This window comes from Alosa alosa, chromosome 3, assembly GCF_017589495.1.
Source record: "Alosa alosa isolate M-15738 ecotype Scorff River chromosome 3, AALO_Geno_1.1, whole genome shotgun sequence".
NCBI lineage: Eukaryota > Metazoa > Chordata > Actinopteri > Clupeiformes > Clupeidae > Alosa > Alosa alosa.
Genome location: NC_063191.1, coordinates 19,028,123 through 19,100,211, shown reverse-complemented (window position 1 = coordinate 19,100,211; position 72,089 = coordinate 19,028,123). Strand labels below are relative to the sequence as shown.

The 72,089-nt window shown below is 39.7% G+C and overlaps 3 protein-coding genes across 6 annotated transcripts; 1 reads left to right on the top strand and 2 right to left on the bottom strand.

The window, feature by feature from the left end:
- Positions 1–38,381: 38,381 nt before the first annotated feature.
- Positions 38,382–42,192, bottom strand: c3h3orf38 (chromosome 3 C3orf38 homolog). Its single transcript, XM_048239115.1, has 3 exons — positions 41,968–42,192; positions 41,638–41,813; positions 38,382–39,468 (listed from the first exon to the last, which is right to left on the bottom strand). Exons 1-3 carry the CDS (start codon positions 42,092–42,094, stop codon positions 38,896–38,898), a joined length of 876 nt encoding a protein of 291 aa, XP_048095072.1. The 5' UTR covers positions 42,095–42,192; the 3' UTR covers positions 38,382–38,895.
- zgc:152951 (uncharacterized protein LOC569013 homolog) lies at positions 41,695–50,465 on the top strand. Of its 4 annotated transcripts, XM_048239111.1 has the most exons (12): positions 41,698–41,783; positions 42,533–42,671; positions 42,992–43,256; positions 43,351–43,462; positions 45,716–45,868; positions 46,124–46,294; positions 46,819–46,892; positions 47,118–47,315; positions 47,468–47,605; positions 47,843–47,932; positions 48,109–48,252; positions 48,472–50,465. In XM_048239111.1, exons 3-12 carry the CDS (start codon positions 43,017–43,019, stop codon positions 48,598–48,600), a joined length of 1,449 nt encoding a protein of 482 aa, XP_048095068.1. In that variant the 5' UTR covers positions 41,698–41,783; positions 42,533–42,671; positions 42,992–43,016; the 3' UTR covers positions 48,601–50,465. The 4 variants fall into 4 exon arrangements, with proteins under 4 accessions (XP_048095069.1, XP_048095068.1, XP_048095070.1 ...); XM_048239112.1 differs by lacking the exon at positions 42,533–42,671 and having other exon boundaries at positions 41,695–41,783; XM_048239113.1 differs by lacking the exons at positions 41,698–41,783; positions 46,124–46,294 and having other exon boundaries at positions 42,356–42,671.
- Positions 50,466–51,056: 591 nt separating this feature from the next.
- htr1fa (5-hydroxytryptamine (serotonin) receptor 1Fa) lies at positions 51,057–52,349 on the bottom strand. Its single transcript, XM_048238449.1, has one exon. The coding sequence runs from the start codon at positions 52,347–52,349 to the stop codon at positions 51,201–51,203; it is 1,149 nt and encodes a 382-aa protein (XP_048094406.1). The 3' UTR covers positions 51,057–51,200.
- Positions 52,350–72,089: the final 19,740 nt, after the last annotated feature.

Genomic DNA, 72,089 nt, shown 5'->3' with positions numbered 1-72,089 from the left:
TGAAGGCTATACTCTTCTGTCACAAACTGGTTTTAGTAAAGCATGGTTCAGTGGAATACCTGTTCCATTTGGTCTCGCATGCAAAGCAGATTCCTTCAAATGTCAGTTATGTTGGTTTAAAGGATGTGTCGCCCAAAACACACCCATGACTGATTAAGAAACATGAGACCAACCCTTTTGCACCCAGCATTTGATCACAAAATCACGCCATAAAATTAGTGATTGTGGACTGGCAACGTCTTTAATGTCTATAAACCTTGCACCTCTGACCATCTGTCTCTGATCGCCAAAATAGGGCAACTAAAGTCACTTTACAACATGGTATTGTCCAACTTTTGTAAATAATTTATAAATAACAATTTATGAAAAGCCTCTGTGAAGGATTTGTAAATACTGTATATTATATCTAATTTGAAATATTGGATAAAAAAGCACTGCCATTTGAGTCCATCTAGATCTTGTTTCTTATCTACTGGTATCTCATTTTGGTACAGAAATAGTTGCTGAATCCAACAACAGAAATGTGTGTTATAATGAAAGCCAGGTAATTTTTACAAAGCTAGTATTTTCAGTTTCAGAAGTGGTAGTGAGTAGTACGGAGCCCCTAAGGGGACATGAGCAAAAAAAAATCTAAAGTTTAGTTTCATGTGCTCACGTGAAACTTTAATGTGCGCACATGAAAGTTTTATGTGCTCATGTGAAAGTTTCATGTGCGCACATGAAAGTTTCATGTGTAAAGGTTTTGCATGCGCACACGAAACTTTCATGTGCTCACGTGAAACTTTCTAAAAAGTTTTTAGATTTTTTTTTGCTCATGTCCCCTTAGGGGCTCCGTAGAATAGAGACTTTTTGAAAAAAAAAAAAAAACTTATTTTTGCAATGAGTATCTTTACAAACCCCACTCTCAGTCGTGCTTAAAAATACCACCCCACCCACTATCATATTCCATTTCCCAGCTGGTAGAAGTCAGTGGATCAAGTCCACATAAATACAATTGTGAATTTAAAGAATCTGAGTATTGCTTACCTGCTTACTATTGACCTTGGGGATCAATAAAGTATCTATCTATCTATCTAAAGACCAATAGCATAGTCTGGGGAAACCCAGACAAACCTGGTAGCAAATTTGAATTTGCTCTGCAGGTCCATCTGGAGACCCTGCTATTGAAGCCGATTTCTGAAACATCTTAAACTCAGGAACCAATTCTAACTGCTTAAAGGTGCTCTAAGCGATGCTGGGTAACGTCACTTCTGTTGACTTTCAAACAAAACAGAGAGCTAGCTTGCTACTTCCTCCCCCTCCCTTCCGTGCTGCTCCCGTGCAATTAAAACTCTCCTAAACACGCATCTCGTCTGTGATTTGCTGGAACAGTTTGTTATGTTTTTATGGGCTATGTTTGCCCAGGTTGTTTTTGTTGCCGTTTTTGGAGCCTGGACTGTCCACAGAGATTGTGTTTTTTTACAGTGTATTCAGGACACAGACAGCTAGCGGTTGGTTAATGTTTGCAGTAAGTGACATAAAATGTTTTAGCCTAAAAAACGTGTGGCACCTTTAAGGGGCAGGCTTTATATGATGACAGATAGAGTACAGTTGGAGTAGTTAGGTCTATCTCTATGCCTAGCTGAGCTTGAGTAGTAACTGGCACTGAGAGAGGCTCATCAATCCTGGGTAAGTAATTGCTTTGAAAAAAGAGCCAGGAAACAACACTACCCTCTAAAGGCATCTATTCATCACAGAGTTAACATCCTGGTTTAGGAAAATCCCGCCACAGGAAAATGGCACATTCTATCCCATAGCATACAGGCAATGACATCACTGTGGTTTGGTGGCTGGACTGTAAACGAATACTGCGAAAAGAGGTCATATTGAAATGAAGCAGTGAACAGAAAGATTTAGTGAGGCAAGGACAGTTAATAATCCTTGATTAAAAAGTGTTGAGTGAATCCAGAAATACAGTATTTCCCATACTGAGTTTACATTCATCTTCATTCAGGACACATGTGCAGACATGATCAAGTGGCAAGTCTTTAGCCAGAAACTCTTTTTGTTTAACACAGTTGTAGCCATATCTTTCAGAAGCACAAAAAACAACTGTGGGTTTATGTATGGAGTGTGTGTGTGTGTTGGTAGACACTTGGTGGTGAGTTTCTGGTGGTGCTTTGAGGTTGCTGACCTGGGATCCCCATCTCCCTATCCAGAGAAGAGTCCTGGGAGCCACCTTCATAACATATTTGTCTATATTGTAATCTTTTAGCGCCTTCTAGCACATATATATATATAAAAAACAAGTGATTTTAGTGATTAGTAAGTATGGACAAGTAAAGTGAAAGAAAACTGAGAACGTTTCTATTCACTCCAATAAATGTGTAACCTTTATTCATTAATACAATTATTAAGTACTTAATACCTTATTCTGTGGGATATGGATTTATAACACTTAAAGGGATATTCCACGATTTGGGGAAATACACTAATTTTCCACCTCCCCTTGAGTTAAACAATTGAGTTTTACCTTTCCCTAGTTCATCCAGCCGTTCTCTGAGTCTGACAGTAACACTTTTAGCTCCAGCTCATTGAATCAGATTAGACCATTAGCTTATAGCAGAGATGCTAACGGTCTAATCTGATTCAATGAGCTGGAGCTAAAAGTGTTACTGTCAGACTCAGAGAACGGCTGGATTAACTGGGGAAAGGTAAAACCCAATTGTTTAACTCGAGGGGAGGTGGAAATGGTGGAATATCCCTTTAAGGACTTCCACACTAGGCATCACAATGAAACTAAACTCCTGCATTATAAGCAGTATGGCATCCACCCATCTATTTTACAAGCATTTCTTACAACCGGACATTTTCAACAATGATCAGTTACAAATACCCTTTCAATTTCCTGCTAGCCCTCGTGAAGACAACTAAAAATAATCAATCAAAGTGTTTGTAGGTCATACTAGGTAATGTAGAGAATAATGTAGCCCAACTGAACAAACATTCACTGTTTATCCAGTGTGGCGAGGATTGGAGGTGATGAGGCATGGTCCATCCTGCTCTATAATTGAGGAAATTAAACTGCATTTGGAGAGCTGGTATGCAGTGGCAGAGCACACATGGGTCTGGGTCACTTAGGTTGAAATTAGGTGTTTATTGTTAACAGGGCAGTTTGACATTTTCAGTGTGAATAAGATAAAAGGTGAGATTGACTGAGCTATTGTGGTGATAATAAATTATATCTGAATTGGACCACAGAGAGATCAGAGGAGGTACGTATGTGTAATGAGTTGTCCCTCCAAAATAAAATGGGTATAGTGTGAATGCTTACATAATCATTTATTTATGTCCCATAACATCCCAAATAGATATGTGCATGGTGCATAATTACAAAAAAATAATCTCAACTATCCATAATACTATTACTACAACTACAACTACTTGGTTAGCACACAAACCTTCTCAATTGAGATTTCGTTTCAGAAGTGCAGCAATCTTGTAAACAAAGGTTTTAAATGCAGTTGTTTACTCAATTCCAAAGAAATACATGTCCATGCCAGATTACCAATTGTATTTGCGTACCCAGTTTTTAGGGAAATTGGAAATGGGTTTCAATGGCCTCTTGGTGAGACGGACCTGCAGAGCAAATCCCAAATTTAGGTATTCCCAAGGTATTCCCGGGGCTAAGAACTACTATTATTAGAATAATAATAATTATTATTATTATAATGATAATAATAATAATAATAATAAACACTCTCAAATTGACAATAGTGCCTTAAAGGATGCAAAGAGAAAATAACAAACCCATTGTGGTCTTATTCATTCAACTAAAGCAAAATGTGACGTAAATAAGCTTTGTTAGTATGTAACAGACCCTTAGGATGCTTATAATAGCTGTGATAGAAGAGCGCTGTAGTCCCAAGCTGACATGGAGGAGAGTCTTTGGTGAAAGACTAAAGCTACTGTACATGTAAATGATATGCGAGGTGAGGGGGATTAATAATGGCCTCAATTCATCTCTCTCTCTGTTTCTCTTTTTTGCCGGCAGCATTGCCTACTGGAGCTAATTGGAACAAAACACTCCTTTGTATCTCTATCCAAGGTAATTGAAAGGAATGCACTTACTGAGGCACTGCCTGCAGTAAAGATACCCCTGCCGATGACAGCCTGAACATCCTGCTGAGACACATTAGCAAGGTCTTGCCCACTGAATTTGATTAAAGAGACAGTCTTCCCTGTCATTATCAGTGCAATAGCGTGAAACCTCTCATAATGTTGCTCTAGTGTCACAACCACAATTTTCACAACCTATTCCAGTCTTACAATTAGCCTATTCTGTCTTGGGGTTATACCTGTGGAAATAGCATTATTTGGCTCATACCGTAAAGGTTGAGTTTCCTGATTTTCTTTCTAGAGTTTTTCTGCATAGGCCATGTTGTTAAATGAGAATAAAGCTAATGACAATTGAGGCTCTGATGTTGACATCACACCTTTATTATGACCGCCGCTAGCGAAGCGGTCATATAATGATTGTCAAAGTTTTTTTTCTCTTTTTTTTCCGTCATCTACTTCCTGAATTTTTGGTCAACGATACCCGGGACACCGAAACACCGGTGCACATGAAATTTGGTGGGTATGTAGCCCCAGAAAAATTTTGCTTTGTCCCCGGGGGCCACTCCTGTGCTGGGCCCCCCGAATCGCAAAAAAAGCAGTTTTTCCTAAATAACTACCTGAACCGTGGCACTGAGGATGAAGAATCTTTTATGGTATGTTGGTCTCAAGGGCCCACATCAACCTGGCCCATAATCACTCATTTGTGATTTGCACCCCCCTCCGGTAAAAAATGAAAATGCAATATCATTCTGTTTTAATCGCCCCTATCTTCAGTTAAGATGTTCAGAACTGCACCAAATTTTATGTGTATGATTGACCTGGCATTCTCTGGGGGTATCCATGGGGTCATCCATGGGGGGGTCTAAAAAAATGTAGGTTATGTGTACATGTAGTGACTGTACACTCATTGGCCTGTAGATGGCGGTGCACACATATACACGTGCACACACACACACAGGTACGCACATACTGGTATTAGAACGGCCGATACATAATTACAAATTCAGTAGGATTAAAGCCAAATATTCATCATCATCATCATGGCTGCATTTCCAGTATTGGCGGTAAGTAGTCGTTTGTCCACTAGATAGCGCATTGTTGCAGTGAGACGTAATTTTGTTGGAAGTTAAAAGTGGGTTGGAAAAACAATGGACGCTTCCTACAAGGAATGTAGTTTACCGCAGAGAACGTCTAATAAGGATAGGACGATGTTCACATGAAATGTAATTCCCATTTCTTCTTGAAGCCGAAATAAATCTGAGAATGTTTATCGGACATGCTTGGTTTTTATTGCAGGTACGTTAATCTTATAATATCAATAAGGACCTAGGTACAATAATGTTCCCGTTAGCATTGGTTGAGTGATGGAGGCCAATTTGATTGCATTTGTAGAAAACTATAAAATACCCAAGCAAATTGGTTATACCGAAGCAAAAAAAATTGATAGCAGCACTGTAATTGTATCTTTAGTGGGACTGTCTCTTTTGCAATAAGAACAAATAAACGTGTTCACTACGTGTATGATAAAAATCCTTCTGTGCAATGGAAGATTTACCAACGTTACACCAAAGATCCTTGATTACTAGCTTGAGTATAAACTATCCACTTTAACTAATGTCAGTAATTTAACCCTCTCTGGTTACCTTAGCAGGCTAGCTAGTCTGATACAGGTTATTTTTTTGCACTAAAAAAAATTACACTTTAGGCTTGAAAATGATCCCTTTACACTTACAGATTATGACAAAATTTTCCAAAAAAACCTCAACAAATCCAGAAAGACATAATGACCAATTTATTGGTAAAACACAAGTCTCCATTGACGCTGAAATTGCCGAACGTTTATGCCTCCGCCCGCTTTAAACCTCTCTGGTTACACCGGTCTGATACAGTTTTGCCTATACATGCGTGAGACTGAGACGCCTGTTTATTTGTTTGAAGTGCGTGCAGGGTGTGAGAGGGGAATCGATGTGCTTTGATTCCAGCTTGGTAGTTGTAGTCTGTGAGATTAAAAAGCATGTGTGTGTGAAGTATCCAAACAATGACACCTTCATTTCACTATGGCTGCTTTAGCAACACACCTTAAGCTCCTGTGTAGTGGGTCCCATTTAGAAGTGGCTACTTCATTCGCGCTTTTCTTGACTCATGGAGCTGCGTGAATTTTATTACAACTTTTCGCACGATATGGCAGTTTAAGTCCGCTTGATACTGTAAGGCGTAAGCCATTGGTTTCCAAAGGAGATTTTATTTGTGTCGCCAGCATAGCCTATTGACAATTTATGTTGTAAGGCCTACCTTATAGGCCTACCTTGTAGCTTAGGGAAGCTAACAGCTTTCTATTAGGATCTAGTTTGTTAGTTACAGTTTTGTCATAACTCCCTGATGCATTTTTGCATTTAGAATAGCCAGAGCGTGGATCTCAATCAGAAAATTAAACAATATCGGGCGCCTATGCTAGGCTGGGTGAACCCAGCTATTTATTTTTTGATTTCTTAAAAGATTGAGCTTGTTCTGGTGAAAGCCAGACAAGCCATGGACCTCAGTTACACAATGCAAGGGAACATGAATCAGCCTATATTTGCACGAACAACAACGGACAACAGCTCTTCAACTTTGGCCCGTTAAAATGTGTATGAACAGTCTAGCGACGCATTTCATCAAGGCCCATTTGGACATGTCAGTTATTTGCACCACTGGTTAGATGTAAAACAGCATTTCGTTTCAGACTACTGTTACTTAATTTGTGCATTGACAATAAAGTATCACATGAACTAAAGATGGTTAAAATCTTATGCAGAAGAAGAAACATTCACAAAAAATCCATCTATCCAAAATTGACCTTTGTTTTTGATAGCTGTTGAAAACGACATGGAACTGACAGAGATGTTTTTGTTTATAAATAAATAAATAAATAAATAAATAAATAAAAATATAACATTATGCTGATACCTTTTGCTTTTTGCCAAATACAATGTAGCCTACAGGTGTAAGTGACCTTTCATCAATCCAGTTGCAATGAATGAACTGTGATGAACTGCCCTACTTGTGACTGTTTAGAGATTTTAAAGGTTTTATAACAATGCTACAACTTCTTTGGCTATTCTACAATCTATTCACCTTTTCAGCGCCAGTAGGCTACTTTCTGTGCAGCCGCACACACACACACACAGGCATGCCAAACAAGCATACACAAAAGTTTCAAGAGTGGGGGATGGAGTAAAACATGGAGACAAATTGATTAGTGTGATTTATTTTCGCGGAAAGGATGTTCAGGACTGAGCGGCGGTCATATTTTGTACCGCTATGCAGTACATCTAGTTTAAAGTTGGTTTTAAAAATGCAAGTTTAGATACACTAAAACAATGAAAAAATAACAGGTCTACAATTAGTGCATACATGGCATTTATTTTTCTTTTTTTCCTATTAATGACAAAAGTATGTGTGTGTGTGCGCTGCCCACTCAAGTGTGTGAAAATATTCAAGATCTTTTAGTCTAAATTTGTGTCCAAGGGTGTGGGGTGGAAGAAGAATGTTACAAATCCTGACTTCAGCCTACTAACTAATTTTTCATTCATGCTGTCTGTAAGACTAACATGTCATTGCACATGCCACATCTGAGAGCTGTCATGACAATCATAATAATTATAACATGACACTATTATTGATATGATTTGTTTTATTATTTGTTAATTTTTGTTTGTTGTCTGTCTTGTATGTCTACCGCTAGGTGTCTCGGGTAGCCTACTGGCGATTACGCCGCTCCGTCCGGCATCTCTTGACTTGTGTGTCATTTGTTATTTTGTAAATTTGTTTGTTTATGTCTTTGTGTCGTAGGAACGCTGGCGACTAAGCTGCTCCGTCCGGCATCTTTTGTCTCATGTGTAAATGTCTTGTGTGTGTTAATTATTATTTTTATGTTTTTACTGTGTTTACTCTGTTAAGCGACCTTGGGTGCTTTGAAAGGCACTATGTGACAAATAAAATGTATTATTATTATTATTATTATCACTGAAGCCCATACAGGTAGATGTCACCTTGTCCGCTAAGTTCTATGAGGTGGAATACGTCAACGCAACCACCACATTGGTAGGGGGTAGCCTACACTTACCAGCAAATTAATAGACTGTCTGTCAGGATCCTGCCAGGACTGATTAACTTTGTGCCACCCGTGGGGTATACTACGAATCTCGATTAGTGGGTTAGCGAGGTATGTTGCGCTCAAAGCCAGGGTATGCTGTGACACTAAAGTGGATCTGTTTTAGCGTCGCTATATCACCATGGTATCTTATGCTCACACCTAAACCTGGTCGGGAGGAGGTTATGTGCCCAGTTATAGCTCCAATCGTGTAATCTACCGCCCACTGACCAATCAATTGTCTTGAAAAACGAAGTTATCTCACGTGTAGGATTCTCTCATATATCTTACAGGTAGAGCTCTGCCTCTACAAATATTTAGGCGGTCTTGTGCGTCTCCGCGTTTCACAATTGGCCAACGTCATCCCAACACCGTGAACATGCACAGATCTGAGCTGAAAGCCTAGTTTGACAAATATATCACATAACTGCTATTGTAGTATCACTTAACGTATACCCCTGATACGTTTGTGAAGCCTCAATATGTCTACATAGCCTAGATATGTCTAACATGCTTCGTAGTATACCCCACATTTGCCAGCCACTAGTCCGGCCCACAGGAGGGGTTCTGTCTTCGCTGCAGGGCCTCACACAACCCCACCAATCCACCAATTTGTTAAAAGGTACCCAGTCAGTTTACCTGCTTTGACCTGTTTACCTGAGTTATCTACTGCAATGTCACATGTTACTGGTGTGCTGTGGCAATGCCAGAGATGATTACAAGTTGGTGTGCTGATTTTGAAACCCTTTTGTAAGGTAAATTGCCACATATTGTAACTTTAACTTGTAGTCTTGGGATCACACATCCCAACCCACTACTCTCCCACACAGCGACGTTAAGAATGTGTTAAGATGTTGAGTTCAAAATATTTTGTGTGTATGGAAGATCTCTATAGACTGTGTTCCAAAAACACAATGATAAATATACCTTTGAACTTACAAAATCATGAACTATGCTTAAACTCTGTAGCTTTTTTTTTTTCAGAATTACATTGTTAATTGCACTTTCAATTGCTTTATTTTAATTAAACTACATAATCCGATTACAAGTGCAAATTGGATTTATTTTGAATCTCACTCTACTGCTATGCCATTAGTGAAGTGATGAGATGTTATAGCAAATTAGGTCTCCCGCACCATTCATGCAATGGTGAAGATAAAGTGACGATGCAAGAATTCTTGATGAGAGAAAGTCCTGAAAGGGAAGTAAATTACACGAAAATATGCTTTATCTTAGTAAATTCAGCCCAGTTGTGACTAAATGCATAATCATGTTCCAAGTGTCAGTAAACCTTGTTTAAGCCAAGATACAGCTGTATTTATTATGAACATAGTTTTACTGTAAATGCATCATATCATTAGAGGCTTATACGTACGTAACTTCACATTTACTGAAACTAATTTATAGCATGTTTGAAATAGTGACTGGTTTTCAAAACATTCTTATTGACCTATATATTGCAGGTCTTGAAAATTGTTTTGATGATCTTTGATTGAACACCGCATTAAAAAACAATATGGTGTTGTTTGGTGATGTTATAATGACAGCTCTAAAAAAATAAAGTGACATGATGCAATTCATTAATCAGCTCTGTCACATGTTAGGGACCAATGATTTTGCTTTGCTTTGCTAGAAATTAGTAACAAATGTTCTAATGTATTTATATGATTAATTCTCTAGCAACTTAATCACTAAATCAGTCAAATGAAACATTGGAATGTTCCTCTCTTTGACCATGATGCAAATTTAGTTTCAGCTTGAGATTTTTTTGAAGTAAAATTGTTTTTGAAGTTCCCACTTATTATAATCTTATTATCAATATTTATTATTGGGGGGGCAGCCGTGGCCTACTGGTTAGCGCTTCGGACTTGTAACTGGAGGGTTGCCGGTACGAACCCCGACCAGTAGGCACCAGTCGTGGCCTACTGGTTAGCACTTCGGACTTGTGAGGGTTCGAACCCTGACCCATTCAGATAGCAACTAATTAGCTTTCCTGGTATCAAATGACAAATGGTAGGCTATCAGTAGGCCTATAACACAACATAAATTGTGCTGGCGACCCAAATAAAATTCCCAGACTTTGGGAAACACTGCTGTAAGCCACGTGTTTTCAACCAGTGGTCCGCGGCCATCAGTATTTTTCCCACGAACAATAACGGACGTAGCTCTCAACTTGGCCCGTTAAAATGTGAACAGTCTAGTGACGCATTTCAGGCCATTTTGGACATGTCAGTTAGCCTGGCGGGCCATCCTATATCATTGAAATGTATAGTCTGGAATCGAACCATTTACCTCGCTTAATCCAAGGGGCGGGCAGAGAATTGTCTTTCAAACTGCCTAGGCATGCAATAGGCCAGCGCTACGACCATATCCGTATCCGGACGGCAAAACGGCAAATACATCCTTCTTCGAAAGGAATTACTTAAGTGCACTGTGTTGCTCAACTTTCAAAGAAAAGCAAAGAAAAGTCCAACTCCTCCAAAGTTGACGCCAACGCCGATTCAAACAACCGCTCTTCGTTAGCCATAGCCACCTTCCTTGTTGTTCACCGTCACAGGACTCGTTATCCTGTTAAGCCCGCCTTAAGACTCTCTAACAAAATAGAGCGCTGTGATTGGATGAAGTCCACGGCGTCAGCCAATAGAAATCCCTATGGTTTGATACTAGACGTACAGGCTGAGCAAATTAATTTGCCGCCACTAGGGTGCGTCTAGATTTCTAGGCTACATGTCAGTTATTTGTACCACTGGTTAGATGTAAAATTGCATTTCGTTTTAGACTATTGGTATTTAATTTGTGCATTGACAATAAAGTTGAATATCATATGAGATGACTAAAATCGTGCATATGTAGAAGAAGAAACATTCACAAAAATTCATGGCATGACCTCTCTTCTTGATAGCTGTTGAAAACTGCATGAAAAATGACAGGGATTGTTTTGTTTGTTAATAAATATAAATAAATAAATACATGTAAAACTGATACCTTCTGCTTTCCCCGAATACAATGTAGCCTACAGGCAGGAATTTCACGGCGGCCACGTCATTGCCTTTTGCGTTGGCCGTGAGGCCCCCTTGAAAATTAGAGGTTTACAGGCCACGGTGGCCTTGGTGTAACCTGACCCTAGCCAGATGAATTTCGCTCCGCCTAGCTCCACTCATCCATCTGGAACCGATCCATTGAAGTGTTGCTTCAGAAGGCTGGGCCTAATCAAAAAATGCTTGCATATGATTGAATAAGCCATTTGTCCGTCATCTATTGACGTGCTACTTCAACCACTCACATCGAAGCCAACCCGTGACGCTAATAACAGTCTCACAGTTGCTTCTAAGCTATGTCACATCTATGAAACTCCCGCCCCGGGGTCCTGATTGGCTGAACCATAAAGTCGGTTGCAGAAATCACTCTCAATAGAGCTGCACAGTCCCACCCACAGCCGATGCCGGATGTAAAAAATCAATGCAATTTCTCCATTGACAATTGCGGTATAAGCCATAAAAACTTAACTGCACGTGGTAGACTTAAAACCAGCTACGGCTGTACTAAGCGATTGTATATGCTCCTATAGACACCAAGAGTTCATGGGGCACTAACCTTGTTTTGAGATAAATGCCTTTTATTTGCGATCTCTTGGATAAGTACTTCATTACCCACAATCCTGAACAATCCCACAATCCCACAGTGATGCCTCTGATTGGTGGAAAGGCCGTTATGGTCATAGTTTGAAACTTTCTCAGCGAAAAATATTGACAAAGATGGCAAAAATCGTAATGTGATTAAAAACTTTCTTGATGAATATTGGTACTTGTATCAACAAGGATTGGGGTTTATACAACACACGAACTTAGTCAGGGCCAATACTCTATCAAATAGACCACTGTAAATGTTAGTTTAAACACTCAAACTTTTCAGGTAGCCGACAGGCTAACCTTTAGCATTTCCGACATTGTATGTCATTACATAATGCAGCTAACATTAGCCTACATGCTGCAACACAGGTTTGAAATATATTATGTTTTAGTGAGTGTCCAAAGGGTGAAAGCCACTTTAAACTGGGTCACATTATTGACTGTTGTGTGTCCGAGAGTCAGTTTGTGGGTTTTGTAAGGGCCAGCATGAGGGACAAGACCTACAAAGTTGTGATGAGTTAAGCAGGGAGGTTGGTAACGTTAATGCTGCTAGCAGTGCTAGTTAACATTAGCTAGGCTACTGTAGCCTTCATACTGTATCATTCATATCAATCATTAACCTAGGAATACTTTGTGCATTTAATGAACATTTTGTGTAATAATTCACGGCAAATTAATAAACTGAATATGGTGGTCCAAGAGCAGACCATGCACCAGTCCATGCATCAGCCCGACTGAGCAGTGATGACAGCATAGGATGAGTCAGGTAACGTTATGAAGCACTGCCACGTTAACCGCTTTCACACACACATGATATAAAATACACGATGATAAATATAAAATTCAATATCAAAACACTATTATTTACACGATTACTCCTGAAATAACTGCTATTAACTGCACATTCACTATATAAAAATCACGTTGGAGGAAAGGGTTCGCGTGCGGTCGCCGGTTGGAAATGACAAAATAAATCGCGCAGATTTTGCCTATATTATTCAGTGAGGCGCGGTGGTTTATGGGATAGTTCCTTCGCTCGGAAATGAAAATATGTACACAGTCTTGTACCTTTGACTTTTTTTGGATTTTCTCTTCGTTTTTTCACTCGAAATGATATGTTGTATGCTTATGAGTTATGCCATAGCTGGTTAGCCTAAGACATGCTGTAAAACTCTTTAGATTTAGATTTTTCCAAACGTCAATGGGACAAATGAATGGGAATCTTACGGAACGAAATTCATCTGGCTAGGGTCAGGTTAGCCTTGGTGCCCCCTTCTTTCAATATTCTGCTTTGCGTCCTACTAATAGCGATTTTTATTTAGCCTGTGGCCTGTCAAAATTATCTTAGCATTCACAGCGCAAATTAATTTAGTCTTTTATGCAGTGGAGAAAGTGACAGCGCAAGAAAGAAAGTGCGTCCAAATTCACCCATTCATCTCAGTTGAACTACTCGCGAAGTAGCCTATTCATCACACAGACATCAACCACATGAAAGAGCTTTTTCTCAGCTTTTAAACGATGTTACCCGATAATTGCTGAGTTGGACGGTTCGCGAGAAAAGTAAATAATATAATTCAATTTAATCATACATTCTACTAAAGGTTTTGCGTCCCATGATCTCCCAACCCATTCATCTCAGTGGAATACTTCACGAACCCTTTATTTAACACACGACAAACCATATATCAGAATAAACAGCAGACCTTACCGAACACAAAGTTGTAAAGCAGTCCCCTGTACAGTTAGCCGTTCCAGAGTAATCCAGGTTTGAATTTGCAGTAAATTTCGACATGCATGGATGTCTCCAAATTTGGGCTTTAAGTTTTACAATGTGTTTAAATTGTTCCACATGATTTCATAACGGGCCAAATACAAAATAAATGTTACTAATATCGCCTAGACAGGGCTGCCAACTTTTCAAAAAACCTTGGAGTGAAATTTGGTGGGGCCAACCAAAATTTTGCTGCGGAAATTTTTATTTGGCTCGTTCAGCATTATACCATACAGTAAAAAAAAAGTACATTGGTTCTCAGGTGTAGGGACCAGGGTCCCAGAGTTAAATTAACATTGGTATCAAAGGGATCTAGCCTAATGCTAGGACCATGGGCGATGGAGGCATTCTGAAAGTGGGTGGGACATTTCAGTGGGGGGTATGGGGGTCCTCCCCCAGAAATTTTTTTTGGACTAGATGCAATTTCCTGAATTCTGGTACATTTTACCAGGTTATTTAGATACTTCTATATAACAAAATAAAGCCAGCCTACTAAAATTAATAAAAAGTAAATCATGCATAATTTAAAAATAACTCAATATATAGGCTACTTGGCTATTAATAAGGTTTCCATTACAGCACCGCGGACGTTCAATGAACGCATGAAAGCCGGATAAAGTCAATTAAATATCAAACTAAAGTGAAAATGTCATGCTTTTGAAGGCCTACCATTGTGCAGTCTAGCTGTGGTTAGTGACGTGATGCTGTTAATGGGGAGTTTTACATAAACCTATAGGTTATTATTTATTTGGCGCACAAACAGCACTGGTATTTCTCATGACGGCAATAGTGGGGGTCCAAACTAACTATTTTAAAAAGTGGGTGGGTGTTTTGTAAGAATTTAAGAAATGTTTGTATATTTTAACTTTTAAATGCATCAATCTGGTGCACTTTTTAAAAATAAATTCAGAGGTCAGACTTGCTTATTTTTATGGAAATATTTGTGCTGTAGCCTAAGCTATTTTGCACTTCAGAATTATAACCATGCATACACAGGTGGAATAGATATGGTGATATTGCAATAAGTTCACAACCACAAAAACATATGGTCCATTTCACAGTTCAGAAATGTTCAGCACTCCATGAAATCATGCAGAAGTGGTCACCTGTGTTTTTCAGCTAGTTCATTTAAGATAATATATTGGTCATTGTAATGGCCATAGCCTACAGGCTATTCCTTTTTTCAGGATGTACCCATATCTGCATGATGTGAATGTTTGCATATGGCTTATGTCAGGCTTTATATCAATATTTGTGTCTCCTTATTTGATTTTCTTTATATTTTGCATTAATGTCACTAGAAAGCATGGCAATATAAATATATTCATTTATCTGTGTAAGTGGGATTGGCTGGAACCTGACAATATAAGAACCATGATAGTGGGATAATCTACTGAGCAATTTACAAAAATATCTGACAAAATAGTTTACATGAGAATACATTATAATTTCGCCCCAATGAGGCTTAGCAATTCAAAACAGAGGCATGCTTTTATATCCACATGTTTATTGTGATATCATGTTGTATAGGTTTAGTTTAGTTGAACCTCATCAAATATGATTAGCCAGGATAATTTGACCTACCATGTTGACACTTCAGCGTGAAAAATGAACCTCAAAGCATTTGACCTACCTGAAGCCGGGGAAAAAATGCGGGCCTGGGATGGCTTTTGAAGTAGCATCGCAAATGAGAGAAAATTTAGAAAATTCCACAGACAGGGGGTGCTCTTGAACCCTCTCACCGTCTCTGAAAGCATAACCGTGGCTCAACAGGTAGATCTATAGGCTAAACTCATTTTTCAGGCATCTGACCGACCGGGTTGACACTTCAGCGTGAGAAATCGTGGGTGTGGCGTGTGAGTGTGTGAAACTAATCAAATGTGTGAGAGTTGACAGCTATGCCTAGATATAGATCAGAGGACAGCTGACTGAGTTTGTGAAAGTAGCCTTAGCCTAATGATTACAAAATGCTAAGCATGCATCTAGGCTATTTGAGTTTCTTAAAGTTGAGCTGTGGTTAAATTGTTCAATACATGATTTTATAACAGGCCAAATATAAAATAAATGTTATATATAGCCTAAATATCTGTAAATATTAGATGATCAGATGATTTACAGTTCTATGTAATATGTCATGTTTCATGTTTTTGTAATGTTTCATACAGTGATGAAGGTCTACTGCAGTGAATAGGCTAAATAAAACTTTGATCATTTTTATAGCCTACTACTGTATAGTTAACTTTGGCCTTGGTGCCCTGACATGTGGCCTATGCCCCCCACCAAATATGCCCAACTGAAGGCCAAGTGGCCTTGCCCCCAGAATGGTGAAATTCCAAGCCTGCCTACAGGTGTACCTTTCATCAGTCCAGTTGCAATGGATGAACTGTGATGAACTGCCCTACTTGTGATTGTTTAGAGATTTTAAAGGTTTTATAACAATGTTTCAATTTTTTTTGGCTAGTGCTACAAATCTATTCACCTTTGCAGCGCCAGCAGGCTACTTGCTGTGCGGCCCGCACACACACAGGATTGCCAAACAAATATACACAAAAGTTTCAAGAGTAGGGGAGGAGTAGAAGATGGATACAAATTGATTAGTGTGATTATGTTCGCGGAACGGATGTACAGGACTAAGCGCCGGTCATATTTTGTACCGCTATGCGGTACATCTAGTTATTATTAAATGTATTATTATTATTATTATTATTATTATTATTATTAACACCTCATTATTCCCTGACATAGGCTACACACACCAAGTATAGCAAGTATAGTCACAAGTTAGCATGCTAGTTTGATACTGCATTGGTTTTCATTGTCTTCATTTCTGAAAAAAATAGAGCCCAGATTGAAATTTTGTGTTGCCTATGAATTAGTTTCATAAATTATTGAGTTGTATTTGTGCATTGTCTCCTACATACAACACATTTACCAAAAATTGACATTAGCATTGAAAGAAATTGCTAATTTACTGACGTTACCTTAATATATTCAGAAAATCTTCCTATCCTTATGTTCAGATAGTAACTGCAGTATAACCATTTCCAAGTCCAAATCTTTCCTTTTCTGACCCTTTTTTTCTCGTGTGTAGTGTATGAAGTACAGTAGCCTACTACATTTATTGGATTTTTATAAAGTGGTTATGCATCAATTGATTTGATTAATCATCACTTTTAAGTATGAATGTTCCTGTACACTTAAGATTGTTCTTGTTCTAAATCCTGCATTCTTTTTCTTTCTTTTCTTTCATCCAGCTGTCCCCAGGTTCACCTTTCAGTTTGTTATTTTCCTCTCCATGCTCGTCGCTGCATTTAATCCAGCTGACTGTCAGATTTAAATGCTCTTTTCAATGCAAGGCTTTCAGCAATGCCAGACAGAGTGGGAACTGAGAGATAAAGAGGCACACTGAAAAAACAGTGAGTGTGCTCTATGGATTACACAACACTGTATCTCCAACCCACTTTAATTAACATGCTGGTTTATCAGGGTGATCACAAGTTCAATGCACTAAAGCTTCAAGCCAATAAACAGGACAGGCCAGTTGGGTGTGAATGTTGAGTAGTGCGGAGTAGAAGCTTGTGAAAGGGCATTGAAGTTTAATTGCCTATCTGATCTTTATCAATCACTCTCCATCCATTTCCTTGTAATTACTCATAACTGAAGGCCACATGGCAGAGATTGTCTGGTAGACTCAAATACTTTAGTGAAAGCAGCTTGTTATTACTACATTTAAATGTGATTTTACTCTCCCTGCATTGCCTTCATCTTACAAGTTTCCTGCTGAAGAAACGTGGTCTTTGATATGGTGCTTACATCTGTGTGCATACTATTTTGTCAATATCTCCTGTACTACTTAAGTTGATCATTTCAAAATGAAAACACGAATAACTCAGTTGTGGAATTCAGAGGATTCAATTAAAAAGCCAACATTGTAGAAACACTTATAAGTTAGGAGAACTAAAAGCTATGTATTTGGACCACAGATTTGGTTTATACAACCTCTGTCTGACTAAATCATCAAGAGAGCCCGCACCAGGGGGAAGAAGTGGTATTGATTATCCAGTGAAAAATACTGGCATGTTAAATCTGGTGGGAAGGCAGGTCGGAGGTTTTTTTTTCCTCAACCAATTCCAAGGCCATCCTGCAATTCAATTCCTCAGTGGTTCCACAGCTGCCAAAATGTTAAACATCATGCCAAGTCAACTATGTGAGGAATTCCGACCTTGAGAAATAACTTTAGAATATCTGAATGAATTCAGGTAAAAATGATGATATCTGAATGAATCCACAGGAAACATGGTTCAAAGAAAACTGTCTCATGCTCTATCATTAATGAATGTGTTAGACTACTATGAAGATCTAGATAGTCTTTGTGACAGATACTAACCATTTACTTGTTTCTCCACAGTCAAAAAGGATTATCTTGTGTCTGTCAGCGAAGGAACATGCCAACTTTTTGGGAAACTTGTTTACTTGCTGTCTACCTCAGAGTTGAATAAGAGGATACACACCCTTCTTTTCTCTGCACATGCATTAACCCCGTCTGACACCTATCTTAGTTTAGCATAATTTACCGGAAGTGGGTTACACCAGTTAGCCTATAGCTGGCCTATAGCTAAAAGAGAACTATAGGCTGGTGTAACTCATTTTCAACATATCAAGCAGTAATTCAAGAGCATGGCGTGGAGCTATCTGATTTTTTAAATGTGATCTGATTGGGGAAAAATAAGGAAGAGATGCCTAAAGAGTTAATATTCATGCAAACATATAACATGCGAAGTCTTTGTCTGTTTACTGTAAACCACTTTGGTATATGATTCAGAAGTGCTGTTTATGTTTTATCTTTAAAATCATCTCTTCCATATCTTGAGAAACTAAACATGGAAACAATCACTGTAGAGCATAATTATGAGGAAAGCTCAATGAGATTATCAACCATTATACCATGCTCTAGGTTGAAAAGGGTGTCGTTTAAAAAGTGATATACACCTATAAAATTATTATGACGTTGCGACAACGCCTGAGTTAGTCCGCTCAGCTGTGACTTATCAACATTCCACAGCGTTGCGATAAACAGCTGATAACATTAACGATTTTAGCTCTAAAACTCATTTAGTATTAATAATTGATTTCATATTTATTTATTTCGTAAGTGACCATGGTATAAACGGGATAATGCCCTTCGATGCGTCCATTATCAGAAATAAATGGACTTTTTTTGTTTAAAAATTATATTTTGCATGAAAAAAATGTCAAATTTCAAACAAATAAGCAGACTTATTATACTAATATTCTGCTATGTGTCAGTAACAACCCACCAATGGAGTCCTTAATGATTCTTTTATGTCATGATTTCTTTCGTCCGCTTCGCGTCGGATGGTTCACGCCTCCGCATCGTCTATTTCTGATAATGGACACCACGTCAGGCATTATCCCCTAGCACTTGTACCTTAGGCTACCTTACTTTTACTCAGGACTGAAATAATAATCTTACTGTTACTGAATATTTTTTCACCACCAAAGCACCAAACTTATGAGCAATGATGTCATTGCTTTAACCAGATATGTTTTTTTTTTTTCCTTCCACTCATCAGTATCACAGTTGAAGTTGTCTAAAGTAACTAGAAGGATTATACCACTTCAAAGCAGCTGTGAATCATAAGCCATTTCGGAGCAAAATCCTCTTTTGTATAAATGGATAGCCTGCACAACCAAACAGAAGAGCTGAGGCAACTCCAAGCTGTCAGCTGTAGAGGGGAAAGGCACGCTGAAAAGCCATGCCTGCACACTGTGGTGCAGGCCAGAGTGATGGAACAGTGGCGGATGGCCTGTGCTGGACCAACATGTCTCCCCCACATGAGTAAATCACAGCGAAGCCAGACTGCAGGGTGTGATGGATAGGTGAATCATGCCCAAGGAGCAGAGGAATTCTCATCTGTCACAAAGTAGGGCTGGCTGAGTGTGACTTTATAGCACACAGGTCAAATTCTAGAGTGATGGACTGGATGCCTCCACAATAGTTAGACAGATTTATGCGGTTGCTATTGAATTTATAAATATTCAAGATGTGTTGATTGTTTAGAGAATTCTTAAAGCCACTAAGTGTGTAACTAACTGTGAACCTGGCTCAGAGCGAGCTCTCATTGTTAGTTATTATTTCTGCACTAAAGATTTGCCCACTTTTACCTCTAAAACATCTTGCCCTATAAAATTTTATGAACTAAGGAGTTTGAAAAGTTCCAGGAGGGAGGAATGTGCAGTGAATATTTTCTTGTTAGGAGATAAAATATTTACATGGTGGGACAGCTTCTTCGAGGAACTAGTCATGGCCTGCGTTCTCCTCTTCTCTGGCCTGGGGAGAAGAGGAATTATCCTAAAATATATTCTACCATTCCAAAATCTGATCCTCAATATAATTATTTCAAATCTAAATTTGTGTAAAATAGCAAGTACATTCTTTAAAATATTTCATTAGTGAATAAAAGCATTTTTTGCATATCTAAATATACATACTTTCTGCAAAAATGCAGATATTGAATGAGGGGATTCCAAATTTGTCCAGACATTTTTGACAGAATTTACCCTATAAAAGCTGTAGAAGCTAAACTTAAAAACAAGCACTGTTAATTGTTAAAATACTCTAGGCCTATGAATAATCTCTAGAAGTAATACCAATGAAGCTGTTTCACAGTACTGCATTGCTATGTTTACCAGTTTTTAGATCTAGATCGCTCATAAAACACTGTCAAATGCAGATCTGATTTTTCATCTGAAATGAGTAAATAATTGGAAGAAATCATGACATAAAACAATCATTAAGGACTCCATTAGTGGGCTGTTACTGACACGTACAGTAGCAGAATATTAGTATAAGAAGTCTGCTTCTATTTGTTTGAAATTTGACATTTTTTCCATGCAAAATATAATTTTCAGCTAAACAAAAAAAAGTACTGAAGAATGAAAAATATATCAAGCTGCCTATGTTTCTTTGGCAAATAAAATGGCTGTTTCAACATTAGCCAAGCTATGCATTTCTTGGAGCCGACGGGTGAGCACAAGCCCAGTAGCCAAACAGACGGGGAGTAATCTGGTGCCTCCTCTTCCTCAGCTCCTCTGCTCCTCCACCCCTCCTTCTCCTCTCTCCTCTCTCCCTCTGGCACTACCCACTGAGACGGCCATTGGCAAATGCTCAATAAAGGCCACAGGAGGGGAAACTGTCCATTCCCTGATGCCACATTTTTCTGACCAGCCGAGACGGCTGAAATAGCAAGCAGGCCTGCTCTCCTATGAAACGAGGGAGCTGTCAGTCACTATATCCAGGGTTTCTTTTTGTCACCTAGTCTGATGAATTAGATGGATCATTAGAGAAGTGCCATCTCATTGCTGAATTTGACATCGAAGTGTGGATAGCCAATTAAGGGAGCAGAACTTTTATCCAAACAAAATGCATTTTCTTTTTGGATGGCTAACTTACTCACTTTTGGTATATTTAGGGTAAAATAAAGAAGGGAGTAATTGTAACGTGTCACATTTAGACACAAGTCAGACACAAGTCTTTGTAAATGTATGTAACATCTATCATCAGTTTGCATGTCAGTGTATTGACAAGGGAGGAAAGATGTGTCTTGATCTAAAGTAGCACATTTTTGTTTAAGGAATATATGTTGTTAGGTCAAGTAAATATTTGTTTGTTTACACAAATTTGCAGTGCTATCACATTTTCCCATTGTAAATGTCCTTGTGTATCCTTACGTAGAGTAAATGTTGTACCCTCATAATTTCCTATGTATTTGGCAATGTGCTTAGGATAAACCTATCTTAATTTGCACAATTTTAAAATATCATATCTGTAAATAAAATGGTTTTGTTTGAGAAGATAGGCACACATTGTCTCAGAGGCCATTCAAGCTGTGTCTCCATAGAGGCCACCAAAGAGCAAGTGCTACATCAGTGGATTGATCAGGTTTGACTGCTAGGGTCAAGGGTCGATCTGGAGGTTGTGCCAGTTCGTTCTTGTTGTGCAATAAAAACAGCATGACCCCAGAATGGCCTGGACTAATCCTCAAACAACAGTGTCTGTCTCCTTAGCTCTGCAGTTTAGAATTTATCAGAAAGATAACTTTACTGGAACATACAACTTATTGACATCTTATTATTTCAAATGTCAAAATTGCAATTTTTTTGACAGATAGCTGCAGGCACATAAATAAATATCTGGTAAATGGAAGTACACACAAATTAAAAGTGACTAGACAAACTAAACACTACTGTTTCTACGCTTCTCATTGCTTATGTGTTTTTAATGATTCTGCACACCAAATAAATATCACATTGAGCACATCAAGTCTAACTACATAATTTGATTAAAATTGACTGAATTATTGTCACTGTCTACCTTTACATCTAATGTACAATGTACCTTGAGAAGGGTGTTATGGATCACTGTGTGAAATCAAATTACACTGTGTCTGTGAAATACTATCAAAAGAGATTGATTGAGCTATGCATGCTGAACTTATTTTGACCCTGTGCTATATGGAAGTGCTACTCATTATTCTTAAGGGGGATATATAAATCCAATGGTCTATTACAGTTGTCTTTTGATAAGTCTGATTAGTATATATTTCTATACTTTATAATGATTTTCATATACTGACAGTAAAAAAAACTCTCACTACATGGCACACACTACAAACTCATTTGTAATTTCAATCTACCCTATACCTTTTAGATTAATAGTGCCTAGAAAGGTTTCATTGAATGCATATTGAAAGGTTTCATTGATGCTTTTTGACAAAGAGGTGTCTAATTCTAGCCTTCAGTGCTTAGAGGGTCCAAACTATCATTGGGCCTTTGTTCTCCTAATGAGGTTCTACTTGTTTGACCCTTCCCTATGTCACAGATGTAAAATCCTCATTATAGACAGCCATTATAACAATACTACTGGCCAGCCATTATAACAACTCTATTGGTTCAGACCAGGCAATGAGGTCACAAGCCCTCTGATCGACCCAATCAGATTGCTTTTGCCCCCCAGTAGATCTGGGCTGGCAACCCCCCTCAGGTTCACCAGTTTGACTCTCAAACCTCTCAGCACCTTTGCCTGGGTCCCAGGGGTGTCATGACAGGCTTCTCTTTTTCAGGGGGTATTTGACACTTATAGCTTTCAAGTAGTGCATGTGTCCTGGTATCAGGCACCAGCTCCCTATTTATACTGTGGCACTGAATAGGAGAATTACTGCCATTAGGCGCTGCTGGACTCCTATCTAGCCAAGTGGACGGAAGGCAGAGAGAAATTCATCTTTGAGTCACAATCACCGTTGATACGGAAGACGGTGAGGCATGGCAGATGAGAAACTAAAATAAGCCAGGTGCAAGGTTTGACCTTTGAGTTGGGACAGCGCTGAAAAAGCAGAACATTTCAAAGTAATCATCAGAGCATTACAAAGAGCATGGGATTACACATGACCTCCTCAGTTCACTCATATCTCATTTCTGACAAAAGTACATATACAGCATAGTCGACAATGGTTGCAGACTTTTTTACATCTGATTTCAAACCTGCCAAGAATTTATGGTCATTGACCAACAGAATGGCAATGTGTATTCCATGACCACAAATCATCTTTGCAAAACTCAACCAAAAGTATTTATGAAAAACATTGATTGCCATTTCTTTTCCCTTGAAATAGTTCATCTAGCTTTGCACATCTGATTTGCAAAATCACCTTAAGTAATGATGTCTCTCTGAACAATCCTTCATGTCACTCATGTCAGCTGTGGCTGTCATTAATAATCAGTTAATTCCTGACAGCTCAAAATGGTAGCTGTTTTAACTTAGCAAATGCATTTCTGTAATTTTGTACAATAACTGGGTATTTCTATACCTGTGTGTGTGTGTGTGTGTGTGTGTGTGTGTGTGTGTGTGTGTGTGTGTGTGTGTGTGTGTGTGTGTGTGTGTGTGTGTGTGTGCAGACAGAATCTTATAATGAGGCCATATGGTCGGTCTGTTGGAGAGTGCTGTGGCAGAGCGTGTGGAGAGTGTCCAGACGTGAGGTGAATTTTCATGTGGGGCCTGCAGGCTTACCACCCTGGCCAATTTGTTGTTCTGCCACTTTAAGTCTGTTTCTTGTTTTGTTTCCATGCTCCAATGAAATGAAATCATGTGAAACAGTACTCTAAATATCATTCCAACACCCAAAATAGGAAATATGTCAGAGGGTAGACAGGGTGTGTTTGGGAGGAAAACAGTGGCTTGACCTAAATTCATATACAGTGAGGGAATTTAAATGACAGCACATAAAGCCAAGACTCTGGCTCAGACATCTTTAAAAGAACAATGGTAAGGAGTTTTACAGGAGTTTTAAAGGTATGTTCCAAACAACAAGAAAAAACCATTTTGAATATTATTAGCTATTTCCACGCATGGTGTGTTTAGATATTTCATATTTTAAATTGGATCTATGGTCAGGTCATGTCAAACTCCCCCCAAAAACTACTTTGGAATACATACATTACAAACTTCCCCTTTTTTACAGTACAAAGTTCCCCCTTTGTACTGTAAAAAAAAGGAAATGCAGGATCAGGTGTAATAAATGTAAAAACCTGTAGACATGCATTCCTATATTTCATTAAATAATATGGCAATTATTCCAAAGAAAAGTAAAGTGTACATAAACAGGTACACCCTCTAGCATGTGTTTTTTTTAAATGTAGTCTTAAAATATTTTATAACAAACACGTGGACTGATAGTGTGTTGAATTTTAAAACATGTAGAATGAGAATATGACAATATATTTCTCATTAGTGCATAACATAAATTTAGTGCATCACATTTCTGAAAGTTCAGTGGCTGTTTAGGAATATCCACATTAGACATCTTGGGGTATCACTCCCTGTTTTAAATATTAGCCTATATAGACTTCAAATTGATCCAGTCAAACATCAGCCACACAGCACGCTTTGACTTTCATAATGAAAACAATAATAGATTTAACAGTCTCCCATGGTTTCCTTGCCAAAATAACCAAAACACATCAAAACATGAAGTTTACATTGACTGCCCGGATGATAGAGCTTGGTAGCTGTTTTTTTCATTAAGTATTGTGTTCCTGAAACACAGAATCAATGATGTCCTTATCTCGGGAAAATAAAGTTCATACATAAATAAATTGAGATCTAAATGTGGGTCTAAAATATAAGTAATTTGATGGCATCTAGGGCTTCCGGTATGGAATATGGATTTAATATGCCTAATGCATTCATTTTGTAATTATGATTTGCTAGGTTTGGGAGCTGTAATACATTTCAAATATTATTCTTTTCTTTTTAAAGAAACACATCGGAAGATTTTTGAGAATTGTAAAATCCTTGTCAGTCATTTAGCTTTTATTTTGTCTGAAAGTATCACTGTGCATTAGTCCACTAGTGCTTGAATATTACTATCATTGTACTACTAATATTGTATCATATTGTCATATCGAACGACTTGGCCTGAAACAACAGGAAAGAACAAAATGCATCTCTGTTTTATATGTGTAAGTCTGTGTGTGTATGAGACAGAGCGAGAGAGAGAGAGAGAGAGAGAGAGGAGAGAGAGAAGAGTGTGTCCGCCCGGGCACAAGGGTTTTTAGCCCCCCTGGCAGAGTGTGAGCTGATGGCGGCTGAACGGGGCAGTGAGGCAGGGCAGCAGACGCCTCTCCAGCGTTCCCGTATGTGGGATGGCAGTACCTTGCGTGATCAGAACAAAGCAAGAGAGCATGACAGAAAATCCCTCAATACCCAGTCTTTAAAAATGCAGAAGCCCGACGCACGCAGCAGCAAGTTAGGTGTATAAATTATGGACCAAAAAAGAGAGTCTGCACTCAAATGGTAGGAGACACCACCCACAAGAGGCAGCTAACTTTACTGCACGAGAGTGTAGTGCGAATCTGAATAGTTATAACTCTAATTGCAAGCACCAACCATCTAACTAATTACAAAGCACCAACTCAATGATTTTACCCAAGGATTTTGGATTCAATATAAGAAAGAAGAGTAATGTTATATATATATAACATATATATATTCATCATTATTCAGCACATCAGAATAACGAGGCTTTACGTTAAAGAAAGCCTTTCCTCTTTCAACACAAACCTCATTGTAGTAGTATCTCTTCAAAGGTCTTTTTTTTTGCAGTATCTTCCTGGATCCCTCCTTGATCTGTGCAGTTATGCATAGCTAACACGGCCTTGCTAGTTATGGCTACGCATGATGGCTAACAGAGAAAGAAGGAGAGAGATGAACTCTGAGCCTGGTAGATCAGCAAGGAACAATCAAGCCTATTAGTTTGTTTGTACGGCTATGTAACAGTAGGAATGATTGGTTATAAAACACAGTGCACTATTGTGTCTAAACAGCATGCTGAAAAACCTCTCAAACATACAGCTATAATCATGCCAGAAACGGATAATGTGTAGGCTACATAATTCGAAGCAGGTGTTGCAATAGTTTAACTGCTTTAGATGTTCCTCTACTTTTCCTATAGGTCCCACCCCCACCCCACTGTTTGTAGGTGCAAGTTGCAAAATATTTGTTGATATGAAAGGTACTGAATTATGCATAGATTATTTAATAATGCAGGAAAGTTGAGGGGTTTTGGACTCAAAAGCACACAGTTCAAAAACCATGTGCTTGGACTTCTAACAAGCTTTGCCTCTGTCCCTATGCCTAAAGAATTTTCTTTTCCATCGAGTAAAAAGAAAAAAGGCTTCAGAAGACTCCAATAAATGTTCACGCTCATGAAAGGGATCCATTATAATTGATATACATATTGTTTGAGTGTTTTGACAGATGCATTTATTTCCTTAAAAGGAAACACCAAGGGGCAACACGAAAAGATGCTTAGCCATAATCAGCATTCCATTCATTGCCCAAGAATGTGTGGTAAAACATTAAATCCAGTATATAAGAGAGACGGAAAATATCCTTATTAAGACCAACATCCTGCTCCTGAGGTGCCAGCAGTACCATAGCAAATCAGCTTGGATTGTGTCATGAAGGAAAAGCTGTGAAAACGCTCCTTAAAGCTCAGTTAGTGATATAACGCAGCCTCAAGAGTTTATCTGTTTAGGTGACTCATGTTCTCCTAAAGCAGTAGTAGGTGGATCTGGCACCCAGTTCAAAGAGAGAGGCTTTAATGCTATGAGACTCAGTTGAGGACCATAAATCACTGTGCTGGAATGATTAAAAAAAGAAATCACATTTGTCACGGAGGATAGCAGAGGGTCAAACAAAGTGCCATGAACTACATTCTTCAAAAACTGGAGTTAGCATGCAACTTAGTGTATTAGCATTTTAAAAAGACCATACTTGCTCCTCCTGAAATCTTACTAAACCGAAAAGCCCATTCGGGTTTACAGCAAATGTTCAGGTTGGTTTTCGAAACCTTGAGTATTGACCTTATTTTTCCGTTTAAAGTTCCTTGCGAATATTTTATCTTACAACACAAAAGATTACTTTGGGCTATTCTGATTTGAATGTACATATATAACGCAGCAAAATTGTACATAGAATACAAACTATATAGGCTAGAGACACTGAATCACACCAGTTTTTGGTATCATAGTACTATTAATTATTAAAATTCATGAATCAGTGTTTATCAAGTTTAGCAAATGCTTTTGCTCTTTTAACAGATAGAAAAAGTGACAAACACAGCTGTAAGGATGACAATGGAAAATCAGCTGTCATTTTGCTGCGTGTGATAGAGAACAGATGTACATGTTCAGAATAAAGAGGGTAAGGTGTTGTGTAATATGCCCAGGCAACACTCTATATAAATATAACATCCCCACCACTTGGTCTCAGACATGCCTCCTCCCTGGAGATCGATCATAGATTTACCAGTGGTGCACATACCACACAAGATGGTATCCTAACATCAGCATGAAATCTTTCCTTATGGGGCTGAAGAATCCAAACAAAACATGGGCATATTTCCAGATCCCTGACAATTATGTACTGTTAACCAATTTGTTGCAAATATGTTTTCTCATTTTCACAGAGAGATAAACAGAAATTGAAACTGTGATGAGATTTGTTATTAATAACACTGTCTAGTTATTTTTGTTACGCTGCCTCTTATTTCAGCTTTGCCATGAAGAAGGAAAAGAAATCTCACCCCTGTCTTCACCAGGTCAACTTAAAATAATGTTTGAAAGTGTAACTCAAGCAGTGTGTTTTTGCACATTGCATGTCCTGGTTTCAGTGCGGAAGGTCTTGTGGCTCCCTCTTTAGACGATGTAGTTACAAGGCAGAGTGGTGCAGCCGACAGCCGCTGCAGATAAAGGTCAGGTAACCTTGCAGCACATGTCTCTGCATCCCTGTCCCTGCAGAGGAGCTCAGCTCTGTGACGAGGAGAACAGAAGCACAGGCACAAAGGGGTTAAGGCTGTCTGGCTCCCACCCTTTACCCCAGCCTCTGACGCACACACACACACAAACGCACACACACACATGCACGCACGCACGCACGCACGCACACACACACACACACACACACACACACACACACACCAGGAGAGAGTCTGGCGGCGGGAGCTTCCATTTCCTCCAGCTAAGTGGGGGAGTAGACATGGGGGGTGGGAGTGGGTAGGCATGCAGCGTCGCCAAGCATGGCTAATCTGAAAGGACAGTTCCTGCTTATTATAGAACCATTGCGGATAATAAAATCTGAATCAAACTGCCAGCTGAAAGCCACCAGAGAGTTTCCTCCTGTTTAATTTTTAAAGTTATGGAAGCACTTGACACTGGGGTGGATCAAATATCACTAGTTTGCGTGCAAATACTTACTTAGTGAGCCAGTGGACCTAAATCTGTTGAAAAATCTGCAGGTGTGCCGAGGCTCAACAACTAATTATGACGTTCCATTTCCCCTCTCCAACTGTCACAATTGGCCTTAAGTGGTCACGGATGATTTCTTTTGATTAGTTTTCACAGGAGTGAGTGTTATGACAAATTTATGTTTTGGCTGCAGGAAACTGGTACCGATCACGAAACCACCACAACATCAAAACAGACGGGAGTGCGTCTGAAGGCCTGGCAGACTGCTGGGATCCCTGAGCTAAGTGCATGGTGTCCTGAGAGCCTGATGGAAAGGCAGGAAGAGAGACAACGGCAGGAAAGGAGGAAACGGGTGTCTCCCCCCCCCCCACACACACACACACACACACACACACACACATACACTCTCCAACAATCATACAACAGTACGTTCCCTCCACCACTCAGCATGTAAGGCCTCAAGTAGCATCACTTTGGATAAAGATACGTTTTAGCTGCACCCCCACCCCCACCTCTCAGCTGTCTATGCATGCTCCCCTCTCATTCTCCAACACTTGCTCAGTCTTGAGGTAAGCACGTCAGTACACTCAGCAATGATTTGACAGCAAAGAGTCAGGGACTGATCCAGACCTTGACACCATATGCAATGTTTTGAATATATCTTGCATGATGTGTATGAAGTGTTAGAAGTGTCATTTCATAAGCATATATAAACTCATGAAAATGCCATGTAGTGTCATAGAATACTTGCACTTGCAATTAAGAATGGCAGAAACTAAAAACTGAGAATATATCTGTAAACTCAGACAGCACATGGCCTGAGTGCAGTGGATTTGGGACACACAAGTAATAGAGGAAATCAGGTTCCATGAGTTTGCAGCCCGGGCTGCAGCGGGAGCCTACTCCTCCATGTGATTCCACACAGTGGCAGTGCTGATGAGGGCCTCTCTCACATGCTCAATTATTTCAAACGTACATGCTAATGAGCTTTAGCTTGCATCCTTGTCACCTCTCCAAACATCTAGGATCACCCCCAGAACAGAACGCATTCTAGGTCTGTAATTTCATGAGGATTGAAAAAGCTTGATTGCTCAGCTTGACAGCTTAATTAATGACTTGACATGCATGAGTGGCAGAGAGGTTTGGCTGGAAATGCCTTCATTTTTTTTCTCAGAGTGGAAAGAGAGAGAGAGAAATACCTGTTAATTACAATAATATGGGATTTTGGTGTGCTCCATAAATCATCCCTCAGGTGACAAAGACAATAGCAGATGATGTGGCTGCAAGGCTTGATGGGTAAATGATCACAGAAGAACAATCTCCTCATCACAAGAGCACAGGCAACTGACAGATAATTACACTGTCACCAAAAACATTTTTAGATCATTTCAAGTAAGCATACACTTAAGAGGCAGAACAGCAGTAGACAAAAGTCTTTATGTTGATGAAGCAAAGATTTGTCTAGAGTTCCATTTCAAGCTGTCTTCATTGTAATGCTTAACATGCAAACTGTTGCAAACTGTTACAACTTAACAACGTATTTCACTTGGCTTTACTACAATAACTATGACAGTTGTGAAAAACACAAATACTCTGCAATTATAGGGGGAGTCCAGTAACAAAAAGAAAAAAGGGTATTGGATACCTTTAGATTATGGAAAAGTCTGGGAAGGTCTTTTCATCAAGTCAATTCATGAATCTCTGCAAGGTAGACTGAGCATATGGTCCTTTGCAGTGTGTTAAGATGTGACCAGACATCATCCCCTTCAAAGACATGTCTGTTTACTGCAGTGCACCTTCATGCCCTCACCCAAACAAGATCACAGCACAGCTTTGATGTGTATCATGAACCAAGAAGCAGTCCCTCATCAGAGGAAATCAGATAACTGAATTATCGCTTCCTCTGATGCCTTTCCCTGATAAATGTGCAGTTCTGCCACTCTACGACATAAATTTTACCAAGCCCAACCAAAAGCAGTAGCATTAACTGCCTATCTAATCCTACAATCTTCAAATGTAGCCACTAATGATATAATTTCAACAGAACAAAAGAGATTTTCCAGTCCGGAACAAGCTGATAGATCTTAGTTTTGTGTAAACCAACCATGGCAACAGTTTGTCATGGGGACTTGACAAGTGGGTGGCGGAACCAGCAAGCCCCAGAGCAGACAGGCATCTGCAGGGACACCAGCTTGCAGGGGCTTTGGCACACTAACAGAAGTGTCTCTCCTTCCAGTGGGCCTGAGACATGACCATGCTGATGCTTACACTGAAGCTCACTCCAGATGAAAGGACGGTTACAGTGTCTGTGTGGGAGAGATTCTTAGCCATGTGATGAGCCATTGGTGATGTCGTCAGAATTTACAGTGACATACCTGGTGAGTGTGAGTTAATATCCACAGAGGCGAAAGGGTTTTGATATCCAATAACTCCACCTATTATGTGTCAGCAAGCATTCATTATCAGTGGACTGAGAAAGAAAGAGGATGAAGGGTGAAAGAAAACGAATGAACTGAAAGGGATCACCTCAGGGAGATACACTTAAAAACAGCGCAAAGAGGGTAGGAAATTGGGTTTCTGTCATTGAGCTTGGAAAGACCTCAAGCAGAATTGGTTCCACGGGCCTATTGAAGGAAGGTGGCCTTCTCTAAAATGTAGGCATGAGTGCAAAATTATGACTTAATCTTCTTGGGAGATTAGATGACAAAAGTATCTATCACTTCAATTAATCTGGTAGCAGTACTCTGTGTAGTATAATTTGGCAAGTCATGGGACTTGCCAAATTATAGCTCATGTGTTGTTATCCACCTGGACATTGTAGTAAGATCCTGAAATACAAAATACAAATGAGTGTTGTGTTGTACATTCTACCTCCCTGCATCATGAGGTCAAACTCGATCCTTCTTTCATAAATGGTCAGCTCTCAATACTGTGGTATACTGTAATTCTTAGAGGCATTGTAGTTAACTTTTGACAGCTGTGTTTAAAAACAAACATGCTGAAGAAAAGAGCTCTTTGCAAAGCAGTAGTGAGAGAGGAAATAAAGGAAATTGATCTATTGCTTATTGTAGCTTCAGATGTGGCTGCTAATCTGATTGGAATGGCATAATTTAAAATAGCATAACACACTGTAGCCTGATACTGTTGAAATTCACATATCATTGAGAATCAGAAAATGGGAACATGTCTCCAGTTTTTTACATCTCCCAAAGGCAAAAAGGGAAATAGTAATCCCCAACCCTCTATCATATGCCCATTAAAACCCAATTTGGTCACTTTCTGATGAGCACAAAGGAGAAAAAAAGAATACAATTTACAGGCACACAAAGCACCAATATGTAACTGGCCTAGTTTTGGGGGAGCAGCAGGGGACAGATGAATAAATGATGGCTTTGCAATGGATTTCACTCTGGTACCATTATCACGGCAGTTCTAGTTTCATCAGTTTACTGGGACTCTCCCTAATACAAGTTAAGGCAATAGTATCATCCAACTGATTTGATAACATTTCATTTCATGCAACAGCAGACTGTTTGCAGAAGGAGGCACCTGCGCTCTATCTGTGTCCAAATGCTGAATGGGGAGTTAGAGAGGGGGAAAGCTGTGGGTCCTGCAAAGTTGTATGAAAACAGCTACTTGTTCATCATGTGGATGATGTTTTTACTGAAGGGGAGAGGAGGGGCTCCTTTTTCTTCAGTGCACGTCCTCTTCTTTTAACAGCATTAAAGGGAGCATCGTGTGACAGCACCTTCATTTAATCAAATCTGTAGCAAATCATATGGAATCAATGACTCTAAATTACCAGGACAGTGTTGTCAATCAAAGCCCTTGAAGGCTTGATTCAGCATCAAGTGAGGGGCTGATAGTTTGATTAGCCTCACTTACTTAATGTCCTCAGATTTACAGCCTTTCTCTGGGCTGCTGACATTATATCAGACTGATTTAAGACACCCACCAATATTGTGTCCATGTGCCAGCATGGAAACATTTTTATAAAGTCTCCTGTTAAACATCCCTTTAAATGAAGTGCTGTAATATACTACACCCTCTCTGAGAGTTCTCAAAAAACTCCCATTGTCTTGGACAAACTTAATATTTAATCTGTTTAATCTCATTCCCCTGTGTATGCCGTTCAGTTAACAAAAAAAAGTCATGACAATCAAATCAACAAAAATATCTGAATTAAAGTAACCAGTAGATCTCTGAGAAACATGGCACCCTGGTATTTGATTGATAGACATCATTTGAGGCAGTCTGGTGTAATTACACACATTTAGGAGTCAACTAAACACTCCCAGCTACTTGACTGGGTGTTATAGTAAATCTGGGGCTGGTGCAAAATGAAGATGAATGACACTCTTGAAGAAGCCAAGCAACCATAGAGCTCATTTTGGGTTCTGTTGAAATGTATGCTCGCCTTTCAATTATTAGGTATTTAGGGAAAAATACTGGTGTAAAATCAGATTGTTTGACCACAAAAGGTGAATATTTTTAGTTTGTACAGTATCTGCCTATGTGTAATTGATGAAGAAAGATATGGCAAACAATATATTATGGATTAATGTATGGTCTGTTTGCAATTAAAGAATCAACGCTACTGTTAGACTCAATTTGAGTTTGAGACTGCTATCTTAATGATGTCAATTATGTGCTATCTTATTTCCTTTAGTGTTTCTTTCTGTAATTATTTTCAGACATCTCAACGAAGTACACAGCCGTACCACAGCTGGCATGTGTTTGCTCATCTGGATCTACTGGATCGAGGAATGGCTGCAAAGTTGTCATTTCCTGTATTTAAAGAAAAACTCTTTGCTCTTGGGTGAACTGTGGCAAGCTACACTGAATGCTTCCTTTTTCTGAAGTCTCAGTAAACAGCATAACAAAATCTCAACTAAAATGTGGGATGTTTTTTGGTCAAAATGTAAGCGTTCATGTCTCTTACAGACATTTTGACCAAAAATTCACATGTATTTTTCTTTTTAAGTTAGCTGAATTTCATTGAAGGTCATTGGTCACTGAAGGCCATTGCACTGAGAGTCCAACCCACAATCTGATTTATACCCTTTAATATGTTTTAACAAGCAAAAGCATTATTACCGATTGTCTACTTAGAAAAACTTATTTAAGCCTACAGAGTAACCTACAAAAATAATATTGTTGAAATCTGTAAGACATAGTTACCTTTCTTTACATAAATAAAACTAGAAGAGCACTCAGACAGTGCACAAGGCCAAATCTCGCTGTGTTAATGAAAGTGAAAAATAATCACCTGGCCCATTATTTGGATCCACCCCAAGAGTTTTAGGATCTTTGGTTTTACCCTTGCTGCACCCTTCCATTAAGTTTCATGAGTATTGATCAGGTAGTTTTTGCATAATCCTACTGACAAACAACAATGAAAACATTTGCAACAACAAGAAATGATTGCACAAAATCAACTCCCTGCTACATGATTGGTCACAAGTCCTTAGTTAGTATACTGTGTGTGTATTATAGTTTCCCTCCCATTGTATTCTGTTTTAAATCAATTCCAAGAGGGCTTCTTTTTTGATTGGCAGTCATAAATATGCTGACTCAGTGGGGTGCATTGGTGCCACTTGGCCACTCTAGTAATGCACTGACAAATACAGTCCAGTCCATCGCTTCTCATGCTGAGAATTTGTTTATCAGTAATGTCTTGGGAAATAAAAAAAGGTGAGATGCCCAGGGGCCCTGCAACATTAGGATGAATGAAGACATTCCTGGGTGTCAGCAGAGAGGATATCTTGCCGAGAGAAGCTCACAGCTAACAGCTTGTGGTGCAGTGTCTACGTCAAATAGCCATTGATTTCCTCTTTGCCCAGCTGAATTATCAAGGGCTGTGGGCAGCAAGCTGGCTCTTACCAACACACAAACAAACAACAGGGAGTCTATATGGAGACAACTCTGCAGTGCTGAGGGAACATTGATCAATCAATGACACCTTATCCTGGTGTAGAGTGTACACACACATACAAGAGTATGCCCCCAATTCCCCCAAAGGCCTGCCATTTCCCAAAGGGTACCTGTTTTTGTACAAAAACAATGATATTGTTCTCACTGAGAGCACAAGTAATCAGTACATGAATATACAGTTCCATAAAACTTAGTGGAAAGAACCACACGGTCCAGAGGAGATTTGTCTGGGCCATGCCTTGATAGAAAGTTATACCTTTGAGGAGTGACCTGGCTCTCAGTAAAGGCTCTCAGCAATACACTGAAAATCAATAGACAAGACTTGTGAAATGATGAGGTACTGGAGAAACTCACAGACACTAAAACTTTGCTCAGAGAGACATAGCCATACAGTGGAGTGGACAGCATCACTAGAAAACTGCTCTCTAATAGTCTCCAAATGTCCACACACTGATGTCATGGAGAACACGGGGGAGAGGGGGGGAAAGGGAGTTCAAGGGGAATTGAAATTAATGAGTGTAATCAGTGGCCAGCAGTGAATGAGGCAAGGGCAATTAATATAAACAGGCTACCAGTGGGCTACAGATCTGTATTAAGATGCAGCTCTGCTGCCACAGTCAACAGCAGATGTCCTGGAGAATCTAGAGGGCAGCAGCACAGACAGCCGGCAAAGCCCGCCTCTCCAGGCTGCTGGCGAACTCTGATAAAGTGATCATCGCCCCCCACCCATCCAGGAAACCAGCCTCGTCTGCATCGATTGCTGACAGTCATGCACACTGTAAATTACAATACATAAGATAACTAATCCTAAATTTAGCACTGTTCCTGAAACTTCAAAGCATGAACTTTTACTTTTATAAGGACTCATGTGAAATTAAAGTTTGGATGGTATAGCTTGGCTAATAATGGTCTAATTGTGTTTTTTTAGTATGCATATTGCAGTATGAACTAGCACAGTAACTACACAGATCTAACATGTGCATTATATTTTCTTACATTCACTCTCTTTATCTTCAAGTTGAAGAATATGCAACTGTAATGCACAGCTTAAAATCAACATTCTTGTGTCTAATGAAAACACATTTGTTATTTTCTAAATGTGTTTGTTTATGTCTTGGTGTCACGGGTACGCTGGCGACTACACCGCTCCGCCCAGCACCTTTTGTCTTATGTGTCAATGTCTTGTGTGTGGAGTGCTTTGGGTTGCACACTGATTTTGAATGAAATGCTCTCCTGTTTTATCACAACAATCTGGTCTAAAATGAACAGTTCTTGCATTCCTCCATAACTGTTTGGAAGGTGGCATTGCACATCTCATGTAATCAAATCAATGTCAACAAGGACTTTACTCAGAGTTTTATTAGACTTCATGCTTAAAAACAAAAACAAACTGTCATGAGGACTATGAAGCAGTGCCTGCTGGAAATAAGTCAGTTGATCTCCATTTCACATGTGCACACTGTGAGCTAGTTTGAAAAGGACAAAAAATAGTTTCAACAAGTTTCCCCTGTATTGTCCTGTATTGTCTGATTAAAGGTCAGAACTCATTTCACAAGCAGCTAGGTCTTTTCACCTTAAGAAATATCCAACTGTGTACCCAATCTCATTTCTAGGATTCAATAAATCTGTTTTTTCCCATCAAGGTTGAAGAAATATATTATTTTGAGCATACTATCTGAACCCCTGGTCATAAATCCATAGTTTCATATTGTTTGTGTTCTGCTGTGCTCCGTGAGCAACTTTCTCCTGATTGCGGCAATAAATTAGAAGCACCATCAATAAATTCTAAAATATGTTTTCATATCCTTTAGAAGGAGTAGTTTAACAAGCCTTTTCTTTAGAACATCATTAATTTAATAGCATGCTTTTCATTATAAAGTCTTGAATTATATGCTTTCCTTCACAACCGGGGCGACAGGGTTTGGTTACATAAACCAAAGCTGAGCCTACTCAGACACTGATGACTTTCCTCAAATAATCGGTTTAAAAGGTTTCAATTTGGCAGAGCTTCAACGTTTAACAACGTAATATGAAGCCACTGCTCCCCCATGTGGACAAGTAGCAGTTGTCCATCCAGAGATGCTGCGGTCATAAGAGAATTTACTTTAAACCTTGTCTCATTTTGCTGAGAGATCACATTTTTGCTAAGAATTTCCCCTGGGGATCAATAAAGTATCTATCTATCTATCTATCTAAGAAAACTATGATGCATTTTCCTCCTACAACAATGTAAGGTCTGTTCCTATTACACGGCCTACAGAACCATCACTACATTAATTTTCCAAAAAGGACATCCATATTGGTTGGAGACTGAACAGTATTCAAATATGTTTGGTTGTTTGGTCAACATTTTTGAAAGGAAAGAAAACAAAATGAAATAAGGGGGGCTGTGAAAAAAATAACTTGCAAAGCTCACAAAAATAAATCAGCTTAGCAATTAAGTTTTTGTGGTAGCTCTCCACCCACAAAAATCTTAAACATCTTACTATCCAGGGGTTCACAGGAACTTTATGAGAAACACACTTTTCTATTAGAAGACCTCCTGTGTCACAATGACCCACAGATGCCAATGAACAGTATTTCTGAATCTACACGTCATAGCTTTAAGCACAGCCAAACCACTTATTAGAAAGTGGGAAGCCAAGAGCCATAAAGACAGACGACAAGCTGCTTGTTATTTTTCTTTCGGTGATGTGAACTGAAAAAAGATCAATGGTTATGGTGCTTTAATTCACCACAACTATGGCATGGTGGGTCATGAGTGAACAGAGACAGAGGAGATATTAAGATTTTTTTGGCCTTTGAAGTTGATTCCAAGAATAATTTCCCACATGTAACATTTCCCACCAAAACCTCAGGGTTACTGCTGCATTCAACACCCCACCCAAAAGCTGTCACACCAGCAACGCCATTTTGCCTAGATAAAAGAGGGCAGCGTTGAGAGTCTGTAAAAAACCCTTACAAAAATCACGCATCTTAATGCAAAAGAGACACTTGCATGGTTGCCAATTTAAAGACAATTTAAATCTGCAGTAGGCTATACCTTTTTGCCAGGTAGGAGTTTACTATTAGGAGCTAGTTTGTTTAAGTTTCTGCCATAATTCTGCTTGCAGCTGGAGTAGTTAGCCACAAGAAATGGATACTTGGCCAGTTACCAGTATACAGGAAAACAGCACGTGAAAACATTCACACAGATAACCATACTCTATTTATTGAGCCTGTAACTGGCCACTATTCAAATCTGCAAGGAATTTGATTTGAACAATTCATTGATCTCCCTCTGCACGATTTTGATGTAGAATAAAACATCAATGTCACTAGTGGGCAGATGTTATGCTTTGAAGCCTTGCTATTATCATCTACTTTAAGAGAATTAAAATGAACAGAAATGCTCATGCAACAACCTCTGGAAATACCCTAAACTAATTTATAAAATAAGCTAGGTCTATTTCTATCCATAGCTGTAAGAAGAAACTAAGAAGAAACTATTATTTTACCCATGTTCATTGAAGTACCAATTAAAGGAATGGTTTGGTGTAAACAAAACCTAAAGTCTATTTATGGATGGTAAATTCAAACTATCGTTTGGGAACAAAATTGTGTTAATCAGAGGATTTATGAGCTAGAAATTATATCATTCCTTGAAGTCACACTGGCCATCACATCAACACAGCTTCTCTTGTTGGGGCCACGTTGTATCAAAAATGACATGATTAACAACAACAGAGACCACTCAGCTGCTGTATGTCTTCCGTTTGACTATCACAATGCTCAGATGTATCATGTGATGACTAAAAGAGCATCCATGTAAAACAAATCAGAATACCACTACACCTAAATAACACAATGAAAAACTGACTGAAAGTTTGCTTTTTACATTAGTGAAACCAAGTCCTCCATAATAAAGGTTTTCTGAAAATGTATGATGCAATCTTTCAACCAAATTGCATTAACTGCAACTACAAACTGAAGACAATTAAACTTACGCAAATAAGGACAAATTATTTTAATTTCAGGTCAAATATGCTTGAAATATAATTTTCAATTAGGGAGTACATCTTCCAAAGAAATCCCATCAAAACAAATGTTGGTTATTAACTACTATGTACAAACAGCTCAATGACTCATTGCAATGTTCCCCATACTCCTAGCCGTGCTAGGGGTAATAGAGATGTTGTCCTCCAGCAGCTTTTTTAGACATCTGTTAACATACATTGCAATGTATTAGAACTAGAATACAATATACTCTCCATTCTGCAAAATGACAAAACAAGGCACATAATCAAATTGCCAATATTTGGTAGATCCTCAGTATTAGGATCTATACAAGCATTTGGGCAGACTTTCCCAAACAATCCATGAATAAATATGGATGATCATTTAGACTAAGAGTTGTGCAATAACGCATGTTACACAATATGCATGCTACCCAAGAAGAGGCACAGCCTCAATAGCATTTAACAAATGCTTAGGCTGCGTCCACATGAAATGAAGCTCTGTCGTCTTTACCTACAGAGCAGCTGTAGTTCACTTGAACTATAGGTCAGTGCAGGTGAGAGCAGCTCCTCTGTGCCTTTGATAGTGTTTTGTGCCCTTATTTTCAAGTCAGTAAATTTAATCTTCCAACTGTTTTTGTCCAGTGGGGAGCGGATAAGGCCAAAGACCTGTTCAAAAATACCAAGACAGGCTTGGTCCCTGTGAATGGTGCCTGCTACTGCCACTATCACCAAACCATGTGGAGATGATATTGTCCTTAGGCCATGAGGCTCCAGGTTGGGGCTAAAGAGGAGATTCTCATGCTGGGATAATGCTTGGAGGCGTGAGCTCACAAGCTCAGCTCCTAGGAACTCCTCCTTGCTTTCTTCTTCTGTGCTAGCCCGGAGTTTAAGTCGAACGTCCCCCCAGAAGTGCTGGGGACCCCATTCCTGTGGTTGTTGCCCAAAAGTGGGATTTTGGCTGTTCAGAAGCTGGAAGAACCACTGAGAAAACTGCCTCCCCAATGTAACAACATCAGAGAGACCATCTCCTGCGACCTCACTGGATATACGGTCGTTTTCACAAAGTGATTTCTGAGAAACCTGAAACAAGAAGGGGGGTCATGAAACTATGGTGAAAATGTCTGTTCTGGTACCAGTTGTTCACTAATACCTAGGGATACACTGATTGATCGGCTGGTGACTGGAATTATGACAGTCATATGCACTCAGGCGCCACACTTGAAACAACATCCCCCAGCTGAGTTTGCAAAGTTTAATGAAGCTAGCAAAGGCCAACACTCTGGGTTGGATGTACAAAGCATAGGCTATGCATCAATGCATATGAAAATATGTTAATCATATCCCACAGCTAGATTGTGGCCACACTTATACTTATACTTAATGCTTTATAATCAATACTTGTATAATGGCTGTAACCCTATTACGTCAACCCATTCTTGCACTGATATAATTTTTCTATAGTTTTTTTTATATTACCTTGCCTACTCTCTTATATGTCCATATTTATTTTATGCTGGTCTCTAGACTTTATTCTTGCACTGTTGGACTTACTCATTTGCACCATCACCATGACACTCACTCTCACAGAGCACCTTACCTTACTATGCACAGAGAATCACAGGCTCAGTCCCTGCCTCAGTCATTGCAAGCGCCTCATGCTTAATCACCCCTAAGCACACTATGTGGATACTGTTTTAGACTTGACTTAGATTTAGTGTTATTTAGTATAATTTGTATTTTAGTATATTCTTTATACTGTCCTTATTGCTTAGTTGTGTTTTTTATATTATATACTTGTATTACTTTTTCTGCTGTAAGTGAATGTTGTGTGTGATGTCTGTATGCTACTGAGACCTTGAATTTCCCCTTGGGGATCAATAAAGTATCTATCTATCTATCTATCTATCTATGTTCCATGGCACCATGTTCAAATGTATCATGAAAATAGTTTTTGTATTTTTAGTTAGATATTGGATGTGAGAAGAAAAAATGGTTGTTCCATAACAGTGCATTTAGTAGTGTGTGAATTTCCCACACTGGGAAGCATTATAGTTTGATAGGCTACTGCAGCTGAAGCTAGATAGATAGATAGATCATTCGCGTAGCCACGGATAGGCCTGGACGGGCCTAGGCCCGCCTACTTGTCAGTTTTGCCCGTCCGTCCGGGCTTTCCTCCGTGTGACACACCGATGCTGGGTTCTGGCAGTTTTGCGCAAGTTTAAAATGTTTAGCCAACTATATGTAATTTGTCAGCTATGATAAAATTTGTTCAATAAGTTCCACTTTTCATGTCATGAATGTACCATGCCTACAGTATGATAAGGCTTTGTAGCTGTCCAATATGGTCAATCTGTGTTGTCTCAATTGTGTTTCATGTGATGCGCCAAAGCTACATTCATGCATTTTTTGCTCCGGTTGAAAATGTTTCTGTGTAATTTGTCGGCTGTGATCAAATGCGTTCAATAAATTCCCATGTTATGTCATAAATATAATATGCCTATGATTAATGTTTGTATGCATCTAATCTAAGCCTATCATACGTTCAATCAAATTGGCTTTGCCCACCTGTTTTTTTCTGTGCCCACCCTTTTGAACATTTCTGGCTACGCCACCTGAGATAGATACTTTATTGATCCCCAAGGGGAAATTCAAGACTAGCTAGACTTGAAGAACCTGTCTGTTCACCTGTTCCATTTTTAACAGCCATTACATTATTGAAAAGTGGATTACATTTCTATGTTAAAATGTGTTATTAAAGAAGACAGAAAATAGATATGTGTTTGCTGTAAAGTGGTTAGAAAAAATTACATCGGAATCGGCTAAAATCGGTATCGGCAGGTAGCCTGGAAAATCCAGACCCTGATAATCTAGAAAGATTAAGGGTCTGGCAAAGAGCGATGTAATGGCCCAACTCGAGGGGTGGCAACAAGCATGCATTTAAAAATCTCACTGCACGCAATCGGATAACACTACGACCAATGTGTACTGTCCTCCAATGTTGCAGCGCTGTCTTCATCGGTTTAGCTAGTTCCCCAGAATGCAAGGGGAAAAAGTAACGTGCATCATTGCTCTTTGCCAGAGTGTCTCGCAGAGACAATTCCATTGTGCTCTCGCGAGAACTCTGGATTTCCAGGGTAATCGGCAGGTCAAACTCAACAACGTTATGAAAAATCGGAAATCGTAATCGGCCCAGAAAATTGCAATCTCTACTATTACCAGTTATTGCATTCCTAGAATTGAATTAATTACCTTGCCTGAAGACCACAACTTAAGAGTCGCCTTCACCAGTTGATGTTTTTCACTGTTCGTTGGCATTTCAACACCTTCGCTTGCTAGGTACTTGAAAATGATGTCACGGTGAACTTTTTTTCGCCTCAAGAGCTCTTCAGAAGTCTGTGAGTATGTGATAATGGCCTCGATTGCCTCTGTAAACATACATCATAAGCAAATATATTTTCATCAGCAAATACACTAAAGCGTAAAGCATAACGCTAGCAGGTAAACGACAGCACAAGGAAATAGCTAGAAGCTAACGTTAACGTTACCCAAATGCTGTGCATAACGTTAACTCAGCCTCACCTTTCGTGCTTCCCACAGCAATCATCTTGTTAGTAACCGTGTCATTAAGTGCTAATAAATCAACATCGGAGAGTAAATTCAACAACTTTCTACAGCCAACGGCGTCTATTTTTGACAGAGTAGACATTGCAGGCTGGTTATGTTTACGCAAGAAACATACAGCTCCAACTAGAACTATATGCACCAATATCGAATGTCTCTTTCGAATAAGTTTCAATTCCTTCTTCTTCTTATTAACTTTCAATTCCGGGTTGGAAGCGATTATCAAAATAAGAGTTCATACCATGTCTATGCACAGTGATCAAATGTTGTGGTCACAAAACCGGTTTGTAGGCTTTTATTTTGACAGAATGCTTTGGAAGCCCACGGTGTCAACAAATCCGTGATGTCACTACGTTGTTGTTAGCTAGCTAGCTAGCAGCGAATTTCTTTTTTTAGCAAGACTGAATGAAACAGGGTGCCCAGAAAAAAATACCATTTTGAGGTTATGACAGGTTGTTCTTAAGTTATTTAACTCAAGGTGTATCCTTTACTTTGATCACTGTTATTTCGATTAACATTTTAGGATAAAGCAACGTTAATAACGTTTGCTGTTTCAAAGTTAGCGTCATTGTGAGGACATATCGGACGTGACAGCGGTTATCGGACCGGACTTGCTACTTTCGTTTTTCCAATGCGGAAGAAGATCTCTACTTGCAGTGCAGGTGACGTTAATGTATACACAACTTGACACACTTCACAAATGTATCAGGAGATTCTTTGACATATTTGGTTGGTGTAAGTTAACGCTATTCCTCCACTCAATTCAACAACAGATCAGTCTTGTGATACTGCTGCTGCTGCTGCTGATAGTGGTGGTGGTGGTGGGTAGCAACAATGATTCCCATTCCCCAAAAGGTCTCCACTCCAGTGATCTTAGAACAGCTAAGGGGCGTGGTTGAGGACGACTTGACACAAACACTGTCCTGTGCAACATTGTCCACGCAAGAGCACGACCGATAACCCTTTGCATTATTTTCTACAGCCGAAATATACACGCTCTTAATTCAATGGCTCAGACCGAGGGCTCTATAAAGGGCCGTGTGACGGTGTACTCGGTGATTGGCTGCCCACACTGCCTCCAAGCCAAATCAACATTAAAGGAACTGGGATTGCCGGTGTGTGATGTGGACATAAATCCACACGCAGCTCTAAGGGATGAGGTGAAGAAGCTGACAGGCCGCAGTACGGTACCTCAGATATTCTTCAACAACGTTCATGTAGGGGGCAATGACGATCTGCAAAAGATGGTGAGAACACCTGAAAATAGCTTTGCTGTTCTATTTCCTAATTCAGAAATAGGTTTGTCCTTAAAGAAACCAAACTTTGTTTTCTTATGTCCAGGCTCCTGAGGAGCTTCAGCGGTTGGTGCAAATGGTGAGGGAACAGCCAATCCCTGCAGATGCACCTCCTTTACCTGTGGGGAATAGTTCAGATGCTACAGAGGAGAGTGGAGGTTTGTCCTCTTACCCAAAACAAAACACACAGTTTGCCTGTTGTAAAAACATCACACTTATCTTTCCATGTTCTTTTATTGGTAATGCTCATGAACACAGGGGATGGAAATACATGCTAAAGTCAATTTGCAGATGTCAAGTACCATTACAGTTTAATCAGGACTAAAAACCTTTGTACTTTTGGCATGGATACCATTATGGATTGGATAGAGTGTGGGTGCTCAATCCTGCTCCTGGAGCCCCTTAGTAGGCTACTGCATGTTTTCCCCTTTTCTCTGACCACAGCAAATATTGTGAAACCAAAAGGGAAACAACCTGAAGGTTCTACAGAACGGGGGAGTCAATATTAGTCAAAGTATATAACCCTGGGGTCCTAACCAATACTCCTGCTATTATGCTCTTTGCTTACTGCACAGACATATTTACTGCACAGAAACTGGCTCCAATTTGAACAAATGGCAGCTCTCACTATCAGACCAATTTTCACTTAAAACACCTTTCCATAACATAAATTATCATGCTGCCATTGTGTTTTAACATTAATTTGCTAGAACACACCAATGTTGTGCCTATAGCAGAAATGAAAAGAGGAATTTCCATGCAAGGAGGTAGGGCTGGGCAAAAAATCGATTGAGTTTTTTTTTATTATTATTAAAATCGATATGTTTTTATGATCGATTTTCTCTTTAAATCACTGAAAAATTATCTGGCATAGGCTATGTCCAATGTCTCTATACGGCTTTATCCAGTTTTGTCCAACTGCTTATGGGCAGCAAACATAAGCAGGATCTGATGTCAAATGTAATGGTGCTCATTAGTGAGGTCATCCATAAGCATAGAGACTTAGGCCTACTGCACATTGTACTAACTAATGATACTGGTAATGCAAGAGTAGGCCTGATATCCCCTATCCAACTTGTCTGTTACTACTAACGGATTATTAGGCCTACTACCAAATTAGATAGGCTAAAATTCCAGAGGGAAAATTAAAACAAAACCAGGTCATAACTTGTTTTGAACATTTTGTCATTTTGTAGTTCGTGGGGGGAGGGGGGTAAATTAATATCGTAACTCTTTTTTAGGCCATATGCCCAGCCCAACAGGGAGGGCAGGAGCAGGACTGAGTGCCTGTGCCATAAAAAAATATCTGGATAAGACATCTGTGTGTGGCATGTTCAGGAGAGACCTAGTCTCTACCTCACCAGTTTATCCTCGTAATTATGTGTGGTACCCTTCTTAAAGATGCAGTCCTTGATCCTGAGGAACAGGCAGCCCTGTAGTACAGTACAGCCCTGTCCTCAGAGGTCACAACTACAGACCTCTGAAGTTTGCCTACAAAAAGGACCCAAAGGCTGCCATCTTTGCCCATATAAGGAGATCCGGGTACCATCTTTACCCATATAAGGACATCCGGATCTCCTTATATGGGCAAAGATGGCAGCTTTGGGTCCTTTTTGTAGGATAACTTCAGAGGTCTATGCAGGAACACCTGAGTTTTTTTTTTTTTTTTTTTTTTTAATCCACACACTGGTGTGAGAAAAAGTTTGTTGAATTCAATGCAAAGTGTAAATTAATCATAATCAAGGACTGCACCTTTAATGCTATGAAAATTTAATGCTATGAAAATGAAACACAAGCAGTGTTCTGCTTGTTTCCTAACTGAAGAACTCCTGCCTTCAGAACATCTGCCATTTCTTATTTGATTTATTGTCTTTTGTGTTTATTTATTGTCACAGTTAACACAATACAGTATGGGACGGGAGCAACATTATCTGCTATCTAATACTGTTACGTAACATCTCAGCTAGATGTGTATATATAATTAGCAAAAATGTTTCAAAAAAGCAAAACAAAAAAAACAACTTCATGTTTGCTGTAAAAGTACCAATAAGTAGATAGTCTCCTGACCAAACTTTTCTGGGCTTAATGGTACTAGGGAAACTATATACGAGGTCTGTGTTTGCTCTAACAGAATTTCGTTGTTATTCTGTAACAATGACGACAATAAACTGAACTGAAACCTCTGCAATCAATAGAGGGCTACTTGACAAGTTAACTTGTCAAATAAAATTGTTGCTATGCCAAAGTATTTTTGAAGTTCTTGTCCTCTTATTTTTATGGGCATAGCAAAGACTTAAGTCATTGATTACACTGACTACTACAAGGGTTAAACTAAAACAGAATTATTGGGTGGCAATGCTGTAATGCTACCAAATACAGTGAAAGGCCAGCCTGATCTGCCTCCTCAACAGAGTTTATGTGTGAGAGGGATGCTTTTGCGGACTTGGTAGAGGAGTTCAAGTCCAGCGGGGTGATTGGCAGCCACAGGAAGGGGTTGAGAGTGTGCAAGAACAGCTTCACAGGGACAGAGCTGGTGGACTGGCTGCAGACAGAAAAGGGCATGGGTAAGTTAACTTAATCTTTGTTTTAAAATGCTTGCAAAATAGACCCTACAGAAAGTCAGTCACAATTATGTTTGTCTAGGTATTATAAAATTTGATTACAGGACCCATTAAATTATAGCTGATGGTGCTTAAATTGAAATGATTAGAGATTTTCAACAATAAACAAACATTGTCAGTATCCCAGTTCATTTTGTGACTTCGGTTTGGAAACCAATTTGTTAGCAGAGCCTAACATCTTTCACTTGCAATTTGTAGACAGGCCAAAGGCACGTGAACTTGGACAGGGTATAATGGAGAGAAAGTACTTTAATGCTGTGGCGGGAAAGGGTGGTTTTGAAGAGAGTAGCACCTTGTTCAGGTTGCTGGAACATGACCCCAACGCTGCACTCAACACAGGAGAAATGGCAGCATGCAGCCCCTTGAAGGGTATGTAGAGACAAGAAAGACCCCAACTCTTCAATTCAGATGTAGTTCTCGTTTATGATGAAGCAGTCTCCAAGTAGTCCTCCTATTCACTTAACAAGGCCAGACAGCTTTGACGTACTGTAGGAGAGAGCTGCAGATGTCCTGTCGACAATTAAGTCTCCCTGTTTTTCTTGCTCTGCCTGTTTCACTGTGTTTGTGCAGTGATGCTTAACAAATAGTTGCTCCAGCATTGCAGGTAGATGTCCGAGAAGGGGCTTTTTCTGTTCAGGCATGCAGTTGCTTTTGTAGCTCTAATTTACTAAATCTTCCCATGTTCCTGCATGTTTTTGTAACCTGCATGTTCCTGGACTTTCTGTGTTGAATGCAAATACAAACCTCTACCCTTGTGTTTGTTCACAAGTTGAGTAAATATTCTGTTTGTCCTTTTAAATGATTTGATTCAGGGCAGGATGACCGCACATAATGCTGTATATAAAGTGGAACAGCCTGAATCTTAAATCTGAAATGCTTTCCCTCTCATTTAGCATCTGAGCTCTCTGAAATCCTGAGGAACCTCATCTTGAAACTTTATGCAGACCACCTCTCCTCTGATGGCAAGGTGGGTGCAGGTACTGTCTGTAGAGACTGTTCCCAATAAGTACTCACCTTTCCATCTTATAATATAACAGCTTTGAACCAGTCAGTTCTTTAAAAAGTATATACAATCTCATTAAACATCTTGCAGTATTTTTAAATAAATGTCTGAAACAACCACCATCATGGGTTCACACACAGATTGTCACGACTAAACCTCATAGAAAACTGTGCTCTCTCTCTCATGCAGTTTGTGGACTACAAGGCGATGTCTCAGAGTCCTTTTTTTGAGCAATACTGTGAGCTGGCGGTGCAGCTGCAGCGTGTGGAGCTTGGCTCCCTCAGCCGGGAGGAAAAGCTGGCCTTCTTCATCAATGTTTACAATGCACTCGTCATCCACGGAAATCTACGCATGGGCATCCCCAAGAACATGTGGCAGCGGTATCGGGTGAGATGTTGCTTCCTTATCTACAGAAGCCAGACACTGACCCAGCTGGAGGAAAACCCAACACAGCTGTCAGTTGTCAACCTATCCTGGCTTACCCTGTCTGACAATGTTTTTACTTGTAATTGTATTACTAATGTACAGTTCTCTTCCAGTTCTTTAACTATGCGAGCTACCTCATTGGAGGTGAGGTGTTCACCCTTCAGGATATTGAGAATGGAGTATTGCGAGGTAACAGGAAGGGCGTTGCACAAATCCTGAAGCCCTTCTCAAAGAGCGACCCCAGGCTTCAGGTATTTTTTATGAATCATTGAATCACTGAAACAACATTTCAGCTCATTTATCTTCACCACTTCCCTGTCTCTATAACTTTCTTAGGAAATAGTTTTTTTCTCCCTGGCCAAAGCAATGGTTGTTGTTGTAAAACTAATGATTAAGGTAGCAGCATATATCATATTCTCTAAAATAATAATTTCCTTTGTTGTAAACTTGTCACTGATCATCCTGTTGTACTTCATATTCTCCACTAGGTGGCTCTTCCTGATCCTGAGCCTCTCATTCATTTTGCTCTCAACTGTGGTGCAAAAGGCTGCCCCCCAATTAAAACATACACACCCCAGGTAAGCATTAACCATTTAACATAGAGTATATGTTTTTACTAGAATTGGTAAACACACTTCTCTTCCTGAATTTCATTGTGGATTTGCTGCTAATAACCCTGGCCATGATTCTATTACCTTTCAGGACGTCAAACTAGTGTCACTAGTAGCAATGTATAAAGCGTTTGTCTTCACAGGGAATAGATAGTCAGCTACGGTCTGCAGCTGAAGCTTTCCTGGAGAATGATGATGGATGCCTTGTGGACCCCGTTAAAGGAGAGGTGAAGCTCAGCCAGATATTCAAGTGGTACAAGGTGGATTTTGGAGGAACGGATGAAAAGGTATTTGAAAGCTTACCTGAAGATACTTTGATTGTCCACTGCTTAATCTACCTATAACAACAATAACAAAACTAGAAGTCTTTTACGAATATAGCACCTTTACAGTAACATAGAATGGAATTACAATTTAACACACATTTTAACCAATTGTGGTGAAAATAGAGGACACATAGGTCAGCTGTGTTAAACTCTTGTATTCTGTGGTGTGACTGCATGCAGCTGCTGAACTGGATCTTAAAGCACATGAGTGACTCGCCTAAAAAGGTCAACCTGCAAAACCTGCTCTCATCTGGATCTATCAAAGTGAGCTTCATGCCATATGATTGGTCTACCAACAGCAAAGACTGAGCTGTCCTTCCGTCTGCCTCTGATGTTCACTGCCAGTTGTCTGATTAAGTGGACATTCAAAGTAACCATTGCTGTCTAGCCCAGTAGGGCAAAGAAATGTTGAAAAGTAGTCTCTTCTTTTGCAACTGTTGTCTATGCATTCAGCATTTTGTTTGTTTTTTCAGCATGACCAGGAGCAGTCTAATCCTGTAGCATGGTTGATACTTTTTTTCCGGTCAACACTGCAAATAAGTTTTCAGCATTTGCAGAATTCAAATCAAAAGGTTTTTTAGATGATCTATCTATTATCAATATTATCTGCACTTTTACAAATATCCGAGTGTTTTATATCAATTAGCTGAAACATTGTGCAAAGTAATAGCATTTTGACTAAAAAGACCATAGACATTAGAGTTCTCTGTATGAATTTTTTCTCAAATTGTTAAATTATTAATTTATAAATCAATACATTATTAAACATTACAACATTATTTAACATCAGAATACCTCCACTTGCCTTTCAAACTCTGGTTTTGATGTATTTCCTTTAACCTGAAGCCTTTTCATTTGTTTATCATACTTTCATACCAACTTTTGTAAACTCATGCACCTAATTATTATTTTGCCTTTATTTATAAACTGTAATCTTGTCTGATGAAGAATCAGGGCAGAGAATAAGAGCCATAGGGCCACCATTTATTTATTCTGAGATGCTGTTCACCAGATACTGTGAAATAATCTGTCCATAAATATTTGACCACACAATGTTTTAGTGCACATGAGAGCTCAAGTAGTGTTGCACATTTTAGAGGCTTGGATTTAATTTCCATTATTTATATATATATATAATATTATAATCGTGGCATGATCCAGCCAGTGTTTCCCAAACTGTTCTGCGACACGCTAGTGTGCCATAAGAGCTGCTCAGGTGTTTTGCAGGAGAACATCATTTTCTGTTTTGTTTTTTTGTTTGTTTGTTTGCCGTAAATAACCTTTAAATTGTTGAAATTTAATTTCATTACATTATATATTAGTTCTAAAGTTGTAGTTTAAAATTACCTTTAATTTCATTAAATGTCATTAGCTCTGAACTGAACTGACTATTCTAGTTTGTTCATACCACTTTTACCACTCATAGTTTTTATTGGTCAATCAAAGGATAATACATACTTGTCCACTAATACAGTTGCAATAAACCCTTTCATTTTGTGACTTGTGGGATTTTTTTCATTGTAAATAGTGTGCCATGAGAAGAGCGTTTGGGAAACACTGATCTTGCCTATGTTATATAAGGACGAGCTTCTCTGAGCCTTGCTTTTGTATTTTTATAATAACTATTATTCAGTCTTTTGCCAGGATTGCATGCCAGGAGCTTTATTCTGCACACTGGCATGACATTTTATCTCAGTGATTTTTTATTAATTTGCACTCGGGTAAACATTGCATGTTTTGAAGTGCTTGTTGCATGTATTGTAAACTAGGGGGTTTTAGAATGGTACACTCTTCAGTTTCTAGCGAGTGCCTTTAAAATAGATGCATGCAAACCATGGCAATCTCAGACTGGCCAATGCATATCATGTCCTACCTATTGCTGTAGAATTGTGACCTATTGACCTTTGGTCTCTAATACAAGAAAGGTCTCTACTGAATATAGATTTTATAAAAGTCACTGCTGCAGTAAATGCCTTTATGGGAGCAGACACCTGTAAAACCCCAAGTTACCTCTTTTATCTCCTCACCTATCAGGAAAATGTTGTGTATGATGCAAGACTGTCTTGGTTCATCTCATAACTGTAATCATGCTTTTGCATGGATCAAGCAATACTTGAAGAATCACATGTGAATATGCAATATTTCAATAATAAAACAATATATATAGATTAACATAAATAGTCTGTGTTTGTGTGTGCATATGTGTATATTTATGTTTTAATATGATAGTAGTATATTGTATAGTACACATTTGTGCTTATAAGACTACTTCTCTTGAAAACAATGAACAGTGTATTTTCTTCAGTATTTTCTTGTATACAGGAGGGGGCACTATTGGGTCATGTTTCTTATATTGTCTAATCTCAGGTGTAGAAAATCATAGTACAAAGAATGTGTCTGGTATCACTTTTTATTTGCTTGAATTTGCCTCTTATGTGTGTACTGTAGCTTGATACTGTATGTGACCTCATAGTTTTACATTGCAAAACACAATTGCCTAGGCAATGAACTCCAACCCATCTCAGTTAATCTTAGTTTATTTATAACATGTCTAATTTCATGCAACAAAATGAAGTTAAACAACTACATTCTGTAATATATCATCATAATGAACGGTGGAGACAAATGTTTTACAATTATCAAATGATTGTGATGTTATTGTGCATTCTTGTCCAGTTATTTGATAGCAATATCAGATAATCATTTCACATCCATACCCAGTGCACTTTGATACACTTTGTTCCTTCGCATAATAAGGTATTAAGATAGTACTCAATTTATATGCATATTGATCAACTTTAGCACCATTCTGATGGCATGTATTCATTCCAAAATAGATCTCACTTGGATTTGGTAAGCTTATGTGTTAAGTGTCATTCCATTTTTTTCTGCTTTGTGCGTATGTCTTACTATTCCAACTGAGACTGTGACTTTTCAATGCTAAGGGACTGGCTACACCAAATGAGCTTTTGAAAGGCCTTTTTGAAGTCCTCATTAAAGATGGTGTATAGGAGAGGGTTAATGAGTGAGTTCAAGTAGCCCAGCCATGTCAGGAAGTTGGCCAACTCTCCAGATGTCTGACAGGGACCACAGGTGTTGACAATCACTTCATGGACAAAGAAGGGCAGCCAACAGATGATAAATGCTCCCAGGATGAGGCCCAGAGTGGTGGCGGCTTTCCTCTCCCTTCTCCCAGAGATGCGGTGTGTGCTAGACTTCTTGTGACGAGGTACAAGGTGTGAGCTTTTAGGGGTGATATGAACTCGCTCGACTTCTGTGGAAAGGTCTGAGAAGGACTTCTCAGGTGGACTAAGGGTTTTATGACCGTGTGGCTCTCTGTCTCTGCACGCGGGCAAAGTATGTCCATTCATTGCCTGTTTTCTGATCCGGATGGCACCTCGTTTTTCATATAGACTCTTAGCGGCATGGTAGATTTTATAGTATAAGATGACGATGAGTAGAAGAGGAATATAAAAAGCCCCAAATGTGGAGTAGATGGTAAAGCCAATGCTGTGTTTTATAAGACACTGTTCATGTGATTCCTTAATGTCAGAAGTCATATTACTGTTCTCGTGTTGCCTCAAAAGTACAGGGGGCAAGGAAATGAGGACAGACAGCACCCATACCATGACTATCATGATGGCAGCACGTGTAGGTGTTCTCTTGTGAGAGTAGGCCACGGCATCCGTGATGGCCCAGTACCGATCTACAGCAATGGCTGCCAGATGCAGGATGGAGCAGGTGCAGCAGGTGATGTCCACAGCCAGCCAGATGTCACACACCACCTGACCCATGATCCAGTGCTCTGTGACAATATATGCAATGCTGAAGGGCATGACTAAGATGGCCACCAGCAAGTCGGTGACCGCCAAAGAACCGATGAGGTAGTTGGCTGGGTGGTGCAACTTACGAGTGACAATAATGGCAGTGATAACCAAGGAGTTGATGGCAATGGTGAGCACTGCCAATACAGACAGGGTCAAGGAGAGGACAATTTTACTGCCAGGGACTTCAGTGACCTCAGGCGTAGATGGATCTGTGAGATTAGATAGGGCCATACTTGGAGAGTACTGAGAATAACAATGTATGTCAAAAGGCCATTTAGAGAGAGAGAGATGGGCAGAAGAGAAGAATAAAGGGAAAGTTCATCTGAGTAAAACATTTGACGTGGAGCAAAATACTTGTCATAGTCAATTGTGCACTGTATGAATGAGATTTAAACCATTCATTTCTTATCTTTAATATTGGTCATCTCTTTGTATTGTAGGTTCCTTAAGAACTGGCTAGAGACAACAGATGAAAATTAGCCCATATGGCTAACGCTTATTTACTGTTGTTCATTGAGCACTGTCCCAGATAGATAGATAGATAGATAGATAGATGCTTTTCTTTTTCAGTATTCTTAAATTCTATTCAAGCTCAAAAATCTGCCAAGCATTAGGCTATGTTTGCCCAGTGGTGTATCATACCTTTATGATCACTTTTCATCAAACTGAACGTTTCAGCAGTGAAGACACATCAAAGAAAAGTCACTCATGGCATCCATATGCTCCCTGGACATTGCAGGCTGCTTCATGAGCACAACCAGATGATTGAAGAATGCAATCTAAGGGAATATATGGAATACAAATCTGAGAACATCACATTGAGTTATGTGGCTAATTAAACATTGTTGTAATTGAACAAAAATATAGCTATACTGCTTTATTTCCCCCGTGAGGCATCCAAAGGGGATGCTTTGATACTTCATATTCATTAGTGTGAACAAAAGGTTGGGAAAGTTGTGTAATGCTAAAGAAAAACACAAGGAGGAACATTTTCTCAACTAGGTTACTGGCACCATGACTGAGTATAAAAAGAGCATTCCACATAATCTCTCAGAAGGAAAGCTGTGGGGAGGTATTCATCACCATGTGAAAACCTGTGTGAGCAACAATATAGCAACAGCACATTGCATTTATAGCATTTTTCAAGACATGCAAAGTGCTTTACAGTGAAGGGGAACATCACTAACCACCAATGATGCTCTTCAAGTGAAATTGGAATTCGAGGAATTTGAGGATTGTATCGTAATCATCCAGGGAAATGTTTGTAAACAAGGGACATGGCTGAAAAACAATACTGGATTCCAGTGATCTTTCTGTGAAGAAAATAATTGTATGAACTTGTAACGGATAATATGTGTTGTATATGAACACAGTCTGACTAGAAAAAAATGTCCTTCAATTTTCATGATGATGAAATCATTTATTACATGAATTGATGTGATGTCATGATAGTTGACACATTTTGATTGCACTCTGGCCATAGCTGTTCAAAATGACAGACAATATTGTGTTTACTCGATAGTGACTAGAGTCTTGAACACCCTCTACAGGCCCTGCATCCTTAAAAGTAAGAAAAGTTTTCTCAGGAGTATATGCCTTATACTGCTCTTTGGAATAATGTAAAAAAAACTAATGACGTTTTTACCTCTTTTCCTCTTTATCCCACTGTATGGTCTTTTCTGCAAGTTCATTTCGAAAAGAAGTAGGCTACTTAAAGCACTGTATAGTCTTATTCTAGACTAAGAATCCAGTTGTGACATTTGTAACAAAACTCTCCATTTGTTGCTGTGGTGGTGCAAGTTATCCAGAATTATATAGACTAAGAATCCAGTTGTGACATTTGTAACAAAACTCTCCATTTGTTGCTGTGGTGGTGGTGCAAGTTATCCAGAATTATTCTGGGAGAATGAACCATGCTGAGTCAACCATAAGTAAGGAAAAGAACAGGAGAAGCACAACAACACATAGGCTAAGGAGAAGCTCGTTGAAATAAATGATCTGCAATGTAGCCTAGCTAATAACAGTGTTCAAGACTTAATTGATAGGATGAATTCATCCAGTCAGAATTCATAATGAATTGAATATGCTGTCATTTGGAGCCAATAAACTACACTATATGCTATATTAACATGTTGTTAACGAACCCATTGCTCCCATAAATTAAGATCTAATTAAAAATGTAACCTGTAACCCAGATGTAGCCTGCCTTAGATTTGTTATTATAAAAATAATGCTTAACCCTCGTTTAACACTGTTTTTTTACATTCTTACAGAACAAACTTATGAGGCGGGTGACATGGTAAACACGCACACATTGTCTCATACGTAAGCAGAAATTAGCCAACAAAATGAAAATGACTAGGCTACTCACCCAAAAAGGAATGACTCTTATCCTGAACTCGTTCGTAAAACCTCACATTCAGGTGCCAGCTCGTCTGAAGGATGAATATACAGTAAACGTTGCTGTGCTCAGCCCCTCTGTCTCTGTTGATCATACACTTTAGGGCAAACGAAAACACTCGTTTCCACAAAGCCCTGCTACGGTTATCAGGTTAAAAACACAAACGAACTATGTCTCTAGTCATCCCCGTCAGTGTCACCAATTTGAAAACTCTTAATGGGAGTTTTGAAGGTAACCTCAAGGTTTATCTCACAAATTCATGGTGAATGGGAAATTCGTCTAAAAACTATGTAGAATTAAAAACGAAGAATAGGTAGCCTAGCCTACAACCGGGACGATTGAAACGGGGGACGAATGAAACATTCCGGTTTTCTCCGAGTGCAACGATGATAGACAGTCATCATTTGGACAAAACATAGAGCATATTAACCTCCGTTGCTCAGCCAAATTCCTTCCTGTTACGTCCTGGTATCACGGAGTTACAGGCGATAAACGATTTTTGATGGTCACACATTTAGGCTACATCATTAGCGGTTTATTTATTTTTTATTATTAAAGAGTGTTTTTCATTTAAAGGTTTGACTTCATGCTTATTCAGTAGAGCATTTAGTGCTTTCCCCAATCCCAGACGTTCACATTGCATGATTGTTTGTAATGGATGCAAAACAGCCTATAGGCTAATGCTAGATGTCTATGGCGGGACGATTGAAACACCTGTTTCATTTGTCCCGAGGCAGTAAACCCCATTTATTCTAAGTCAATGCACACATATCTGTGTTTATAGGCTACTATATTGTATGCAGGTGAGACATGGAAAAGTAGTTTTAGAAAGATGCAAATATATTCGGGGCTATCAGGTAGGGGGTCGAGTTTTGCATGTTAACCTATGGAGACCGACGGCCTGTCGGTCATGAAGGGCACTTATTTGGATGTGTGGTGGCTTTAACCACGTAAAAACAGAGTGAAATAACATTTTGTACTATAGAAACATTATATAATTCGAAACATGCATTATTCTAGCTATATTAATGGCATAGTGAATGCTATTTCCATAACCGCGAGATAAGCGCTTTACCATGACGTCAATGTTGTTAACAGATGAACCAAGACATATAGCCCAGCAGCAATCTATCTAAAATAACACACTTGAAGTAGCATTCATGATATGTTGTCAAATATTGAAATTGTGGGAAGTTTACATAATTTAAGCTGTATGTTTCATTCGTCCCCCATGCTGGGACGAATGTAACAAAACGCACGTTCGACTTCTCCTTAAATAACTCTTGAACGGTTTTGTTCAGAGCTGTAAATGCAACTGTATTCGACAGTACGATGTCTTTGTAAATTACATTTAGGCCTAATTAAGAAGTGTTTCATTCGTCCCGGTTCTCCCCTACACTCTTTTTTATGTTCATTCAGCTGAGTGGTGTAGTGGGGATTTTCAAGGGGGGTAGGCCTACACTATTTTAATGACATTGCAAAAACTGTCACACTCGCACCTCCACATGTCGGTGCATAAGGCCAAGGCCAAATTGTTACCAGCTTTCGTGAACATGAAACCGAATAAAAAAAAAAACAAAAAAAAAACTACACTTTTCCACCAAAGTCTATAAATATGGTCTGTAGCTTTTCATTTTTTTGTATTGTTTTGTATTTGTATTTTTTTTGTATTGTTTTGTCCAAAATTGCCGCTATTTGGAGATTTTTCCATATCTCAGGCTTAAAACATAATACAAATGCAATAAAAATGTTAAAATATATGTTTTCTCATACAAGGAATCCAAATTCACCATTGACACACTGCTAACATTAAAGTTAACCAAGATTACAAGGTCATTAATGTGACAATGACACGAAATTCACATAGTGTAGGCTACCCATTAAGCCCAGGCACCATTTAAGCCCATTTATAACTTTGAAGTCATTTTTTAGAAAAAAATGGGCCTGTCTAATGCTATTCATTATTTTGTCTAATCACACAATGTCTTTATTATACGTTAGTTTTTATTTGGCACCAATCACATTTGTCAATATTGAATAAGGCTCGCTTACATCTGTGCAGTCTCAAGGAGGCTCAGATAAAGTCGCTTCAAAACTTTGGTGTTTTCAAACCCCTCAGATAGAGCCTCTTTTCAATTATTTTCAGCCACTGACTTAGTATGTAGATTCATTATTGTTTATTGTTTATAAACAGGTAGTTCATTGTCATTTTTTACCATTTGGCTTTAGAAAGATGAGTTATGCTAGTAGTGAGCAAACCATTATGTAGCCCTACTGATAGATATACACTGCTTAAGGATTAAAAATGTTGAGTATACAAACTAAATGTTTTCTGATTCATTTTACATAAATCTTCAAATTAAAACACAAATATTTGGATGATATATGTTCAAAAAATGCCTTTTTCCAAGGTGGGCTTAAATGCTTAAGAGTATGATCTACTTGACACATTCATCAATGCAATTACTCATCAGCAAGTACAACAAGCAGGTGAAAGCTTCCTCCTGAAGCTGTATGGAGCTTGAATCACTGGATCAGTTCCGATACACTGCTTACAATAAGGCAATCAGCAGAACTTCACTTTCCTCATCCTTCCAGTTGGCAACTTTGCCTCCAACAAGTGCTGCAGCAAAGCAACATTCATTGTTCAGGAATGGATGGGAAGGCCATTGCAGCCAACAGATTGGGGATGGAAAATGGAGGACATCTTGACTCCAGTTGAAACTGACCGCCCCATTGCTCCAGACACTCTGCTCAACATGATCTCTTGTGGCTGCAGAGCAGATGGCTGTGGAGTGTCATGCGGCTGCAGGAAGATGGGGGTACACTGGGGTGTAACCCTACTACTGCACTATATGTAATCTAGCATAGGCCTAGTCTAATCTCCTTGACGCAGAACATACCGAGGCATGGCTTCATTCATTACCACACATAGGCCTAAATCATGGCAATAACAATAGCACAACCAGGATTCACACGCTGTGTGGGCAGTGTAGCTCAATTTGAGGGGGCGTCACATGAATGTCATTGCGAATGATTAAAATGCAGAGGTGCACAGTCAATAAAACAAAACAAAAAACAACAGAAAGAACATTGGCAGGCAAGTGCCAGTCATTTGAAAAGTTTTTTTTAGATGAAAGTAGCTGCACCAATCGTAAGTTTTTCCTAAAGTTGTTCAGGTTCACCATTGGGTCATTACTTATGGTTAAATAGCCTATCACTTATACTGTAGATTGGAGCTCCCTCGATAAAAATCAATCATATTGCTCACACATGCATATCGTGTAATTTTGACCACTGGATTAGTCTACCTGCTTTCTGCAAAACACAAATGAAGGAATTGCAACAGTGGGCCATGATGCTTGCTAGATTCGGATACAGGCAGTTGTATAGGGGCAGCCGTGGCCTACTGGTAAGCGCTTCGGACTTGTAACCAGAGGGTTGCGGTTCGAACCCCGACCAGTAGGCACGGCTGAGGTGCCCTTGAGCAAGGCACCTAACCCCTCACTGCTCCCCGAGCGCCACTGTTGTTGCAGCTCACTGCGCTGGGATTAGTGTGTGCTTCACCTCACTGTGTGTTCACTGTGTTCAGAGTGCATTTCACTAATTCACAGATTGGGATAAATGCAGAGATCAAATTTACGTCACGGGATCAAAAGAGTATATATTATACTTAATCTATGGTTTTCTAGCCACTTTAGCTACTATCGGGTAACGCGGAACAACGAGCTGCCGCATAGTTTTTAATGTCTTATGCATGGTGGAGTGCTACAGCATGACGGTCATTCTTGTAACGAATTTTATGACAAAGTGGCCTAATCGGAGGCGTTTGCGTGATGCGTTCTTATCCCTGGTAACAACACTTATTATATTAACTAGATGTACCGCAGAGCGGTACAAAATATGACCGCCGCCCAGTCCAGCACATTTTTTCCACAAATCACGCTGAAAGGCCTATATGATTCTAGCTGTCTCACTAAATTGCATTATCCACACTCAATTCTCACTGGTATCTGCTAGACAACAAGTACCAAAACATGATTAGTTCATAGATTTCACATGTAAAATTCATTTTATACAACCCCACCTCCATCTTGCCTGTTCATAATTCTGAGAAATTCTTGATTGTTTGTGTTATGTTTATGTTATGTGTGTGTGTGTGTGTGTGTGTGTGTGTGTGTGTGTGTGTGTGTGTGTGTGTGTGTGTGTGTGTGTGTGTGCTTATGTGTGTGCCTGCGTATGTGCCTGTGCATGCAAGCGTACAGATGTCTACAGTGTGAGTATGTGTCATACGTATGATTACTGTGAATGTATGTGTGTGTGTGCGTGTTTTCTGTTATCTGTTTGTGCACATGTGTGCACATGAAATGGGTTAACATGACCCCTGGAGGCAAACATACAGAAAAAATTGGTCATCCTAGGCCCTACGATTCTCAAGATATTCACAGAAAACGGTGTCTGCCCTACCCTCCTTTCGGGGGTCCAGTACAGTGGGGGGCTACAGATCAAAACGAAAACCGATGGTTCCATGCTATCCATGTGGGGTTACATGCCCACCAAGTTTCGTGTACCCCGGTCTTTCAGTGTCCCGGGAATCCTTGTTGGTGTACGGTCACTATATTGTGGTGAAAACACCTAATTTTTTGCTTTTTAATTTTTAACTAGGTGGCGCTATACATGAAAAGTGGTAATGGGATGGGTTGACATGCCCCCTTAAGACCAACATACAAAAAAAAGGTGGACCTCCTAGGCCCTACGGTTCTCGAGATATTCACAGAAAACTGTCTCCGCCACCTACAGGCCAGTTGGTGTATAGTAACATAAATTAATTTATTGTGTGGCCCCCATGAGCGGAATTTGTGAAACTTGGTGTGCATTCAGAGGGTGTCATAGTGATCCTACACTCCAATTTCGTGCAGTTTTGACTATGTTAGGTCACAGATACCTGCGATTACAACACCTCATTTTTACTTTTTGTGTTTAACTAGGTGGCGCTATACATGAAATGAGTGGTTATGGAATGGGTTAACATGACCCCTGAGAGGCAAAACAAAGAAAAAAAATGGTCCTCCTAAACCCCACGGTTCTCAAGATATTCACAGAAAACTGTGTATGCCCTACCCTCCTTCGGGGGTGCAGTCCAGTGGGGGGCTACAGATCAAAACGAAAAATGATGGTTCCATGCTATCCATGTGGGGTTACATGCCCACCAAGTTTCATCTACCCGGTCTTTCAGTGTCCCGGGAATCCTTGTTGGTGTCGGTCACTATATTGTGGTGAAAAACACCTAATTTTTTTTTGCTTTTAATTTTTTAACTAGGTGGCTTATACATGAAAAAGTGGTAATGGGATGGGTTGACATGCCCCTTAAGACCAAACATACAAAAAAAAAAAAGGTGGACCTCCCAGGGCCCTACGGTTCTCGAGATATTCACAGAAAACTGTCTCCGCCACCTACAGGCCAGTTGGTGTATAGTAACATAAATTAATTTATTGTGTGGCCCCCATGAACGGAATTTGTCTAAACTTGGTGTGCATTCAGAGGGTGTCATAGTGATCCTACACTTCCAATTTTCGTGCAGTTTTTGACTATGTTAGGTCACAGATACCTCGCGATTACAACACCTCATTTTTACTTTTTTTTGTGTTTAACTAGGTGGCTTATACATGAAATGAGTGGGTTATGGAATGGGTTGACATGGCCCCTTGAGATCAACAAACAAAAATGGTCCTCCTAAACCACGGTTCTCAAGATATTCGCAGAAAACTGTGTATGCCTACCCTCCTTCGGGGGTGCAGTCCAGCTGGGGGCTACAGATCAAAACGAAAAAATGATGGTTCCATACTATCCATGTGGGGTTACATGCCCACCAAGTTTCATCTACCCCGGTCTTTCAGTGTCCGGGGAATCTTTGACCGGAAATTTGGACATGTGAAAATTTGGAAAAAAAAGAAAAAAAAATAAACCTATATGACCTTGGGCTTTGGCGGTCATAATAACTCAATTTAGGCTACCAGAGGGCCTACTTGGCTAGGCAATAAGGTTTCCATTACAGCACAGCACATTCAATGAACTGCCTATCTACTTACAAAACACAGCTGGGTGGAAATTCTGACACTCTTTCAACTACATGAAATCAATAGTGAACCATCAAATATCCCCAAGATTTTAGTTTTAGGACTATCAGTCCCAACATTTAGCATTCAGACTGAAGAACTGTCTCTCTGACACTGTGATCAGCAGCACCGGAGCGCCACAGGGAACTGTGCTCTCTCCAGTCCTGTTCACCTTGTACACATCTGACTTCTGCTACAACACTGAGTCATGCCACATGCAGAAGTTTTCTGGCGATACCGCAATTGTGGGATGTATCAGGAACGGGCAGGAGGAGGAGTATAGGAGCCTGGTGGAGGACTTTGTGCAATGGTGCAAACTCAATCATCTCCAACTCAACACTTCAAAGACCAAGGAGACAGGCTGGTAAGGAAAGCTGGGTCTGTAGTAGGAGCTGAACTGGAGTGCATCACTTCAATATCTGACAAAAGGACCCTGAACAAACTGATCAACATCTTGGACAATGAGTGTCATCCACTCCACAGCACTATTGTTAAGCAGAAGAGCCTGATCAGCTAGAGACTTCGCTCACTGCCTTGCACAACAGACAGACTGAGGAAGTCATTCATCCCCAGGGCCATTGAACTGTTCAATGCATCACTTAAGGGAAGAGGAGAAATAGGACTTCTCCGCATAGTCTGTCTGCCTCTTCACCACCTCCATGTCTTGAACTGTCTGTCCACTAGCCACTTTACCATTGTCTTCTGCCTCACTGTTTGTGTGCTTTAATTGCACATATGCACAACCCCTCCCTCCATGCCACAGCTGAACTGTGACCACACTTATACCTTTCTTAATATAGTTATTTATACATAGATATATAGACTTTATTCTTGCACTGTTGCACTGTTTGACTTACTCATTTGCACCATCACTATGACACTCATTCACAAAGAGCATCTTACCTTACCTTATGCACAGAGGACCACAGGCTCAGTCCCTGCTTCAGTCATTGCAAGCACACCTGATTGATTAATCGCCCACTATGTGGATACTGTTTTTTAGAATTGATTTAGATTAAGTTTTATTTAGTATAATTTGTATTTTAGTATATTTAGTATATTCTTTATCTTCTACAGTCCTTATTTCTTAGTTGTGTTTTTTATATTATATACTTTTAATTACTTTTTCTGCTGTTAGTGAATGTGTGTGTATGTCTGTATGCTACTGTGACCTTGAATTTCCCCTAGGGATCAATAAAGTATCTATCTATCTATCTATCTATCTATCTATCTATCTATGCCGTTCCAAACGAAACGCATGCCTCACAATAAAATGTAGAAATAAAGGTTTGCCTCGATTACAAGCCTGCCCCAAATAAAGCCCTGAGCTTTGCGCAGCCTAAGTAAATAATAGATTTACTTATTTATTAGGAATTTAAAGATTGTAAAAACGTACAATTCATGGCACGTTTTTTATTATTTTGTATGCGTTCTGCAGAGAAGGGAGACAGGCGTTGGTCACGGTTTGGAATGAAAGGGAGAAAACAGTAGGCCTAGAGTAACACAGCGGATATCGCTCATATTATATACATTTTTTTCCCCTTTTTGTTTTTGACAACGTAGTTAAGGCGGCAGGCATCTGTTGCTAAGGCGGCCGCTTTAAAGTGCTGCAGGAAACCCTTAATTCCATAAGTGCTTTTGTCACCTGCGTTGCATTGAACCTGCGCAATTCAGCCATGCACACACCCAGACTAGAACCCGCAAACCAGCAGCACCTTGGATCGGGTGTCGAGCATGCTGACAATCGAGCTAAAAACCCAGCTCTGCTCTTGAGGCGTCGGGGAGTGAGGTTTACTAACTTTACACTTACTACTTTGACAGCGAATCACTTTACATCTGAAGTGTTTAAAGCCTTTATATAAACCATTATTTCCAGAGAAATTCAACATTGTGTGACTGGCCTAATTTCTCACTTTAGATTAGATTAGATTAGATTCATATATGTAATATTGGTAATAATGTTTATGGGCAGGCTATGGAATTTAAAATAAATATATGTATATATATATATATAAATATAATGTATAGTATGGGGTGTTAGCACAGTGCAAAGTCATAGGTGAAACAGTGTAGGAGTAATGTAAACAGGTCAGCAGTGCAGTAGTAAAAAGTAAACAGGTAGACTAGTAACAGCTATAGTGCAAATGCTAGACAGGAGGTGAAGTTTTGTTCAGCAGTGCTACATCCTCTGGAAAGAAGCTGTACCTGAGCCTGCTGGTGCAGGAGTGCAGGCTCCTGTATCGCCTGCCAGATGGGAGTAGACTGAAAAGACCATGGTTTGCGTGGGTGGCATACTTGACAATGGATTTGGCTTTGTTTGTACAGCGTTTATGATATGTGTCGTGGATGGAGGGGAGTTGGGAGCCAATGGTCCTTTGAGCAGATTTCACTACTCTTTGTAGTGCCTTGCGATCAGCAGGGTTGCAGTTGCCGAACCATTTACGGCTCCGTTATATTCTCTCATGTGCAACTTTCAATAACCATATTCTCTGGATAAGAAACTCAAAGGCATTCTAAGGGAAAGTTCACGGATAAGCTATTTAGGAAAGCTTTGAGTGAAAAAATAATTAAGTGATGTTTTGTTGGGTTGGCATCGGAACAAATCACCTATGGGGTGGCTGTATCCATTTCTATGGCCCCATGCCGCTTGGTGAAAGTGGCAGCCATTGTTGCAAACAAGCTTTTTTCTCTGCGCTAGTGGAGCGAAACAACCATCTTGTTTAAGGCTTCGCCGCACACAAGCTTCGTATCAGGCCTGCACCTCAAACTTCAAACTAGTTTGGTTTATTTAGCATGACAGCCGGCTATAGGTTTTGGGTTTTTTATTTTCATGTGACATGAAAAGTTTATTTTCTATTGAATGGCCATATGACTGAATGCTTAATAAGCATTCAGTCATATGGCCAGTCCTTCACAAAGCTCACATTTCCAAAAATAAAACAGAACTAACCTGTGCTGCCATTGAGTCTTGGAAGCCCATCCACGACCCCCAAAAGATGGATCACCTTTGCTTACTCTACTGCTTTTCTCTGAGGCAGCCATGGCCTACTGGCTAGGAAATCAGATTGATGACCGAAGGGTGATAGGGAGATGGCAGGATGGCAGGGGAAGTGGTTGAACAGTGCTCAGTATTTGAGCAGCAATAACTATAATGTAATAATAACACTTGAAACTCATTGTGTGATAATTCTGCACTTTAGCCTACTATATATTCTACTAATTATAGAGTGCTAAGGGTGTGGAATGCTGTCATCAGAGCAAAATATTGCATTCTTTTGTTTGCACTATTTTTTTAACTACATAACCCCACGTGTGTAAAAATAGTCAGAAAAAGAAAGATCCATAAATGATTAGGTGTCTCCAAACTTTTTTGACTGGTTGTATCCAGTTGCACTGAAGAGGAGAAGATGTTTTATTGGCCATTCATAGTGAAGTAATATCCCACTTTATCATCACAAAAATGCCAAAGGAACAATATATTTTCAAGCTAGGCCTATTGTGTTTGCCTCTGACTGCCAAGCGAATGAATTTGTGGCAAAAATAAAATACCTAACCTACTTAGTCCTAAGACCCAACCTACTTAGCCCTAAGAGCAGGTTGGCATGATGCACACTGTGTGTCTACCAGCAGGCAGCCAGGATATGAGCAGTGTGAAATAATTACTTAACCTAATACATTATGCTAAATCAAGTGTGGTTCCTGGCTGTTCAATTACGGTTCTCTGTAAAAAAAACAATGGTAAATTTAAGTATTTTCAGGCATGCTTACATTGGTCACATCTACCTTAAGAACATTCAAGTTCAAGTAGTTTATAGTCATGTATCCATAAAAGGAATTATTGCGCTCTAGAGTCAGCTCAACTTAATTTAACACATTTAAAGTAATTAATTAATACATTTAAAGTATTTAATAATTAAAACATTTAGAGTAATTATATATTGTGTGTGTATGGGGGGTGGGGGTAATGGGGTGTCTGGGGGTGTGATGAAATGGTTTGTGTGTGTGTGTGTGTGGGGGGGGGTATCTGTGTGTGTGGGCGGGGGGTATGTTGTGCGTTTGGGTGGGGGGTGATGAAATGGTGTGTGTGTGGGCGGGGGGTGGTGTGTGAGTTTAGGGCATATGTGTGAGTATGTGTGTGTGTGTGTGTGTGTGTGTGTGTGTGTGTGGGTGTGTGTGTGGGGGTTAAAGCATTTCATTTTACTGCTAAGAGAATACTAAAAAATGTACCAGTAAAAGTTAACCAAGTTCACAAAGCTGTTGAGACCAACGTTAGTGAGGAAAAGCGACAACTCCAAAAATAAGAGAAACCCTTTGTTTCTATGGCTGATGTCAACTCTCATGCACAAGCTTGCTTGCAAGGACAGATCTGTGCTATATGTGTCAGGATCTGGCCTGGACTAGAGACTTTATGCCACCCTGGTGGCCATTCTGTATATTGTTCTGTGTCATGTGCTCTGTATTTACCTGTCTGGTCATGTGTCTTTGTCTCCACCCATTCTCTTAATATGGTCTGCACTTCCTGTCTTGTTAGTTTCCCTCCGTTTCTGCTTGCACCTGTTCCCCGTTATTGTTTTGTTGGTTTCGTCCAGTCCTCTGTCTTTCTGTTAATTAGTCTATGTATTTCTACTCCCCTGTTCCTCTGTCGGTTCATCTCTCTGTAAGTAAGTTTGTAAGTTAATAAAGTGTTTTTCCACGATTCTGCCTGCAACAAGTCTTGCGCTTTTATAGATAAATAAAGATAAAATAGTAATTAAATATCACAGACTGAGCTACCTACAATGCATCGGATGATATGTTTTTTGTTATACAGGAACTTTAAGTTGTGTTTGGTTGGTGCCAATTGCATACTTTGTGCTACAAGCTAGCAGTTATTCCCTCATGGTTTTTAAAGCAGTTCTGCCTCAGCATTCCAAAACATTGAGAAGTGTAATGTTATTAATGGGTATCATTAGCCTGGCCAGCGCCACCACTTCTCAATGAGACGTGGTCTGGGAACCAAACGTTCATTTTCTCGTATTTGAAAAAAATGCTCAGATCCGTTTATTGGGTGCCACGGATGTCTATCAAATGCGTTTGTGCATAGCTCATCATCGTCTTGCTTTCCCCCCTGTTCTGTGATTGGTTCCCTATCTCAGGCGAAAATTTGCTCCATGGTCTACAGGCTGCCTTAGCAGCGTGAATCAAATCGCGCGCAAGGCAGCATGGGAACACCCAGGCTAGGGTATCATACAACTGTTTGAGAATTGGTCTTTATGAATTAGTCCCCTCAACTACTTCTAAGTTCTACTAGACTAAGGGCTTCTACACACAGTTGCGTTCCATCAACGCATGCCAGTGGGTGTTCCTGACGGTAGCTATGCAAATGACTTAAGGTATAACCGTAATTTGATTGGTTGGTGCCGTCCGTCGATCAGCTTGAACAGCTGAACTTCTTAACGCGAGCGACGGGAGAAACGCGACGCAACGGACCCAAAATTCAGTTCGCCAACGGATGACGTGAGCCCATGTAAAGTGCATGAGATGCGTCTCCAGCACTGCAACGCACGCAACTGTGTGTAGGAGCCATTAGATGCTACTTTTAGCTTAAGCTTAAGTTGCTTTGTGGTTATTTCAAAAGTGAACACAAAATGCTAGCCAACAGCTTCCCAGGTGACTGTACCAGTCTACTAATGGCAAGAGTGACAGGAGAACAGGCAGGGGACTGTACCACTGCACAGTCCTGGGGCCTGTACTACGAAGCGGGGTTTCTGGCTTATCTGGGTAACCTCGAGAGTAACTTGATCCGCGTGTGGCGTAACTTCCCGATTAACCCGTTTCTGAAAGGTGGATAGGTTTTAACCCCAGGTATGCTGCCATGGCAATTTACGCTGCATCTCAAACCTGCTCTGACCAGGTTATGTTCTTGGTTAACCCGAGGTTTCCGTTAACCACACCCTTTATAAGTACCACCCCTCCACTAACAATTTCTCCCGAGACATGTCGGCATACCTGGATGATCCATTATACGACATTGGGCGCAAATCGTCGTGGGGACTCTCTTCGCAGGGCGAGGGTTTTAGAGACCGCCAGAAAATATATATAGCCTACCGGACGATATTCTCTATGAAGATATAGATTGTCAGCCGAAGGGGTTATCTTTGTCAGGCGATCTAGGAAAGGCGTCTCATAGCAATGCCCGTGGACATTCATGTATTCAATCGGTGATGCAAAGAAAACTCTATGTCCTAAAATAAATCGGACATAGGCCTACAGTATGCTGAACATCTGAGCAAGAATAGCCTAAAATAAATCGGACATAGCCTACAGTAGGCCTAATAAATAAAAATCACCATTTTAACAAACTTGTTGAATTGAATGTCATATTACTGTACCCTGCAAATAAAGGCTACACATTTCCACAGCACCAGAATCCGATCGAATGCCTCCCTCAACCCCCTCCATAATCGGCCTTCCACTATTATTTGCGATGGCCAACTCCTCTGCTACTGTAAAACACTCTGGTGCCTTTCCTCCTCCTCGAAGACACCTGTTTCTTGTTAGCTGTAAAACAGAGGCCAAGTGAAGGCTAAGCTAGGCCTACATGTTTTCATAATTAAGAAATATTAATGCAAGCTATAACTATATAAACCTACTATTCTGAATAATGTTTTTGTGTTTCATTTTCACCTGCTGCCATGTGCGTTTGGCAATGGTGTTGCATCTGAAATGTTCATAGGATTAGGCATACACTAAATCAGTCAATGGGGGCTACTTAAACATTAAGTAAGGAATTAAGGGGAATATACTAAGCAAAAATGAAAATAGTTCTAAATGGCTAGGCAAGAAAAAGTAAATATGAAATAAATAGTTCTGTTTAACTATCTCAGAGTCACTAGGCCTACACGTCAAACACACAGAACAGGACTAGACTAGCACTGACTAAAACTGACAGAGGTGAACATACAGGTGACCAGCACCATTCTTAATTACAGGTGAACACACAACAAACAATTAACACATAATTCACAAGACAGACTTTGAGATAAAATGATAATATTCCTCTATAAACTAATAACATACTCAAATAAACATCACATAATAAACACATTCAAAGCGGTACATATAGGGACGAAAATACAGAGAAACTTGATCATTGCCCTGGTCCCCCCCTTGGCACTTGAACATGGCCAGTTCCCTCCGGAACCCAATTAAAAGTCCATCGTTTCCCGACGGCACCCCTTTGCTGCCGGACAGTCAGAAAACAACAGAGGATGCCACCACAGCTGGTAACACAACATGCAAACAAGTTTGTGCACCAACCTGTACGAAATAAATGTTACGCATAATAAATAGTCTTTGTGTTTAGTGTTATTTCCATGTTCTTGACGCGAGTGACGTTGCTTAATGTGTCTGCATTTATTTGTGTGCATGTGCGCGTGTAGGCTATTCACCCTTGCAGACATGTGACTTAAGTCACGTGACGGCTCCATGCTGGACAGCAAAAAGATGGGAGACGGACGGCAAATTACATTATGTCATAAAGATTATGATGAACTGAACACCATTACTATAACATCTTTGTAGTTAAATGTATTGCTGTTTGGGGTCTGATAGTCAAAGAAGATGCCAGTGGTGTTGTTAGATGAAATGGGTCATGATCGCAAATGTAAAGTTATTAAAACTGGTGGTAACAGCAAGGGGAGATAACGTTACGTTAGGCTACTGTAATTAACATTATGGTAAATGAACACCCATAAGTATTTCTGGACTAAAATATTGCAAAGCAATTTGGTTACTTTATTTGTCTTGCTTTTATCAGTTGTAACATAGTCAAAACGTTAAGAATGTCATATCAGAACATGAAATAATAACTAGCTGCCACACTTAGAAGCTAGCTATTCTAGCTAACGTTTATCGTAGCTCATAGTGCTAGGGCTAATGTAACTCGTCAGTTTTGCGTTGCCCAGCGATAATAAAAACTTCTTACATGTCTTAAGTTAAAGAATTGAAAGAAATAGGAAATTAAAAAAAAAACTTAAACGGTATTATCTGTTTACATTCAGATCTTGCCAAAGACTTTGCCTAAGGGCTATCTGCCGTCCTGTTCAGAGTCTATGGTTGCTATAGCAACCGCTGCTGTGCTTCATACACTGGAGATAAGCATGGTTGAAATACTCCCGAAACACAAAGAAAACAAACCAAAATACATCTATGCAAGAACATGGGATGTTGTTGTATTCCAAACAATAAGCCAACAGTCGTGGAAGGGCATTACTATGGTTAAATCTCACTATAATCTCCTAGCTGTGCGATATGTCCCATTACAACCCATTGATTTGATTCGTGTTCTTGCCGTCCACTAGCTATTTTGCTGTGGCGCGAACAAAACGTGACATCACTTGCAAGGGGTGAATAAGACGGCATAGTCCATAGTCTGTGCCGTCAGGGCATTAAATATGTGCGGTCACATTTAGGACCGTCACAACCATGACACCTGGTGGATCAGGATTAATTATCCTAATATGAAGGGTTCAGATGCAAAAGCCTCTAAATGCCACCTACTGTATGTCAAAAATGAGATAAAGATGGTGAGGGGATGCTCTCCACACATAGTATACGCTAATCAAATAATTTAACTTCTAAACCCACTAAATACCACTCTCTTCCTGGTCTGAAATATTGATTTATAGGCAAAAACCTATAGGAGCCTGAATTTAAATGCTCATTTAAAAAACAAAGTGCTCAGACGGATTTAGAGGGTTTTGCATCTGAACTCTTCATATATTTTATTCAGTCCCCAGCCAAGAGCACAGTAACATGGCAACAACTGCCTTTCATCAGTGGTACATGTGGGTGCTTTTTGATGTGCTTTAATGGCTCTTATGAAAGAAATGCATGAGTCAGAATCAGCATTCAGCATCCTTGTCATCACTGCCCAATACTTTTATCTACAACAGGCCGGCCAAAGGCACTTGAAGAGCCTGCCATTCATAAAGGATATTTAAAATGCCATCCAGGAATGGTTTCTCACACAGAAAAGCTTGATTCATAAAAGATGCATAAGGTCAATAGTCTGTATCTGACAACTTAATTTCTCAGATTTGAAAAATAATAATAATACATTTTATTTATAATGCACTTTTCATCATACAGAAGATCTCAAAGTGCTACAGGTTAAAAACACACAAAAAAGGAAAAAGAAAAAAAGGAAAGGTTTTAAAAAACATCTAAACATCTTTTTTAAGCTTTGCTAAAAAGAAATGTCTTTTTTAAAACATTCAGTGGATTGTGGTGCCCTCAAGGTGTCAGGGAGGGCATTCCACAGACGTGGGGCAGCAGCACAGAAAGCCCTCCAAGTCGATCTCCCATGGTCCTGAGTCTGGTTCTGAGTATGTGGAGGAGGTTTGAGTGAGTTGAGCGTGTGGTGTTTTGTGGGTTGATAATTTCTTTGAGGTGTGGGGGGGGGCCATGTCCATGTCCATGGATGCATTGGTGAGTGAGGAGGGAAACCTTGTACTCAATCCTGGTGGAGACGGGAAGCCAGTGGAGTGAGTGGAGAATGGGGGTAATGTGCTCATGTTTCCGCACTCTCATCAGGATCCTAGCTGCAGAGTTTTGGATGTAGGCCTACTGAAGCCTCTGCAGACTCTTGCTAGGGATCCCAATGAGAAGTGCGTTACAGTAGTCCAGTCTGGAGGAGACAAAGGCATGAACCAGCTTTTCAGCATCTGAGAGGGAGAGAATGGGGCGGAGTTTGGAAATGTTACGGAGGTGGTAGAATGATGTCTTGCAGAGGTAATTTATATGGGCTTCAAAGGTGAGTTGGGAGTCCATTTTTACACCAAGATTTGTGACTGTTGATGAGAGGGGGATGTTGGAGCCCGAAAAGGTGATGCTGGTTATGGATGATGATTTGGTCTGGTGAGGAGTGCCAATCAGTATGGCTTCAGTTTAGGAGCTGTTTAGTTGGAGGAAGTTGTGCTCCATCCATACCTTTATCTCCTCCAGACAGGTGGTGAGTTTTGATGGGGATGACTGTGAGGATGGGGTTGCAGCTGTGGCATTTACATAGAGCTGTGTGTCATCAGCATAGCAGTGGAATGACATTTTGTGACAGCTGATGATTTGGCCAAGGGGGGTGAGGTAGAGGATGAAGAGGAGGGGGCCAAGGACTGACCCCTGGGGGACACCGCAGGTGACTGTGTGTGGATTTGATTTGGAGTGGCCCAGGGAGATGTATTCTGTCCGATTTGTGAGGTATAATTTGAACTGAGAGCAGTGTCATTGAGTCCAGTGGTATGGTGGAGCCGGTTTAAAAGAATGCCATGGTTGACAGTATCAAATGCATCAGAAAGGTCCAGGAGGATGAGGAGGGAGGGAGAGCCACCATCAGATGATATAAGGAGGTCGTTTGTGACTCTGACGAGGGCAGTCTCTGTGCTGTGGGTGGAGCGGAAACCGGACTGGAATTTTTCAAAGAGGTTATCATGTTTGAGGTGATCCTGAAGGTGGGTGGCAACTGCTTTCTCAAGTACTTTCGATATGAAAGGGAGATTGGAGATGGGCCTGTAGTTGGATAGGACTTCCGGATCAAGAGTGGTTTTTTTGAGCAATTGTCTGATTATGGCATTTTTTAAGGCAGGGGTAACGTGACCAGTTTGGAGGGAATGGTTGATAACAGCGGGGGTTAGGACAGTGATATGGGTTTTCACCAGGAAGGTTGAGAGAGGGTCCAGGGGACAGGTGGAGGATTTCATCTTTCTGATCTTCCTTAATCATATGTTCTATTAGTTCTATGGCATCAAGTAACATCAGAGACACAACATAGAAAAACTGGAATACTGACATGACTCTAACGATTCAGGAAATGTATCATTTGTCCAATATGAGTGGGTGATATTCAGCCTTATCTTAGAAGGACAGTTTTATCTTTATTCTTTCTGGACTCCTTCTGGACACTTTATTCCTTCACTCATTTGAACCAGTGAACAGTGAACAATTATATCAACAATATGTTAAGTTGTGTGCATTTTGAATATAGTTTGTTTACTTAGTTTAGAATTAACATACAGTATGTGTATGTGTATTGTATTTCTCTGTAGACCACACCAACGTAGACCATAGGTAAAGGCCAAATATATATAACTGTTGCATGCCTGTTTGTGCATAATCATTTACTAAGGTTACTTAAGTAGTACTAGTGGTTCTGTATTACTGTTTAGGAAATGTATCAAAAGTACTAACTTTACATTAAATAAAGTGTTAATGTTAAGAGACATTAGTTAAGATACATTTTGATTTATGGTTTCTAATTATATGTTTCTAGTTAAACTGAATGATCTTGGCCAACTGTTAGCAAGTAAATAACAATCTACAACCAAAGCAACCAATAATGGAACACATTATGCACGCTGAAATAAGGACAATCAGACCGTATCCTAACCCAACATGCCACTCAACTCCTAGTAAGGACC

What these genes read in the sequence shown, in the direction of transcription:
- c3h3orf38 (XM_048239115.1), bottom strand. Translation starts at nt 42,094, where the DNA reads ATGTCTACTCTGTCAAAAATAGACGCCGTTGGCTGTAGAAAGTTGTTG. An exon ending in TGCTGTGGGAAGCACGAAAG is followed by an intron (nt 41,814 to 41,967) that starts GTGAGGCTGAGT and finishes GTATGTTTACAG; the next exon opens with AGGCAATCGAGGCCATTATC. An exon ending in AGTTGTGGTCTTCAGGCAAG is followed by an intron (nt 39,469 to 41,637) that starts GTAATTAATTCA and finishes TTCTTGTTTCAG; the next exon opens with GTTTCTCAGAAATCACTTTG.
- htr1fa (XM_048238449.1), bottom strand. Translation starts at nt 52,349, where the DNA reads ATGGCCCTATCTAATCTCACAGATCCATCTACGCCTGAGGTCACTGAA.
- zgc:152951 (XM_048239112.1), top strand. Translation starts at nt 43,017, where the DNA reads ATGGCTCAGACCGAGGGCTCTATAAAGGGCCGTGTGACGGTGTACTCG. An exon ending in TGCTACAGAGGAGAGTGGAG is followed by an intron (nt 43,463 to 45,715) that starts GTTTGTCCTCTT and finishes CCTCCTCAACAG; the next exon opens with AGTTTATGTGTGAGAGGGAT. An exon ending in AGCATGCAGCCCCTTGAAGG is followed by an intron (nt 46,295 to 46,818) that starts GTATGTAGAGAC and finishes CCTCTCATTTAG; the next exon opens with CATCTGAGCTCTCTGAAATC.